The sequence below is a fragment of the Oncorhynchus clarkii genome, chromosome 4 (assembly GCF_045791955.1).
Source record: "Oncorhynchus clarkii lewisi isolate Uvic-CL-2024 chromosome 4, UVic_Ocla_1.0, whole genome shotgun sequence".
Taxonomy (NCBI): domain Eukaryota; kingdom Metazoa; phylum Chordata; class Actinopteri; order Salmoniformes; family Salmonidae; genus Oncorhynchus; species Oncorhynchus clarkii.
Genome location: NC_092150.1, coordinates 76181706 through 76249205, shown reverse-complemented (window position 1 = coordinate 76249205; position 67500 = coordinate 76181706). Strand labels below are relative to the sequence as shown.

Below are 67500 nucleotides of genomic sequence, written 5' to 3'. Positions count from 1 at the left end.
ACTGGTACACTGTCTTAGTCAACGACCCACTGGTACACTGTCTTAGTCAACGACCCACTGGCACACTGTCTTAGTCAACGACCCACTGGTACACTGTCTTAGTCAACGACCCACTGGTACACTGTCTTAGTCAATGACCCACTGGTACACTGTCTTAGTCAACAACCCACTGGTACACTGTCTTAGTCAATGACCCACTGGTACACTGTCTTAGTCAACGACCCACTTGTACACTGTCTTAGTCAACGACCCACTTGTACACCGTCTTAGTCAACGACCCACTGGTACACTGTCTTAGTCAACGACCCACTGGTACACCGTCTTAGTCAACGACCCACTGGCACACTGTCTTAGTCAACGACCCACTGGTACACTGTCTTAGTCAACGACACACTGGTACACTGTCTTAGTCAACGACCCACTGGTACACTGTCTTAGTCAACGACCCACTGGTACACTGTCTTAGTCAACGACCCACTGGTACACCGTCTTAGTCAACGACCCACTGGCACACTGTCTTAGTCAATGACCCACTGGTACACTGTCTTAGTCAACGAACCACTGGTACACTGTCTTTGTCATCGACCCACTGGTACACTGTCTTAGTCAACGACCCACTGGCACACTGTCTTAGTCAACGACCCACTGGCACACTGTCTTAGTCAATGACCCACTGGTACACTGTCTTAGTCAACAACCCACTGGTACACTGTCTTAGTCAACGACCCACTGGTACACTGTCTTAGTCAACAATCCACTGGTACACCGTCTTAGTCAACGACCCACTGGTACACCGTCTTAATCAACGAACCACTGGTACACCGTCTTAGTCAACAACCCACTGGCACACTGTCGTGGTTCACGACCCACTGGTACACTGTCTTAGTCAATGACCCACGGGTACACTGTCTTAGTCAACGACCGACTGGTACACTGTCTTAGTCAACGACCCACTGGCACACTGTCGTGGTCAACAACCCACTGGTATACAGTCTTAGTGTACAACCCACTGGTACACTGTCTTAGTCAACGACCCACTGGTTCACTGTCTTAGTCAACGACCCACTGGTACACTGTCTTAGTCAACGACCCACTGGCACACTGTCTTAGTCAACGACCCACTGGTACACTGTCTTTGTCAACGACCCACTGGTTCACTGTCTTAGTCAACGACCCACTGGCACACTGTCTTAGTCAACGACCCACTGGTACACCGTCTTAGTCAACGACCCACTGGCACACTGTCTTAGTCAACGACCCACTGGTACACTGTCTTAGTCAACGACCCACTGGTACACTGTCTTAGTCAATGGCCCACTGGTACACTGTCTTAGTCAACGACCCACTGGTACACTGTCTTAGTCAACGACCCACTGGTACACTGTCTTAGTCAATGACCCACTGGTACACTGTCTTAGTCAACGACCCACTTGTACACTGTCTTAGTCAACGACCCACTTGTACACCGTCTTAGTCAACAACCCACTGGTACACTGTCTTAGTCAACGACCCACTGGTACACCGTCTTAGTCAACGACCCACTGGCACACTGTCTTAGTCAATGACCCACTGGTACACTGTCTTAGTCAACGACCCACTGGCACACTGTCTTAGTCAACGACCCACTGGTACACGGTCTTAGTCCACGACCCACTGGTACACTGTCTTAGTCAACGACCCACTGGTACACTGTCTTAGTCAACAATCCACTGGTACACCGTCTTAGTCAACGACCCACTGGTACACCGTCTTAATCAACGACCCACTGGTACACCGTCTTAGTCAACAACCCACTGGCACACTGTCGTGGTTCACGACCCACTGGTACACTGTCTTAGTCAATGACCCACGGGTACACTGTCTTAGTCAACGACCCACTGGTACACTGTCTTAGTCAACGACCCACTGGTACACTGTCTTAGTCAACGACCCACTGGTACACTGTCTTAGTCAACGACCCACTGGTACACTGTCTTAGTCAACGACCCACTGGTACACTGTCTTAGTCAACGACCCACTGGCACACTCCCTAGCACTAACCGTATTGTTAAACTTGCTGAGATTGTTCTGACTAAGAACTTTTTAATGCTTGAAAATGACATATTCGTTCAACAGAAGGGAACTGCTATGGGTAGTAAAATGAAACTGAATTATGCCAATCTGTATGTGGGGTTGTTTGAGGAGAATTTGATTTTCAGCCCATTCTTGCGATATATCAGACTCTGGAAACGCTTCATTGATGACATATTTCTTCTATTGCAGGGCACAGCAAAGAAACTTAATCGATTCCACTCCTTCATCAATACAAGCAGGGAACATTTGAAATTCACCCTGACCTATGATGCGCATGAAACAAGTTTTCTTGACATTTTGATTGAGAGGGAGGGTGGCGGTTTTAGCATGGATCTATACAAGAAGCCGAAGGGCAGGAATTCCCTGTTAAGCGGAGATACCTTCCACCCTACACCCCTAACAAAGAGCCTACCCATTAGCCAATACAGTCGCATTCGCAGGATTTGTAGTACAAAGAGTGTACACGACAAACAAGCCAACTATCTGGGTGAGCGTTTCAGACAGCGGGGTTATCCAGAGGAATGCTGCATGACACAAGGGAATGTTTTAAAAATACGATGACAGCCTTACGCTCAAATCTCCACTCCCTCCTGACCAACGCATTCAATGCTTCCTTCAATACTCCCCACCTGGTAAACACTAAAAAACAATGCTTACAATTACATTGTTTACAAACACAGGAGTAAAACAAATGTATATTTTGGGTTCTGATTGGGTAGACAGTTAAACTAAGCTCATGAGTCATTTCTAAGTTATATTCTTCAAGAATAAAGGGCTATATATCATGCATTTACAAGTTTAAAAAAAAATGGATGTAGCAATCACAGATTGCCCCTTTAAGGTATTTGTGAGAGGGTTTTAGATGGAGATACACTATATATACAAAAGTATGTGGACCGGGGCAGTTCTGCCCTGCAAGAGCTGCCCCGGTCAACTGTAAGTGCTGTTATTGTAAAGTGGGAACGTCTAGGAGCAACAACGAATCAACAGCAAAGTGGTCGGCCACACAAGCTCACAGAACAGGACTGCCGGGTCTTGAAGAGGGTAGCTCGTAATTATCACCTGTCCTCGGTTGCCACACTTACTACCGAGTTCCAAATTTCCTCTGGAAGCAAACGTCAGCACAATAACTTTTAGTTGGGAGCTTCATGAAATGGGTTTCCATGGCAGAGCAGTCGCACACGAGCCTAAGATGACCATGTGTAATGCCAATCGTCGGCTGGAGTGGTGTAAAGCTCTACGCCATTGGAATCCGGAGCACTGGATGCACCTCCTCTGGAGTGATGAATCACGCTTCACCATCTGGCAGTCAGACTGGCGAATCTCGGTTTGGCGGATGCCAGGAGAACGCTAGCTGCCGGAATGTATAGTGCCAACTGTAAAGATTGGTGGAGGAGGATTAATGGTCTGGTGCAGTTTTTCATAGTTTGGGCAAGGCCCCTTAGTTCCATTAAAGGGAAATCTTAATGCCACAATGGCATTCTAGATGATTCTGTGATTCCAAATTTGTGGCAACAGTTTGGGGAAGTCTCTTTCCTGTTTCAGCATGGCAATGCCCCTGTGCACAAAGCGAGGTCCATACAGAAATGGTTTGTCAAGATCGGTGTGAGTGGCCTCCACAAAGCCTGACCTCAACCCCCTTGAACACCTTTGGGATGAATTCGAACGCCGACTGCGAACCAGGCCTCATCGCCCAACATCAGTGCCCGACTTCACTAATGTTCTTGAGGCTGAATGGAAGCAAGTCCCCGCAGCAATGTTCCAACATCTAGTGGAAAACCTTCACAGAAGAGTGGAGGCTGTTATAGCATCAACAGGGGGACCAACTTCATATTAATGGCCATGATTTTGGAATGAGATGTTCGACGAGCAGGTGTCCACATACTTTTGGTCATGTGGTGTACTAATTCATACTTGAAAAGAGTTGAAAAGGAGATAAAAAATCTAGTGCTGATAACATAATAGAGTGACATAACTAGGACAAATATCAAAGGAAGTGTATTTCTTCATACGTTCCAGGAGCTAATGCATTCTAGTTCAATACTGTACTGTATAGTGCTCAATGTTTTCTTTGTCAAAGCTTACAGTAATCCTCTTCGTTAATGCTTGACATCCAATGCAACAAGCCTCGGGGGTATATTCTACACAATTATCTTTCTCTGGCCACTGATCTATTTATATATCTATGCCTCTACCACTTCAAGACAGGTACTGCCATTTACCGTAATTACATCGACATTATCATTTCCCCAGGGCAGCATTATAATTATGCTGGCTCCTATGGGTGAACTCATCAGCAGAGAAGCAGAATAGAAGGTCTTTCCATTGTAGTTTCAAACGAAGAGATTATGATAGTGCCTTGAGGACAACAGTAGTTATCATAAGAGTGAGGTCATTCACTAACTCTTCCTTCACCCAGTCCATATAGATATGCCCCCTCTACATTGAGCTTCTGTGGTTTGAAAGCCTTTTAAACATTAATGGGGAATGTGTAGCTGTGTTACATCTAAACGTGCTCTCCTTCCCTGGGCTTTCGCTAACGCTAACATCAGTATAGATCTCAAAGTGTTAACGCAATATAGCAACCTTATAAACACAACACTGTCTGGCCAGCAGGAATCAATATCCACAGCCAATTTAACTGTCCCCTGACTGGTTAATCAACAACTGAACCAGGGCCACAATTAGCTTACTAAAAGGCAATAAAAGCCTCATAGGCTTGTGTTGTATTCGATCTTGATCTTACGGACTGTGAAGGGACAAACACACGCACATGCACACTCTACACACACTCTACACACAGCCACACATTGTAATATTGTAATGTGGTACGTTTGATACTGTACATGTGTAGTAATGGAGAAATGTACATACTGCACAATGTCTGGTTTGATGTACTGTTTTATTTATGATGTACGTTTTTCTTTTACATTGAAGTATTGTTTTATTCCTGTTTGGACCCCAGGAAGAGTAGCTGCTGCCTTGTCCGCAGCTAATGGGGATCCTAATGAAAACGAAATACTAAAATACTACGCCTGTATGGTTTTGGAAAGGAGGAAATTGATCTGATTCTTTGTCTGAATTCCGTGGGCTTTCACTATACCACGTAGACTAACTTTATTATACAAATACTTTAGTGGGTTGTCAGAAAAGGAATGACTCGCTTTCAGAAATCTAGTAGAATATCAAAATCCTACCTTTTCGTCTTCAGCTAATTTTTTGTTTTACAGACACACAGAAAAGACAAATGCTATAAACTTAATATACTTGTTAATCGGATGCACAAGCGCAGGGGTTGGAACAAAGATTGTTGAGAGATTGCTTCATTACTTCAACCCAGACAGTCTAGCAATTATAAACGTGCAGTTTAGTAGAATACAAATCTACCAGGATCGTAAACTTTAAAATTCGATCTGGTTTCATTTCCAATATAATTCTAAAACCCAATGTGCAACGTCTAAAACATACACAAAGATAATGTTTAAAAACGGCGACCCTCGGCGCCGACCTCGGACTGGGGACCCTAGCCCCGGGTCCCGAATGGACGGGAGATTCCGGCAACTCCGGAGTGAAGGGCGATTCTGGCAGCGCCGGCGTGACTGGCGGCTCTGGCAGCTCCTGACTGGCGGACGGCTCTGGCAGCTCCTGACTGGCGGGCGGCTCTGGCAGCTCCTGACTGACCGGCGGCTCTGGCAGCTGGCGGGACTGGCGGGCGGCTCTGGCAGCTCCTGACTGGCAGGCGACTCTGGCAGCTCAGTACAGACGGGCGACTCTGGCAGCTCAGGACAGACGGTCGACTCTGGCAGCTCAGGACAGACGGGCGACTCTGGCAGCTCAGGACAGACGGGCGACTCTGGCAGCTCAGGACAGACGGGAGACTCTGGCAGCTCAGGACAGACGGGAGACTCTGGCAGCGCTGGGCAGGAGGAAGGCTCTGGCAGCGCTGGACGGGCGGGAGCACCTATAGGAAGGAGACGGAGAGACAGCCTGGTGCGGGGGCTGCCACCGGAGGGCTGGTGTGTGGAGGTGGCACCGGATAGACCGGACCGTGAAGGCGCACTGGAGGTCTCGAGCACCGAGTCTGCCCAACCCTACCTGGCTGAATGCTCCCCGTAGCCAGGCAAGTGCGGCGAGGTGGAATAGCCCGCACTGGGCTGTGCTGGCGAACAGGGGGGAAACCATGCATAGGGCTGGTGCCATGTACCCCGGCCCGAGGAGACGCACTGGAGACCAGATACGCTGAGCCGGCTTCATGGCACGTGTCTCGATGCCCACTCTAGCCCGGCCGATACAAGGCGCTGCAATGTATCGCACCGGGCTATGCACACGCACCGGGGACACCGTGCGCCTCACGGCATACCACGGTGCCTGCCTGGTCCCTCACTCTCAAGAAGGATAGAGGCCCCACAGACCCAGGGAGTTTTCGCCCTATCAGTTTAAACCTTTTCCCTAAATGCGGAGAAGGCATTTGATAGCGTGGAGTGAGGCTTTTTGACATATACCCTTGAAAAGTTTGGCTTTGGCCCTGGATTTATCAAGTGGGATAAGGTATTATAGATGATCTCACAAATATCTGGTTATAAGATTCATTGGAAGAAGTCAGAGGCTATGCCTGTATCCAAATGATGTCATCCTGAAATGCCTGGGTATTAGACTGAACAAAGAACTACAGAATATCAGGCAAATTAATATGATGCCACAACTACAAAAAAATAAAGAATAATCTTGATAAATGGAGGTTGCTCTTACGTTATGGGTCAAAATAAGTACTGCTAAAATGGTTGTGTCCATGATGCTCCCTGTGACCATTTCTCCCTTACTATTTAAGCAGTGCAATCAAATGATAAGGATTATCTTTTGGATGGGAAAAAAAAGGAATTAATGTCAACAAGTTATATGCTCCAAGGGATAGAGGAGGACTAGCATTACCCAATGTGGAATCAAACAACATATCATTTGAAGTAGCAAAATTGGCCAGACTGGGACAATTATGATTCCCATTTGGGATGGACTTAGATTGAGAGGCCTATCACGGCCCCGTTTAAGCCTATTGAGGCCTTATTACAAAACATTGTGCAGAGGCAGCCAACATCCTACAATATTCTCGAGAGGTATGGATGAAGATTACTAAAATGCTTGGAATTTCCCAGTATAAACAAAAATATTCTTCCAAATGGCACAATTCATCAGTTTGCATAGGAAAACATTCATTTATCTGGGAGGTATGGCTTAGACAAGGTCTGCAGGGCATTAGGCGATCTATATGAGAGAAGAGTGATAATGTCCTATCAGGACCTGAAGGGAACATTTTATTTGCCAGATAAGGGAGATTTCTGGAAATACTTACACCTAAGGAGCTGCATGGGGTTTCTTATGAGTATTAACCTCCAGAGAGATGAAAAAGTGTTAGAACAATATTTCATGCTACCAGGAATATCACATTTCACTTCAGTGTTTTATTAAAGAGTCTTGTATGCACAAATCAAATCAAATCAAATCAAATTTTATTTGTCACATACACATGGTTAGCAGATGTTAATGCGAGTGTAGCGAAATGCTTGTGCTTCTAGAATATTATTACAATATGGAAACTGTAATAATTTAAGGTTAATTTGGCAGAAGGATCTTAATTGTGACATTGAGGACGATGTATGGAAAAATATTGATTCCAATTTAGGGTGGTGTACCCGGGATACGAAGGGTAGATTTACACATTATAAGATTGTTCATATACTATTGGACCCCAGTTAGATTAAATAACATGGGTTATTAGGTACCCTTCTGCATGCTATATGGGGATGTCCCATGGTGCTCGCTTTCTGGAAGAAGGTTCTTATAAAGCTTGAATTTTTTTTGGAACAGCCTATCCCAGAGTCCCCACAGCTGTGCTTATTAGTGGATATATCTATATCTAGCAGCTAGACTGATGGAGACTGTATCTTATGAATCAATGATAGCCAAATTACAGGTGAGGAAAGGGACATTTTGTATGGTATAGGAACACTTTTTGAATTACACTACCATTCAAAAGTTTGGGGTCACTTAGAAATGTCCTTGTTTTCCATGAAAACATACATGAAATGAGTTGCAAAATGAATAGGAAATATAGTCAAGACATTGACAAGGTTATAAATAATAATTGTCCTTCAAACCTTGCTTTCGTCAAATAATCCTCAATTTGCAGCAATTACAGCATTGCAGACCTTTGGCATTCTAGTTGTCAATTTGTTGAGGTAATCTGAAGAGATTTCACCCCATGCTTCCTGAAGCACCTCCCACAAGTTGGATTGGCTTGATGGGCACTTCTTACGGTCAAGATGCTCCAAACAACAGCTCAATAGATTTGGCATCTGGTGACTGTGCTGGCCACACCATTATAGAGGCATCTGTTTCTCAAACTAGACACTCTAATGTACTTGTTCTCTTGCTCGGTTGTGCACTGGGGCCTCCCACTCTTCTTTCTATTCTGGTTAGGGCCAGTTTGCACTGTTCTGTGAAGGGAGTAGTACACAGCGTTGTACCAGATCTTCCGTTTCTTGGCATTTCTCACATGGAATAGCCTTCATTTCTCAGAACAAGAATAGACTGACGAGTTTCAAAAGAAAGTTCTTTGTTTCTGGCCATTTTGAGCCTGTGATTGAACCCACAATTTCTGATGCTCCAGATACTCAATTATTCTAAAGAAGGCCAGTTGTATTGCTTCTTTAATCAGGACAACAGTTTTCAGCTGTGCTAACATAATTGCAAAAGCGTTTTCTAATGATCAATTAGCTTTATAAAATTATAAACTTGGATTAGCTAACACAACGTGTCATTGGAACACAGGAGTGATGGTTGCTGGTAATGGGCCTCTGTATGCATACAGTATGTAGATATTCCATAAAAATCAGTCATTTGAAGCTACAATAGTCATTTACAACATTAACAATGTCAACACTGGATTTCTGATCAATTTGATGTTATTTTAATGGACGAAAAAATGAGCTTTTCTTTCAAAAACAAGGACATTTCTAAGTGACCCCAAACTTTTGAACGGCAGTGTATATAAGGGAGTTGCGGGTGAAAAGCTGGGGCATAAGTTAGTACCAATGTGTGTCTAATGGATGTTTTTGTTTATTATGTATTATTACTCTTTTATATTATTATTATGAATTTTTAATATTCCAACCACTGATATATGGTTGAAAGGTGGTGTTTTGTTTGTCGTCTTGTTGGGTGTTGTTTTTGTTGTTTTAATGGTGTTATGTCATATCGATAGAAAATGCATAAAAAACTTGATTGACACAGTATATGTATTCGATCTGGTAATATAAAATAACCCCAGATTCTCATGGTGATATTAATAGCTGCAGCAGTAATTGCTAATTAAGAAAAGCTACCATACCACTATCCATACACTTGAGAGCTATGGGTTTTCATCATTACAGGCAATTGCTGCAGTGGTCTTTGTTTGTTTGGTCCTGAGCAGGTCTCTCAGTGTGACCATGCTGGAATATCTCAGTTTACTTAACCTAACCTGACATAATATTTTACATTTTCATAAAATACAAGCGTGGGCTGCTAGCACACAATACTGTTGCTCCTGGATTGCCATTTAGTTGTGTTCATCCTGGGTAGTTAGCTGTGTTAATTCTGCATCGTAACTTAGCCGTGTAGATCCTAGATCGTCATTTACCTCCCATTGATACTGGATTGTCATTTGATACTACTGAAAGGAAAGGGGGATACCTGGTCAGTTGTACAACTGAATGCATTCAACTGAAATGTGTCTTTAAATGTGTCTTCCGCATTTAACCCAACCCCTCTGCCATAATCAACATCCACGGCGCCCAGGGAACAGTGGGTTAACTGCCTTGTTCAGGGGCAGAACGACAGATTTTTACTTTGTCAGCTCAGAGATTCAATCAAGCAACCTTTCAGTTATTGGCCCAATGCTCTAAGCCACTTGGCTACCTGCCGTCCCTGACAGCTCTTAGATCATGCTACGATTAGATATAAAACACATTCAACAAAAACAACACCTTGGGATGGACGACTGATTGATATTGGCACTGTCGCTCACCCTTCTCTGTTTACGAGGAACATTCACAATGACAGATGCCTTTTCAATCTGGCCAAACCACAGGCAGTGGCCTTTCAGCACATTGGGTTAAATTGACATGGATTCTTAAGGGTTTTTATTTTCTCAGGGGTCTGTGCAGATGTGAGTAGACAGGAAAGACAGCAGACCTGTCTCTATGACCTGGAGAGGGTGATGGAAAGAAAGAGAGCGAGAGAGAGAGAGAGAGAGAGAGAGAGAAAGAGAGAGAGAGAAAGAGAGAGAGAAAGAGAGAGAGAGAGAGAGAGAGAGAGAGAGAGAGAGAGAGAGGGTGAGAGAGAGAGAGAGAGAGCATGTGCGAGAGAGAGAGAGAGAGAGAGAGAGAGAGAGAGAGAGAGAGAGAGAGAGATACAAATATAGGGAAGAGAGAAAGAGTGTGAGAGAGAGGGAGAAAGAGTGAGAGAGAGTGTTGGAGAGAGGTTAATTAGATTGTTTTGTTTATCACCTTCTTCCCCCAGGCGGTAGAGATGAATGGGGATGGAGGCAGAGGCAGATCAGCACACAGCTTCATCCATTTGGACCTTAGATCAGCCCTTATGGGCATATTTATATATGCTAATAATAGGCTATTTGAGTCAACTGTAATAATTCTTCACCCATGTCTTACTAATAGCCTTGGTGACTGTCTCACAACTCAGAGATTGACACTAACCACTGGAGTCAGGTCAATGGCAATTTCCAAGAACAATCCAGTTTATCCTACCCTCACAAAACGTTGAAACAGATTGGAGGTGACGTGGGGTTTGTTTTCTAGCTGGTCCTGTGCTGCAGGACTATAGGCAGGATACACGCTGGATGAAGATGGATCTCTAACGGAGAAGGAAGCTAATTTCTGCTGAGGGCAAGTGCCTCAATAGCCTCTCCCCTGTCAGAGAGATGATCTCACAAAACCTCCAACTGCCTTTCAGGAAACACCAATGTGTGATATCATCATGCTGTGTGGTAACAGCTATAAAATACCACCAAATCATCATGCTGTGTGGTAACAGCTATACAATACCACCATATCAACATGCTGTGTGGTAACAGCTATACAATACCACCATATCAACATGCTGTGTGGTAACAGCTATACAATACCACCATATCAACATGCTGTGTGGTAACAGCTATAAAATACCACCATATCAACAAGATGTTTGATAACAGCTATACAATACCACCATATCAACATGCTGTGTGGTAACAGCTATAAAATACCACCATATCAACAAGATGTTTGATAACAACTATACAATACCACCATATCATCATGCTGTGTGGTAACAGCTATACAATACCACCATATCATCATGCTGTGTGATAACAGCTATACAATACCACCATATCAACATGCTGTGTGGTAACAGCTATAACATACCACCATATCAACAAGATGTTTGATAACAACTATACAATACCACCATATCAACATGCTGTGTGGTAACAGCTATAAAATACCACCATATCAACAAGATGTTTGATAACAACTATACAATACCACCATTTCATCATGCTGTGTGGTAACAGCTATAAAATACCACCATATCATCATGCTGTGTGATAACAGCTATAAAATACCACCAAATCATCATGCTGTGTGGTAACAGCTATACAATACCACCATATCAACATGCTGTGTGGTAACAGCTATACAATACCACCATATCAACATGCTGTGTGGTAACAGCTATACAATACCACCATATCAACATGCTGTGTGGTAACAGCTATAAAATACCACCATATCAACAAGATGTTTGATAACAGCTATACAATACCACCATATCAACATGCTGTGTGGTAACAGCTATAAAATACCACCATATCAACAAGATGTTTGATAACAACTATACAATACCACCATATCATCATGCTGTGTGGTAACAGCTATACAATACCACCATATCATCATGCTGTGTGATAACAGCTATACAATACCACCATATCAACATGCTGTGTGGTAACAGCTATAACATACCACCATATCAACAAGATGTTTGATAACAACTATACAATACCACCATATCAACATGCTGTGTGGTAACAGCTATAAAATACCACCATATCAACAAGATGTTTGATAACAACTATACAATACCACCATATCATCATGCTGTGTGGTAACAGCTATAAAATACCACCAAATCATCATGCTGTGTGGTAACAGCTATACAATACCACCATATCAACATGCTGTGTGGTAACAGCTATACAATACCACCATATCAACATGCTGTGTGGTAACAGCTATACAATACCACCATATCAACATGCTGTGTGGTAACAGCTATAAAATACCACCATATCAACAAGATGTTTGATAACAGCTATACAATACCACCATATCAACATGCTGTGTGGTAACAGCTATAAAATACCACCATATCAACAAGATGTTTGATAACAACTATACAATACCACCATATCATCATGCTGTGTGGTAACAGCTATACAATACCACCATATCATCATGCTGTGTGATAACAGCTATACAATACCACCATATCAACATGCTGTGTGGTAACAGCTATAACATACCACCATATCAACAAGATGTTTGATAACAACTATACAATACCACCATATCAACATGCTGTGTGGTAACAGCTATAAAATACCACCATATCAACAAGATGTTTGATAACAACTATACAATACCACCATATCATCATGCTGTGTGGTAACAGCTATAAAATACCACCATATCAACATGCTGTGTTGTAGAAGGATTTTTATTTATTTTTGCAATTTTATACATTGTAGAAATATAGTGAAGACATCAAAACTATGAAATAACACATATGGAATCATGTAGCAACCAAAAAAGTGTAAAAACAAATCAAAATATATTCTTCCAAGTAGCCACCCTTTGCCTTGATGTTGTCACGTTCTGACCTTAGTTATTTTATTATGTCTTTGTTTCAGTATGGTCAGGGCGTGAGTTGGGTGGGTTGTCTATGTTCGTTTTTTTATAATTTGGGATTTCTGTGTTCGGCCTAGTATGGTTCTAAATCAGAGGCAGCTGTCAATCATTGTCAATCATTGATTGAGAATCATACTTAGTTAGCCTGGTTTCACTTTTGAGTTGTGGGTGTTTATTTTCCGTGTTAGTGTCTGTGCCACACGGGACTGTTTCGGTTTGATTTACTTCACGTTTATTGTTTTGTTCAGTGTTCGTTATTCATTAAAAAACATGAACACTTACCACGCTGCGTTTTGGTCCTCCAATCCTTCATACTACTCATCTTCGTGAGAAGAGGAGGACGAAAACCCTTACAGATGTCAGCTTTGCACTCTCTTGGAATTCTCTCAACCAGCTTTATGAGGTAATCACCTGTAATGCATTTCAATTAACGTGTGCCTTGTTATAAGTTAATTTGTAGAATTTATTTCCTTCTTAATGCATTTGAGCCAATCAGTTGTGCTGTGACAAGGTAGGGTTGGTATACAGAATATAGCTGTGTTTGGTAAAAGACCATGTCCATATTTTGGCAAGAACAGCTCAAATAAACAAAGAGAAATGACAGTCCATCATTACTATAAGACATGAAGGTCAATCAATCCAGAACATTTCCAGAACTTTGAAAGTTTCTTCAAGTGCTGTGATGAAACCGGCTCTCATGAGGACCGCCACAGAAAAGGAAGACCCAGAGTTACCTCTACTGCAGAGGATAAGTTCATTAGAGATAACTGCACCTCAGATTGCAGCCCAAATAAATGCTTAGCAGAGTTCAAATAACAGAGTTTAAATAACAGACACATCTCAACATCAACTGTTCAGAGGAGACTGCGTGAATCAGGCCTTCATGGTTGAATTGCAGCAAATAAACCACTACTAAAGGACACCAATAAGAAGAAGAGAAATGCTTGGGCCAAGAAACACGAGCAATGGACATTAGACCGGTGGAAATCTGTCCTTAGGTCTGATTAGGTCTGAGTCAAATTTGAGATTTTTGGTTCCAACCGCTGTGTCTTTGTGAGACGCAGAGTAGGTGAATTGATGATCTCTGCATTTGTGGTTTCTACCGTTACGCATGAAGGAGGAAGTGTGATGGTGTGGAGGTGCTTTGCTGGTGACACTGTCAGTGATTTATTTAGGATTCAAGGCACACTTAACCAGCATGGCTACCACAGCATTCTGCAGCGATACGCCATCCCATCTGGTTTGCGCTTAGTGGGACTATGATTTGTTTTTCAGCACTACAATGACTCAATACACCTCTAGGCTGTGTAAGGGCTATTTGACCAAGAAGTGCTGCATCAGATGGAGTGCTGCATTAGATGACCTGGCCATCACAATCATCCTATCTCAATCCAACTGAGATGGTTTGGCATGAGTTGGACGGATGCGTTGGATTGAGACGCAGCCCATGCAAAAAAAACAGGCCTCTCTCGAGCTTAAACAGACAGATTTTGATGAGGAATTGTTTATTATGCAAATGAGATGTCCGCGTGGGAATAACCTAAGGGCAGTCTTAGGTTATAGTGAGCAGGTGTGGTGGTGTTTCTTGGTGATGTCCCACTCAGTAATGACAAGGTTGTAATGGGAATTTCCTGGTGAACAAAAAGGAGCGCAGTTGTTGATAACATCAATGAAAATACTTTTAGTTTAATTGCAACAGGGAGACACCTCCAGCACTGAAGCAGAGAAAATATCTGACCTGGCCTTCTCTGAGAAGGCCTTATATCCTAATTACACAGCACCAAATGTTCTGTAAACACCAGCTGAGAGGCTTGTATGAAGTCAAAACATCTTTGTCAACTGCTGTCGAATCACACAGTGTTTAGTAAACATACAATAATGAATCAGTGTCCTCGGGTCCTTGTACCTCCAGTCTGGCGTCAATCACTCTCAACAGATATGAGTTGAATCCATAACATACATCATCAAGTCTAGTGACCATCAACACACACCCAGACCACTGGAGAACAAGTATATTACAGACAGTGAAAATATAGAAATATGCTAAGCATTGTGTTAATAACTCTAAACTGAATAGGAACTTTATTCACCAAATTTTTCCCGTTACAAAGGTAAGTACTGCTCACATACAACAGTCAATATAGGTTTACCTTGTAGTTAAAATTATTTTTCTTATCTGAGGTAGAAATGCCCTAAGAAGTTATACAGCAATCCTGCATAAAATATCCTGCAGGAGTCCTGCAGAATATACAGTATATCATGCAGGAATAAGTAGTCCTGTCGGATATCCCACAGGATTTTCGGGGCCACTTTCCTGTAGGACAACTCCTGCAGGATCCAGTAGGAATCCTGCAGGTTGTCCTTCAAGAAAACATTCATGCAGGAATCCTGCAGATAGTCCTCAAATAAATCCTGCAGGACTACATGCAGGAATTGTCCTACAGCAAAATCCTGTAGATAAGATTCCTGCAGGTTATGCCACAAGATTTTCAGTGCCATTTTCCTGTAGGAGAACCTGCAGGATCCCTTCCTCATGCTTCAGAGATTTTCCCGTAGGACAACCTGCAGGTTCTGTGCTCCCTGTAGTCTAACCTGTAGGGGAAAAGGAGGTGGGGAAACTGTCCAAGCAAGCTAAAAGTAAAACCGAGAGAAAGTGATGTTACAATTATACATTTCTATTTGAATCAAACTATTAGTTTATTCAATTATAACCAATTTAATTCATTATAATGTAATTCAGTGAAAACAATGTGATACAAACCATGTTGTAAACCATGTTGTAAACCACTCTTCACTATTTAGATGCAATCACTTCCTTATTTACAGTTGAAGTCGGAAGTTTACATACACGTTAGCGAAATACATTTAAACTCAGTTTTTCACAATTCCTGACATTTAATCCAAGTAAAAATCTCCTGTTTTAGGTCAGTTAGGATCACCACTTCATTTTAAGAATGAGAAATGTCAGAATAATAGTAGAGAGAATTATTTATTTCAGCTTTTATTTCTTTCATCACATTCCCAGTGGGTCAGAAGTTTACATACACTTACTTAGTATTTGGTAGCATTGCCTTTAAATTGTTTAACTTGGGTCAAACTTGTCAGGTAGCCTTCCACCAGCTTCCAACTATAGGTTGGGTGCATTTTGGCCCATTCCTTTTGACAGAGCTGGTGTAACTGAGTCAGGTTTGTAGGCCTCCTTGCTCGCACACGCTTTTTCAGTTCTGCCCACAATTTTGCTATAGGATTGAGGTCAGGGCGTTGTGATGGCCACTCCAATACCTTGACTTTGTTGTCCTTAAGCCATTTTGCCACAACTTTGGAAGTATGCTTGGGGTCATTGTCCATTTGGAAGACCCATTTGTGACCAAGCTTTAACTCCCTGACTGATGTCTTGAGATGTTGCTTCAATATATCCACAGAATTCTCCGTTCTCATGATGCCATCTATTTTGTGAAGTGCACCAGTCCCTCCTGCAGCAAAGCACCCCCACAACATGATGCTGCCACTCCCGTGCTTCACGGTTGGGATGGTGTTCTTCGGTTTGCAAGCCTCCCCCTTTTTCCTCCAAACATAACGATGGTCATTATGGCCAAACAGTTCTATTTTTGTTTCATCAGACCAGAAGACTTTTCTCCAAAAAGTATGATCTTTGTCCCCATGTGCAGTTGCAAACCATAGTCTGGCTTTTTTATGGCGGTTTTGGAGCAGTGGCTTCTTCTTGCTGAGTGACCTTTCAGGTTATGTCGATATATGACTTGTTTTTACTGTGGACGTAGATACTTTTGTACCTGTTTCCTCCAGGATCTTCACAAGGTCCTTTGCTGTTGTTCTGGGATTGATTTGCACTTTTCGCACCAAAGTACTTTCATCTCCAGGAGACAGAACACATTTCCTTCCTGAGTGGTATGACGGCTGCGTGGTCCCATGGTGTTTATACTTGCGTACTATTGTTTGTACAGATGAACGTGGGACCTTCAGGTGTTTGGAAATTGCTCCCAAGTATGAACCAGACTAGTGGAGGTCTACAATGTTTTTTCTGAGGTCTTGGTTGATTTCTTTTGATTTTCCCATGATGTCAAGCAAAGAGGAACTGAGTTTGAAGGTAGGCCTTGAAATACACCCACAGGTACACCTCCAATTGACTCGAATGACGTCAATTAGCCTATCAAAGCTTCTAAAGCCATGACATCATTTTCTGGATTTTTCCAAGCTGTTTAACGGCACAGTCAACTTAGTGTATGTAAACTTAGTGTATGTTCTGACCCACTGGAATTGTGATACAGGGAATTATAAGTGAACAATCTGTCTGTAAACAATTGTTGTAAAAATTACTTGTGTCATGCACAAAGTAGATGTCCTAACCGACTTGCCAGAACTATAGTTTGTTAACAAGAAATTTGTGGAGTGGTTGAAAAACGAGTTTTAATGACTCCAACCTAAGTGTATGTAAACTTCCGACTTCAACTGTACATGACAAGTGTAGATTGATGAGGGGAAAAATAATTTAATCCATTTTAGAATAAGCTGTAATATAACAAAATGTGTAAAAAGTCAAGTGGTCTGAACTTTCCGAACCCACTGTACATAACTGGAGCCTAGAAAAACAGTTGCTGCGTGATCTCTCAGTCAGACAAGAGAAGTTAATCACTTTCGAGGGTTGTTATCTCTTTATCTACCAATCCTCCCTGTTATGTCTTGTTGAGGTTTTGGGTATTGGAGGTTGGAAATGTTGTGTTAGATCAAACGCTTGGTCCAGTGGAACCGTCAGGGGCTGGGAGGAGATGGAGGCAGGAATCAGTCACGCTGTCTGTCTGTCTCCGTTCTGCTTTCAAAGGAACAGAAGAGGGCTTATTGCTGAATTAATCATCACACGGCACTATTACCACGCTGATCAAAAAATCTACTGAGAAGCTCTAAAGCAGTGGTGTACACTTATCGCAGCTGCAGGGGTTCTTGTTGGCCTTTTATCTACCGTCACAGTTGGATGGGGTGTGTGTGTGTGCGTGCGGCGTGCGCGCGTGTGTGTGTAGAATAGTAATGACTGTCATTCTTTCATTCTTCTCCCTCCTCTACTACCTCTCTTCCTCTTTCCATCTTCATCCATCCTACCCTCTTTCTTCACCTCCTCCCCTTATTTATTTAATTCTAAATGTTCTCTAAGTAGGACTGAATTAAGACTATATACACGTATGCACGAGCGGAATAGACTAAGATACCGTAGAAGTACAGAAAACAGTGTATACATATGAGATGAGTAATGCCAGATATGTAAACATTATTAAAGTGACAAATGTTCCATTCCTTAAAGTGGCCAGTGATTTCTAGTCTATGCCTATAGGGAGCAGCCTCTAATGTGCAAGTGATGGCTGTTTAACATCTGTAAAAGCTTCTGAGGGTTTTAGGTGACAAGCCAAATGTCTTTAACCTCCTGAGGTTGAAAATAATCTGTTGCGCCTTCTTCACCACACTGTCTGTGTGGGTGGTCCATTTCAGTTTGTCAGTGATGTATACGCCAAGGAACTTGAAGCTTTCCACCTTCTCCACTGTGGTCCCGTCGATGTAGATAGAGGGGTGCACCCTATGGGGTTTCCTGAAGTTCCTGACGTTCACAATCATCTCCTTCGTTTCTAACTGGAACCCACAAAGGGTTCTAACTCTAACCAAAAATGGTTCAATAAAGGGTTCTCCTATAAGGACAGCCAAATATCTCTAAAAGTTTAGAACCACAGGAGACCTCTTCACAGCAATGCACTGATGTGTTCAACAATCCTTTGAATTGGTTAAGAAAACCTGTATACATTCACATTGCTATTGAAGCCATTCTCTTGACCAAGCAGTAATTCATTTCGCTGCCCTCTTTTATGATGTCATCATGAACCAGATCTGCCTATCATCACTTTTCTGCCTGCAGGCCTGGATCTCCTTCATAAGCCGCTGTAGAGTAAAACTCAGAACTCTGCTTTAACAAACACCCTAAAGGGTAAGGTTTCTCAATCTACAGTTTGAAGGTTATTTTTAAAATAACTTCTTCATTCTGATTTTATGCATGATAACTTAGATTCTCCTCCCAGGAATTGGTCACTGTGTTTCCGATTTCTCTTTGACTTGACAACCTGCAGAAAGTGGTGATAACTTAATTTTACAGTTCCATTTTATCTGGTGTTTACCTGGGATTGTAGAGACCCGCTCACAGAATATGCCTAAAGAAATGACTAGTTAGCTAACCTTATTATCAACATGTTTGTGTCAGTTTAAAGGAAACTCATTCAAGTTGATTCCTAACTGTTAAATTTACAGCTGCTCTCGTCAGGTTTTTAATAGACCACATTCAATATTCAATTTGGCCTTAAATCAGGAACAAGCAATTTTGGAGATGTTCTAGGATTTGTTCCTTCCTTACATAAACCAGCTCATCCCAGAAATAAATCAGAACAGCACATGAAATTACAAATTATTTCAGGCTGATTCAAAATCCACAGAGAAGCAAATTATTAGCTAATGTTCTCTGTTAAAAATAAAGTTTCTAGTGACTTTTAAATATGACACCGATGATGAAGACCTACTATTACAAATGGAAATGCATATTAACCTGGCCATAATATGCTATTTGATTGGGAATACATATTAGCCTGGCCATAATATGCTATTTGAATGGGAATGCATATTAGCCAACCATAATATGCTGTTATGATTGCATATCAATCATAATCCATACAGTGTGGCATACATTATGATAGTGTCATGTACTGTCATGTTGTGTCTTGTCTCTGTCCTTTCCCTTCACCCTGTCTCCCTCTGCTGGTCGTTGTTAGGTTACCTTTTCTCCCCCGCTTTCCCCCAGCTGTTCCTTGTCTCCTCTAACTACCCATTCACCCCGTTTCCCACCTGTTCCCTTTTTCCCTCTGATTAGGTCCCTATATCTCTCTCTGTTTCTGTTCCTGTCCTTGTCGGATTCTTGTTTGTTGTGTTTCATGCCTGAGCCAGACTATCGTCATGTTTGCTGTAACCTTGTCCTGTCCTGTCGGAATCTGCCGGTCTATCTGAGCCTACCTATGTTTGGTTATTAAAGAAGCTCTGTTTAAGTTAGTTCGCTTTTGGGTCCTCATTCACTCACCATAACAGATAGTTAATGGTAATGATTACCTTTGAGGGGAGCCCTAAAATAGAGTGGTCATTAAATCAAATCAAATCAAATTTTATTTGTCACATACACATGGTTAGCAGATGTTAATGCGAGTGTAGCGAAATGCTTGTGCTTCTAGTTCCGACAATGCAGTAATAACCAACAAGTAATCTAACTAACAATTCCAAAACGACTGTCTTGTACACAGTGTGAGGGGATAAAGAATATGTACATAAGGATATATGAATGAGTGATGGTACAGAGCAGCATAGGCAAGATACAGTAGATGGTATCGAGTACAGTATATACATATGAGATGAGTATGTAAACAAAGTGGCATAGTTAAAGTGGCTAGTGATACATGTATTACATAAGAATACAGTCGATGGTATAGAGTACAGTATATACGTATGCATATGAGATGAATAATGTAGGGTAAGTAACATTATATAAGGTAGCATTGTTTAAAGTGGCTAGTGATATATTTACATCATTTCCCATCAATTCCCATTATTAAAGTGGCTGGAGTTGAGTCAGTGTCAGTGTGTTGGCAGCAGCCACTCAATGTTAGTGGTGGCTGTTTAACAGTCTGATGGCCTTGAGATAGAAGCTGTTTTTCAGTCTCTAGGTCCCAGCTTTGATGCACCTGTACTGACCTCGCCTTCTGGATGATAGCGGGGTGAACAGGCAGTGGCTCAGATGGTTGATGTCCTTGATGATCTTTATGGCCTTCCATTAAGAACCTCAGCACTGCTAATTTAGTCTGGGCTACAAACTACCCTATTATACAACAGCATTACTCTATAGCCAACACATCTGGTCATACATTGCTAAGTGCATATACGTACATTCCCCAGGAATACTTGATACTCAAACTTCCCCAGAAGTTTGCATGATACTCAAACTGGATTTGAAGTGTTCTTAGGCTTATTGCTGTGTACTTATAAATACAAGCACTCTTCATCACATCAGCATCAGTAGTGTTTTAATGTTTGAGTCTGTGGCAGTGAGTTATCTCTGAGAGAGGAGGAGAGAAACGCAATAAAGTTGAGGAGACGAGAGAAACACTCATTCTGGGAGGGTTAAATATTTAGAATGCTGCAGTTTCTCCCATCATTGTTTTCTCTTTCTTTCTCTCTCTCACCCCCTGCAGTAGCAGCCACTGCCAGACATCGATCAGTGTTGTGTAGCAAGACCTTGCTGTGAAGACACAATCTCTCCCCTTTCTATTTCTTCTCTCTCCAGGAAGTCTTCAGCGTATTCTTTACTCATAACACAAACAAGCAACAATTGTAGTTGCAGCAGAAATGCTTTTCAACATAATGCCACAGGCACAGCAGGTTCACGAAAAATAAATCTGCCTCTCTTTCCCCAGGACCGTACCATGGCTCACTGGTGTCCCACTAGACTCCCACTAGAACACAGTCCACATAAGAATGTAATAATATCCTGGTCCAAATAAATATCACAGTGGTTTTCTATGGCTCAACATTCATCATACACTTCCACTGTGCTGCAGCTTTCAGAATTGATTTCCCCCTCAGACTCAACGTCATAAAGTGAGAGACAGATATAAGATTCTAAATCTATGAATATAAAGTACCTGGTACATGACCGCGCTTTAAGTTTATCGGTGTTTGAAGGGTGTTTGAAAAAGTGTTTCAGTGTGTTGGGTGGGGAATTATTAATAGGCTAAGAAACTGTCTTTTAAATCCGCTTCTCTCCTCTTTTCTCCTCTCGGCAGAAAGGAGGGATACCTCCTGCTTTATGCAATATGCAATACCCTTTGGGAACATTGGAGGGGGCTAAAGTCACATAAAATCTTTATGCAATCACTACTTCTCTGGCCTGGTCTGGTGAATGAACATGTTGTCATGACAACACAAACTGCTACAGCAAAATAATGTGTGGTTGCCACCATGGGAAACTTAACTTGGATAATGTGCTTCTTGACAATAATTCAAAACAGGTTAATGGTTATGGTTACACTCTCTATTACTCCCTAACCCCACACACACATGGTCAGTCATGGTTGTGTAAGTGGGAACCCTAGTAGCCTAGGACACATGATGCCTGTCTTCCACTTTGGTATTTAGATTCAGTCTGTCTCTCGGTCGATTCTCTTGCGAAAGAGGGTCAGGGCTAATGTCACTGTAAGGTCATTGTCTGTAGCCATATTCTGTAAACCAGGATCCTGGTTCAACCTCATGAACAGAAGCCAGGATCCTGGCTCAACCTCAAACAGGGACCTTATGAGGTCGGAAATACAGGCAATTGATGGATGGTTAGAAGGTGTGCTGATCTACACAGTATACATATCCGTAGCCTGTACATATATTGCCTTTGAACTATAAATAGCTGTTCTGTATTCCAGCAATACAAGGACAGAAACACGAATGCTCTGCACACTAGGCTGAGCCAAGACGGGTTTCCCTAATATCATTAGGCTGTACTTCAGAAAAACATGCTGGTCTTTTCCTTAAGCAAGCGTTATAGAAACTTATTATTTGTCATGACATAGGGATTAATACTTTACAGTCATTTACTCACTTAGAATGTAAATGGACAAACACAATAACAGGTAGCCCAGTACAGGAGGTGTTAGTTTAAACGTATAGTCCAATATTTACACGTGTTTTTGGGAAGGGGGGATTGGGGGGCAAGTGTTAAAGCAATACTAGCAATACTGCACAATTTAGGGAACATGAGAAGCTTGTTTTTCTCAGTGATCCTGTAATAGTCCAATCTGAGGAACGGACACTTGAGCATGGCCTAAAAGCACCTGATCTCACTCTCCTTCAGGCAGAGACAGGCACACATTCACTGGTGGGACTGTAAATAGTCTACTGACTGTTAACTGCCTTATAGCTGTAGTGGGACATTGATGTTTCAGAGCTGCTGATAGTCCTAAAGTAAAATATTGAGTGTCCTGTTAAGCAATGTCTTCATTTAATATTTATTTATAATTTCCTTCTCTTGCATTTGAGAGTGAAAGCTGAAATCAAATGGAAACTGAAGCAAAGCAAGCATATCAACAGGAGTTGAATTTTGGCTGTGAGTCACGGGGGTTAACGGGTTTATCCTTGGTGGAGATTTAGCCTCGCTGACGCGACCCACGTGATTCACAGCGCAAGGGGAGCTGTGAGGACTTGGAGAGGTGTATGCCGCATTCAAAACAAATGGGAAGTCTGAACTCGGAAATCTCCGACTGGGAAAAGTATTTTGAACGGTCATCCAACTTGAAAAAAATCAAGAAAGATACTCGTTCCCGTCTTGGAATTCCATATATATATAATATATGTATTGATTAACTCCCGAATTTCGTGATATCCATTTACGATCTTGTCTCAACGAGCATCTTTCTTGAGCTCCGACTTTCCGACCTAAGATCACTGACGTCATGATTTGACATCGTTTTTTTCCCTAGTTCCCAGCTGTCTTGACATGACTATCGGCTAAACTTGTAGTGCTTTCACAACAACTGAGAACTCGGGAAAAACGAGGTCAAATCATGACGTCAGTGATCGGATTTATTTTCAGACCTTAAGATCACTGACGTCATGATTTGACCTCGTTTTTCCGAGTTCCTAGTTCGGAAGTCGGATATTTCAGGCTATGTGCACACTGCCCACAACATGAGTTTGACTTCCTAACCTCCTGCCAAATGTATGACCATATTAGAGACACATATTTCCCTCAGATTACACAGACCCACAAAGAATTCGAAAAAAAATCTAATTTTGATAAACTCTCATATCTATTGGGTGTAATACCACAGTGTGCAATCACAGCATTAATATTTGTGACCTGTTGCCACAAGAAAATGGCAACCAGTGAAGAACAAACACCATTGTAAATACAACCTATATTTATATTGAACTATTTGCACATCATTACAACACTGTACAGTATATAGACATAATATGACATTTGTCTCCCGAGTGGCGCAGCAGTATATGCACTGTAGGATTACCTGTGAATCTTGGGTTCATGAAATGGGGTATCAGCCTACTCTTATTGCAAAACTTTGACTGGGAAATCTGTCCGATTTGACTCTGATATGCTTGTAGAACATGCATGGTACTGATGTTTGTTTAGCATTATCAATTCCAATTATGGCATGGTGATTACACTATTTGAATCCGGTTGCATCAGTTTTAATGCGGGACTTTTATTTTGAAGGTTAAACGTTGAGTTCACTATTGTTTCTGATCCTTAATGTTGTTCATTTCACACCGGTGAAAACAAGACTAGTCGGCATCACAGACGTTGTTAATAACTATGCCAAATATACCACATCGAACAAGATCTGGCCGCTGATGGAGAAATGTAAATGGATTCCATCTGTGCTTTATGCGACGATATTGTTTAGTTACAATGGTTACGTTTTGTAGCGAGAGAAAGTAAAAACGCTTTTGTGGCTACGTTAGCTAGCCAACGTTAGTTTACTGGTTGTGTCTGCCCGCATTGGCGTAAAGGGCGCAGCTAGCTTGCAAGCTAGCGTACTTACTGTAGACCTCTGGTTATCCGGTTAGCATGGCTAACGCGTCAGTTTTGTTGACAAATCCTGAATTCCGGAATTAGGCGGTCTGAATTTAACTACATCATACGCAGTGTGCAAAAGACAATAACGTTAGCTACCTCAAACATGATAACGATCTAATGCTAGTTTTATATATGTTATCCTGGTAACGATAGTTAGCTTGTTGAAAGTGCCCAAGTGATTGTGTTGATATGGTCATTTTTTTTCTTATACAGCACAACGCAGCTGGACCGAACGGTGTTCATTCCAGTCTGATACTTCAGCATGGAATAGCCAGCACGGCTTCTCTTGAATCAATCCTATAACGTTAATGTTAGCTGTCTACCCCTGGCAAATAACAAAAAAGCAAGGTATGTAGATATTCATTTTGTCTTAAAGAGAGCTAGTTCCTAGCAAAGAGCTGATTTTCAACATAACAATTGTAATTGTTCTCCAATTGTAAAATGTGTTCCCTGAATACCTAACTAGTAAGAATTTAACTCCATTGTTTGACAATGTTATGTCATCTAAAGAAGAGATGACAATTCACTTATCTTTTTAGTCATATATATATATATATATGGCTTGCTAGTACCCAGCACAGCTTTGTTGGAAGTTTGTTGATCCACTAAATCTATGCCTAAATCCATGCCTGTTTTACCATTAAGTTCCTGGTTTTCCAGCTTGATTTCACCTCCAATTGACCTTGTTTGTGCCTGTGTCAACTATGGAGACAACTCAAGTGACTTTGGCAGTTAGGGGAGACACATCCCCAGGTAAGACCAACCTCTACTGCAGGGCAACAGACTAATCTGAAACAAGAAGACTATTCAATTCAAGACAACTTTAGACAGAAAAATTGACAACTATCCAGACAGTCAATCAGGAATATCATCTTTTAGCTAATCTCAGTTAACCTATATCTAAAATCGTGGGTAATATGGTAAGATTCACGATTACAAGCCTGTCCATGAGAGTTTGGCTAAAAAGTCCTTGATCTTTTGAATCTAATAAGGGGTGGGGGGGAGGGTGTTTGTGAAAATGTGTGCAAGGTGAGTGTGTGTGTGTGTGTGTATGTGGCACATTAATGGAACGTAATAAAATGGTGTATGACTAGGTGAGGTGATAGCCGTGGTTGGTAGCTGTGAAGCTTTAGGAGCCTGGTGCTATCAGAGAGCTGTGACCCTACAACCTGCTGAACACGATGGGTACATATCACCTTTCTCTTGGAATATGATTTCTGTGTTGATGTTTGTAGCTACAGGGTGTTTAAGTAATTACACATATTATGTTCCTTCCCCAGCACATTGTGGAAGAGGATCATCAGTGTGCCCAGAGGTGCTGTGTCAACCTATCGCTATTTCAAAGGCCACTTCCTGGAGTCAAAGGTGAGTTCATTTTATGTGCAGTCAGCATGATGAGTAATATTAAACAAAATACATTGTAGTTGGTCTTTAAAAATGATTGTACCATAATCCAGTTACGTAAGTAGTTGCTTTAGTGGTGATCTCATGTTGGCCGTTGAGTGACAGTTGACAAAGGATTGACAGTATTGTCTTAACAGCAGGTTAGAGCCAGACTAGGAGTCGTTGTGTTGTGCTCTTAATCCTTCCTTTTGATGATGGTGATGAATAGCCTGCATACAGCGTGATCAACATTTTTATATCCTCACTTCAGTTCTGGAGGCTGCTGATATTTTCACAGCTAATCTCTTTTAGGAAATTGAATGGCATTTAAATGTAATGTACTTCATACTAAACTGTTTAGAGGATGTTTTAATTCACACACAGTTCGTCTTCTATGGAGCCACTGTAATCCAAGTGTGACCGAGTTAGTCATATGAGTAAGTCTGTTTTGAGTGAACACTAGAAAGCATTAGATTAGCTACGCTATAGCAGATCTAAGATCATTAATGGGTTATTTAGCTCACTTTCCCCACATCTGTGTTGATCCCCTCTAGCTGTCCTCTGTGCAGTTGCTACATAACTCTTAGAGAGGAGAGCATGCCTGGAGCTCTGCCAGCTGGCCATAGCTGAGCTCTGATCTGTGCACGTGATGTGAGCCTCTCCCATGTTATTTAATGCTACGCTAGACTTGGAAGTTGGAACATACACACACACACACAAGCACAGTATGTTCTTTACCATTCCAATTATTAATGTCAGTTCTCAGTAATGTTCTCTATATGGCCAGCTTGGAGGCTCAAATTACACCCTTTTTAAGCTCTTCCTCTTTCAGAGAGGGACAGCTAGAGAGAGCACGTCTGGCTGTTGTGTCCTACAGACAGTAGCATATGAAGTAACACTATCACACCCGTGATGCGATGTGGAAACGAGGAAAAACAACTCATTTGAACTGTGCTGTCCCTTCCTGGTCTGAACTACTGTCAGTGGACTAGCAGCATTACTAACTTGTCAGAGAGCATACTTTGTTGACTCATGGGGTGTTGCTCAGCACACACATTCAGATAGGCCAGCTGTAATGACAACACATTTTACTATGTCTCTGTGGCCAGAAACCTAAAACCAGGACCACATTCAATTCTTTTTGTGATTTAACCTGTTTTTAATACCAATTATAAAACAAGTTGTTTGGATCCTGGATGCTGATTGGTTGATAGCAGGGAGTTATTCACCACAGTCCCTGGGTAATGCCTGTTACAGTTTCATTAGAATGATCCACATCACAGCCAGGCAATTTATAAACTTAATCTTCCCTGTAAAAAAGTGACTAGACATTATTTCCCCAAGCCACTAGGCTAGCATTTGGTTTGTCTAAACCTTTCTGTCTGCTTCTGATCTGTGCAACAACTTTGCAGGTTTTTACACTGCGCCGTAGAGAGAATGAATGTGACGAGACTGACAGCTTCTCTGAGCCAGCCAAATTCATTTTGGAACATTATAACGGATATATCAAAATAAATGTCAAAGGGAAAACAAATGAAAATGCACATAGTTTGTCATTTCAGCTGCTTGGTGTGATTGTGTGTTAGCTTTAGTTGGCTAGGAGAAGTAACTAGCCTGCATGGCAACCTTTTTTGCTTAAAAGGTTTGGAATGGACGACCAGCTCGTTTGGCTATATTTGGACTATATTGTCTGGTGGAAGGATGAAATAAAACAAATGTACTCATTAAAATAAGAAAAATCGTGAATGTCTACCTCCTATGGGCTGTTTCCCAGCCCTACTTTCCATGTTGGGCCTTCGAACAACCCTTAGGAGTTATTCACACAATCATCTCCAGGTTTTCATGCCTTATTGCTTAAATATTGTAGCAGACCAATTTTGTTGTACCGGAGAAAAAATGATAATTCTAAAATGTTTTAAAGTAAGTATTCAAAATCTTTCAGAGGAGATAGCAAAATATGTTAGTGTAGTAGAAGAGATGACCCCAAAGTTCTGCCTCCTGTCAACTAATAGAACCCCTTTGCAAATATCAACCAATGGTTGCTGACTGGCTTGCTGATTGGTAACCAAAGTGACCGTTGACGAAATCTGTCTTAATGCTGTACTAAACATTGGCATTGCAGAGTGCAGGTGGTCCCTGTCAGGTGATAGTCACTAAGTGGGAGACCCACCAGCAGCCACGCCTGATGAGCCCCACAGGTATATAAACCAGAACGATGCCCGGCTTGGTTTGGGAAATGTTTCTATGCTTAGCTGAGGCAAGGGGATTCAGCAGCCATAAGACTGCTGAACAATTTAATCAAATGGCCACCCCGTACTATTTACACTGCCCCCCCCCGCTACTCACTGTTTATTATCTATGCATAGTCACTTTAACCCAACCTACATGCATAAATGAATTAATTAGACTATCCTGTACCCCAGCGCATTGACTGGGTACCGGTACCCCCTGTATATAACATTGACTGGGTAGCCCCTGTATATAACATTGACTGGGTAGCCCCTGTATATAACATTGACTGGGTAGCCCCTGTATATAACATTGACTGGGTAGCCCCTGTATATAACCTTGACTGGGTAGCCCCTGTATATAACCTTGACTGGGTAGCCCCTGTATATAACCTTGACTGGGTAGCCCCTGTATATAACCTTGACTGGGTAGCCCCTGTATATAACCTTGACTGGGTAGCCCCTGTATATAACCTTGACTGGGTAGCCCCTGTATATAACATTGACTGGGTAGCCCCTGTATATAACCTTGACTGGGTAGCCCCTGTATATAACCTTGACTGGGTAGCCCCTGTATATAACCTTGACTGGGTAGCCCCTGTATATAACCTTGTTATTGGTATTTTGTTACTTTTGATTTTATTTTTTTATTTTATTTTTATTTAGTAAATATTTTCTTAACTATAATTTAAGCATTTCACTGTATTTGTATTTGGCACATGTGACTAAACATTTGATTTGAGGCCACTCAAACACCATTGTTTCAGAACTAAGACAAAGCTCATTCAAAATCAGCTTGATGGGAACAAATCTAATATACTGTAGTTTCACCCTCAATCCTACAGCCTGCCACTTTTTGGTCAAGGTTTAAAACATCAAATCTATATCATTATTATCACAATTCTATGTTGCTTTTAGAAGTATGGAAGTTGATATGTTTTTTTTCTATAGACCTCATGCCTGTTTATTTTCTTGCAGAATCACACCTTGATATTGACAATGGCCAATTTGGATTCCACAGTAAGTCCAACTAAATGTATCACATCTTGATTTAATCAATTTTGGGAAATTATCTTTGACACCCATTCAAATGAGTGGATTTGGCTAGTTCAGCCACACCCTTTACTGACAGGTAAATAAAATTGAGCACACAGCAATCTCCATAGACAAACATTGGCAGTAGAATGGCCGGTACTGAAGAACTGTGACTTTCAACGTTGCACCGTCATAGGATGCCACCTTTCTAACAAGTCAGTTTGTCAAATTCCGGATACTGGCCCAACGCTCTTACCTGATAGGTTGACCTAACCTTAATCCTTACCTTAACCACACTGCTAACCTTATGCCTAACCATTACCTTAAATTAAGACCAAAAATCTCATTTCTGTTTTCAAGAATTGTTACTATATAGCCAATTTTGACTTTGCCCATGTAGTGGAAATTGCTCAGTTCTGCCTCCAAGGCAAGATTCATGACAATAAACATCAAACTGCTACTAAGTACCTGAGGAATGACTCATACCTCTGGTTGAACTGAACTCTTCACAGGTTACATGTAAAGTCCCCATTAGAGACTGCTAAGATTTGGGGTTACAGTTATCTGGTAAAACATGTGAATTTGACTGTTTTCCCACCCTTCACAATATGTTTAAACAATGGCTTTTATTTCCATAGCAATTTTCTCAAAGTGCTTTGCATTGTTTGCGGATAGCTAATCTCATCCACCACCAAGTACTGTTACTCACCTGGGTGATCCAGCAGGAGCCATTTTGTGCCAGAACACTCACCACATGTTTCTCTGTGACTCCTTTCTGCAGATGGCTTAGAGTGTGTGGACTCTGGGTGGCTGACGTGCCAGACAGAGATCCGTTTACGTCTGCACTACTCAAAGACGTCTCCTGTATCCATCACCAAGAAGAAATATAAGAAGTCTCGCTTCAGGTGAGGCCGAGGGACACGCGGCTCTTATTCAACACTGTTTGCTGACTGAGTGCTTATCTAAGAGACTGTGGCTTGGATCAGAAGGGGCAGAATTTCCTCAAATGCAGATAGAAATTATCCCCCCCAAAATTATGGAATCAAACCAAATATGGCACTAAAATAAATCCTCTTTATTCATGAAATATGCAGACAACTCCTGTAAAGGTAGTGATGAGAACACTAGTCCACCTGTTCAAATTCATGACTTACTAGTCAGGCTTGTAAGGTCTCAAACCTTTCCCAATTTGACCACTGTTGACCTGTGACCTTTCCCCCCTTACCCCAGGATCAAGCTGACGCTGGAAGGTGTAGAAGAGGAGGAGGAGGAGGATGATGAAGAGCAGGAGCAGAGTTCGGTGGCGTGGCACAAGATGACCACCACGCTGGAGACCAGTATGATCAGTGGAGATGGGTACAAGTCCCGCCACTCCCAGCCTGAGTGTGGTTATGCCCTGGAGGCCTCACAGTGGACAGAGTACGTCATCCACTCCATGGACCCTGACAACCTGGAACTCACCTTTGACTTCTTTGAGGTACAGTTCACAGCAGGATGACTATTGTCAACTCTACAGAAACAACTTTTTTTCGTGTTGTAACTATACTCCCAAACCAGTGTTTTAGCAGAAAGTCGGTATCAGACTGTATGTATGTATGTATGTATGTATGTATGTATATTTTAGTGCCATATATCTATCTATCTATCTATTTATCTATTTATTCTATTCATGGGTTTTATTGGCATGGGAAACATGTGTTAACATTGCCAAAGCAAGTGAGGTAGATAATATATAAAGTGAAATAAACAATACAAATTAACAGTAAATATTACACATACAGAAGTTTCAAAACAATAAAGACATTACAAATGTCATATTATATATATACAGTGTCTTAACAATGAACAAATGGTTAAAGGACACAAGATAAAATAAATAAGCATAAATATGGGTTGTATTTACAATGGTTTTTGTACTTCACTGGTTGCCCTTTTCTCGTGGCAACAGGTCACAAATCTTGCTGCTGTGATGGCACACTGGAATTTCACCCAGTCGATACGGGAGTTTATCAAAATTGGATTTGTTTTCGAATTCTTTGTGGATCTGTGTAATCTGAGGGAAATATGTCTCTCTAATATGGTCATACATTGGGCAGGAGGTTAGGAAGTGCAGCTCAGTTTCCACCTCATTTTGTGGGCAGTGAGCACATAGCCTGTCTTCTCTTGAGAGCCATGTCTGCCTACGGCGGCCTTTCTCAATAGCAAGGCTGTGCTCACTGAGTCTGTACATAGTCAAAGCTTTCTTTAATTTTGGGTCAGTCACAGTGGTCAGGTATTCTGCCGCTGTGTACTCTCTGTTTAGGGCCAAATAGCATTCTAGTTTGCTCTGTTTTTTTGTTAATTACTTGACACATTGGAAATAATTATCTTTTAGTTTTCTCATGATTTGGTTGGGTCTAATTGTGCTGCTGTCCTGGAGCTCTGTAGGGTGTGTTTGTGTTTGCGAACAGAGCCCCAGGACCAGCTTGCTTAGGGGACTCTTCTCTAGGTTCATCTCTCTGTAGGTGATGGCTTTGTTATGGAAGGTTTGGGAATCACTTCCTTTTAGGTGGTTATAGAATTTAACGGCTCTTTTCTGGATTTTGATAATTAGTGGGTATCGGCCTAATTCTGCTCTGCATGCATTATTTGGTGTTCTACGTTGTACACAGAGGATATTTTTGCAGAATTCTGCGTGCAGAGTCTCAATTTGGTGTCCCATTTTGTGAAGTCTTGGTTGGTGAGCGGACCCCAGACCTCACAACCATAAAGGGCAATGGGCTCTATGACTGATTCAAGTATTTTTAGCCAAATCCTAATTGCTATGTTGAAATTTATGTTCCTTTTGATGGCATAGAATGCCCTTCTTGCCTTGTCTCTATCTATCTCCTCAACAGGAGGACATGGGGGAGCATGTGGTGCCAGGGGATGCCCACCCGGGGACCGTGGGTACGGCCTGCCTTCTCTCCTCATTCTTTGTGGAGAGTGGCAAGGACACGGGTGTGGTCACTCTGCCCATCATGAAACGCAACTCCAGACAGACCCTGGGCAAAGTCCGAGGTGAGCGACCCACCCCTCCTGGAACAAGTGGTCTTGTAATATTTTATTTTTTTAAAAGCTACTAAGTTACTTGACACCCATGTAACTCTTTGTAAATCAGGTAATATCAATGGGATATTTGCAAAAAACTTGATTCGGATGCAGCAGGACTGACTGAATATACTCCCGAGTGGCGCAGAGGTCTAAGACACTGTATCTCAGTGCAAGAGGCATCACTACAGTTACTGGTTCGAATCCAGGCTGTATCACATCCAGCGCACAGTTGGCCCAGCGTCGTCCGGGTTTGGCCGGGTTAGGCCATCATTATAAATAAGAATTTGTTCTTAACTGGCTTACCTAGTTAAACAGCTTAAATTTGAAAACTTCTATATTTCCCTAAGAGTGACTATGTTGAATAGATGGTCTAAAACTCGGATTCAGCCTCTATTGACTGACAGGTCTTTCAGAAATGGAATTAGTCAGTTAATTCACCAAAACTGAAATTCTATTTCAATACTAAAAATTAAAAAATATTTCTCAAATTGAAAGGGAGGAGCTTCTTATTTCAAACTTTTTAAATTGTTTAATTCAAATCTCTTCCTACATTGGATGACTTAAATTTCAATTGACTCCTTCTAATGAAATTGGGGAGAAAGGGGAGGGGCGTAAACATTTTTTTCAATTGACCCCAACCCTGTAGAATACTGTAGGTCAGCACATCCAGTTCCTCCTGCCGCCCCTTTCCCTATGTAAACAGTCAACTTTCCGCTTAGCATGTAACTGTCAAACAGGGTGTGAAATAGGTCAAAACAGGAACTAGAATGTACAGTGCCTTGCGAAAGTATGTGGCCCCCTTGAACTTTGCGACCTTTTGCCACATTTCAGGCTTCAAACATAAAGATATAAAACTGTATTTTTTTGTGAAGAATCAACAACAAGTGGGACACAATCATGAAGTGGAACGACATTTATTGGATATTTCAAACTTTTTTAACAAATCAAAAACTGAAAAATTGGGCGTGCAAAATTATTCAGCCCCCTTAAGTTAATACTTTGTGGCGCCACCTTTTGCTGGGATTACAGCTGTAAGTCGCTTGGGGTATGTCTCTATCAGTTTTTCACATCGAGAGACTGAAATGTTTTCCCATTCCTCCTTGCAAAACAGCTCGAGCTCAGTGAGGTTGGATGGAGAGCATTTGTGAACAGCAGTTTTCAGTTCTTTCCACAGATTCTCGATTGGATTCAGGTCTGGACTTTGACTTGGCCATTCTAACACCTGGATATGTTTATTTTTGAACCATTCCATTGTAGATTTTGCTTTATGTTTTGGATCATTGTCTTGTTGGAAGACAAATCTCCGTCCCAGTCTCAGGTCTTTTGCAGACTCCATCAGGTTTTCTTCCAGAATGGTCCTGTATTTGGCTCCATCCATCTTCCCATCAATTTTAACCATCTTCCCTGTCCCTGCTGAAGAAAAGCAGACCCAAACCATGATGCTGCCACCACTATGTTTGACAGTGGGGATGGTGTGTTCAGTGTGATGAGCTGTGTTGCTTTTACGCCAAACATAACGTTTTGCATTGTTGCCAAAAAGTTCAATTTTGGTTTCATCTGACCAGAGCACCTTCTTCCACATGTTTGGTGTGTCTCCCAGGTGGCTTGTGGCAAACTTTAAACGACACTTTTTATGGATATCTTTAAGAAATGGCTTTCTTCTTGCCACTCTTCCATAAAGGCCAGATTTGTGCTATATACGACTGATTGTTGTCCTATGGACAGAGTCTCCCACCTCAGCTGTAGATCTCTGCAGTTCATCCAGAGTGATCATGGGCCTCTTGGCTGCATCTCTGATCAGTCTTCTCCTTGTATGAGCTGAAAGTTTAGAGGGACGGCCAGGTCTTGGTAGATTTGCAGTGGTCTGATACTCCTTCCATTTCAATATTATCGCTTGCACAGTGCTCCTTGGGATGTTTAAAGCTTGGGAAATCTTTTTGTATCCAAATACGGCTTTAAACTTCTTCACAACAGTATATCGGACCTGCCTGGTGTGTTCCTTGTTCTTCATGATGCTCTCTGCGCTTTTAACGGACCTCTGAGACTATCACAGTGCAGGTGCATTTATACGGAGACTTGATTACACACAGGTGGATTGTATTTATCATCATTAGTCATTTAGGTCAACATTGGATCATTCAGAGATCCTCACTGAACTTCTGGGGAGAGTTTGCTGCACTGAAAGTAAAGGGGCTGAATAATTTTGCACGCCCAATTTTTCAGTTTTTGATTTGTTAAAAAAGTTTGAAATATCCAATAAATGTCGTTCCACTTCATGATTTTGTCCCACTTGTTGTTGATTCTTCACAAAAAATACAGTTTTATATCTTTATGTTTGAAGTCTGAAATGTGGCAAAAGGTCGCAAAGTTCAAGGGGGCCGAATACTTTCGCAAGGCACTGTAGATGCAGGATTAGATGACTTGGGGCCAGAGGGTTAGCTAAGATGTTTCCCTGGTAAAAAATAAAAGTCAGATTAAAGTTAATTTAATGAGTACAATTCACATTTAAAAAAAGATATATATATAATAATGTAAAGTCATGTATTTTTCTGTTTCAGTGGACTACCTGGTGATCCGTCCTATCGAGGGACTGCAGTGTGACATGAGCTCGTCCTTCACCAAGTACTGGAGGAAGAGGAGTGCCCCCCTGGACGTGGGCCACAGAGGGGCCGGCAGCACACACGCAGCCAAGTGAGAGAAACACACAACGCGATTATTAGGGGTTGATGTACCTAATGATTGTCTATGTGTGTGTTGAAGCAGGACTCTACTCAATAACAACACAATGTCCCTTTTGTACTCTGTTTATTGAATGTTTGAATGCATTTGTCTTGTTCTGTCCGGCTTCAAAGTTTCAGTGCAACTTTAGGACATGCTCAGTCAGACTGAGACATCAACAGGAAGTGGAGGTCAACGAACAACAACAAAGACATTGTTCTTTCTGGTTTCTTGTCATGTCACTGTACTGGGAAAACCTTGCCTCTGAATCTCAGCCTAGAAGTTGTCAGAGTGCAAGTCATTAACTAGTAGTCTGACCGTACACAATTGGTTTGGTATCTGTGTTATACTGTAAATTGTGATTTGGGTGCCTTTGTCATTGGTTATCTTTAGTTTTGTGCTAAAAATGTCTGATTTTGATTTTCAGACATACCAAAGTTAGGGAGAACACAATTGCCTCGTTTAAAAGTGCTGCCAATCATGTGAGTATTCCTACAAAACGTAAAACACTTGTAAAACAAGATCAGATACATTTTCATCATTGTTGACTGCATGTGTGTTGTATGTTTCTGAAGGGGGCTGCCTATGTAGAGTTTGACGTCCATCTCTCCAAGGACTGCATCCCCATCGTGTACCACGATCTCACCTGCTGCATCTCCACTAAGAAGGTAAACAACAACATAAATGTGGTCGGGTGCACACTGTACAGCATCCTTACTTTTTATTTTATGTTCCTCTCCTCCTGTCAGAAAGGAGACAAACTCTCTCTGGACCTGTTTGAAGTTCCTGTCAAAGACCTCACATACAACCAGCTTCAGCAGCTCAAGGTAGAAGAGCTTTTAACTACAGCTAGCCTCTGGCTTCTCCTTTACTAGTTAACACACTCAAACTCCAGTCCTTGAAATGGGTTAATATGAAGTATTTTTTTGTCATGTAGACAACACTATTTAGGATTAGGCCTATATGATGTGAAAGATGACTTGGTTTTGTGTTTGATGAACAGTTGGGCCATGCTTCTGCCTTGAAGGTGAACGACCACAAAGGTATAGTGTATTTTCTTATATTTCGCTGGCTATAATACCCACCACAAAATCCTACACACAATGCCCCATGATGACAAAGTGAAAACAGGTTTTTACTATTTTTTACAAATATATAAAACAATACAAAACATTTGCCTTGTTCACATAAGTATTCAGACCCTTTGCTATGAGACTCGAAATTGATCTCAGTTTTCCCATTGATCATCCTTGATGTTTCTACAACTTGATTGGAGTCCACCTGTGGTAAATTCAATTGATTGGACATGATTTGGAAGTCAAATGCCTGTCTGTATAATGTCCCACGGTTAACAGTGCATGTCAGAACAAAAACCAAGTCATGAGGTCGAATTAATTGTCCCTGGAGCGCCAAGACAGGATTGTGTCGAGGCACAGATCTGGAGATGGGTACCAAAAAATGTCTGCAGCATTAAAGGTCACCAAGAACACAGTGGCCTCCATCATTCTTTAATAGAAGAAGTTTAGAACCACCAAGACTTCCTAGAGCTGTCTGCCTGGCCAAACTGAACAATAGGGGGAGAAGGGCATTGGTCAGGAAGGTGACCAAGAACCCGATGGTTACTCTGACAGAGCTCCAGAGTTCCTTTATGGAGATGGTTGTCCTTCTGGAAGGTTCTCCCATCTCTGCAGCACTCCACTAATCAGGCCTTTATGGTAGAGTGGCCAGACGGAAGCCACTCCTCAGTAAAAGTCACCTGACAGCCCTCTTGGAGTTTGCCAAAAGGCATCTAAAGGACTCTGACCATGAGAAACAAGATTCTCTGGTTTGATGAAATCAAATCAAATGTATTTATATAGCCCTTTGTACATCAGCTGATATCTCAAAGTGCTGTACAGAAACCCAGCCTAAAACCCCAAACAGCAAGCAATGCAGGTGTAGAAGCACAGTGGCTAGGAAAAACTCCCTAGAAAAGCCAAAAGCTAGGAAGAAACCTAGAGGAACCAGGCTATTTGGGGTGGCCAGTCCTCTTCTGGCTGTGCCGGGTGGAGATTATAACAGAACATGTTCAAATGTTCATAAATGACCAGCATGGTCAAATAATAATAATCACAGGCAGAACAGTTGAAACTGGAGCAGCAGCACGGACAGGTGGACTGGGGACAGCAAGGAGTCATCATGTCAGGTAGTCCTGAGGCATGGTCCTAGGTCTCAGGTCCTCTGAGAGAGAATTAGAGAGAGCATACTTAAATTCACACAGGACACCGGATAAGACAGGAGAAGTACTCCAGATATAACAAACTGACCCTAGCCCCCCGACACATAAACTACTGCAGCATAAATACTTGAGGCTGAGACAGGAGGGGTCAGGAGACACTGTGGCCCCATCCGATGGCAACCCCGGACAGGGCCAAACAGGAAGGATATAACCCCACCCACTTTGCCAAAGCACAGCCCCCACACCAATAGAGGGATATCTTCAACCACCAATTTACCATCCTGAGACAAGGCCGAGTATAGCCCACAAAGATCTCCGCCACGGCACAACCCAAGGGGGGGTGCCAACCCAGACAGGAAGATCACATCAGTGACTCAAACCACTCAAGTGACGCACCCCTCCTAGGGACGGTGTGAAAGAGCCCTAAGTAAGCCAATGACTCAGCCCCTGTAATAGGGTTAGAGGCACAGAATCCCAGTGGAGAGAGGGGAACCGGCCAGGCAGAGACAGCAAGGGTGGTTTGTTGCTCCAGAGCCTTTCCGTTCACCTTCACACTCCTGGGCCAGACTACACTCAATCATATGACCCACTGAAGAGATTAGTCTTCAGTAAAGACTTAAAGGTTGAGACCGAGTTTGCGTCTCTGACATGGGTAGGCAGACCGTTCCATAAAAATTGAGCTCTATAGGAGAAAGCCCTGCCTCCAGCTGTTTGCTTAGAAATTCTAGGGACAATTAGGAGGCCTGCGTCTTGTGACCGTAGCGTACGTGTAGGTATGTATGACAGGACCAAATCAGAGAGATAGGTAGGAGCAAGCCCATGTAATGCTTTGTAGGTTCGCAGTAAAACCTTTAAATCAGCCCTTGCCTTGACAGGAAGCCAGTGTAGGGAGGCTAGCACTGGAGAAATATGATACATTTTTTTGTTTCTAGTCAAGATTCTAGCAGCCGTATTTAGCACTAACTGAAGTTTATTTAGTGCTTTATCCGGGTAGCCGGAAAGTAGAGCATTGCAGTAGTCTAACCTAGAAGTGACAAAAGCTTGGATTAATTTTTCTGCATCAATTTTGGACAGAAAGTTTCTGATTTTTGCAATGTTACGTAGATGAAAAAAAGCTGTCCTTGAAACAGTCTTGATATGTTCTTCAAAAGAGAGATCAGGGTCCAGAGTAACGCCGAGGTCCTTCACAGTTTAATTTGAGACGACTGTACAACCATTAAGATTGATTGTCAGATTCAACAGAAGATCTCTTTGTTTCTTGGGACCTAGAACAAGCATCTCTGTTTTGTCCAAGTATAAAAGTAGAAAGTTTGCAGCCATCCACTTCCTTATGTCTGAAACACATGCTTCTAGCGAGGGCAATTTTGGGGCTTCACCATGTTTCATTGAAATGTACAGCTGTGTGTCATCCGCATAGCAGTGAAAGTTAACATTATGTTTTCGAATGACATCCCCAAGAGTGGTCCTAAAACGGAACCTTGAGGAACACCGAAATCTACAGTTGATTTGTCAGAGGACAAACCATTCACAGAGACAAACTGATATCTTTCCGACAGATAAGATCTAAACCAGGCCAGAACTTGTCCGTGTAGACCAATTTGGGTTTCCAATCTATCCAAAAGAATGTAGTGATCGATGGTATCAAAAGCAGCACTAAGGTCTAGGAGCACGAGGACAGATGCAGAGCCTCGGTCTGATGCCATTAAAAGGTCATTTACCACCTTCACAAGTGCAGCCTCAGTGCTATGATGGGGTCTAAAACCAGACTGAAGCATTTCGTATACATTGTTTGTCTTCAGGAAGGCAGTGAGTTGCTGCGCAACAGCCTTTTTTTATTTTTTTATTGAGAGGAATGGAAGATTCGATATAGGCCGATAGTTTTTTTTATATTTTCTGGGTCAAGGTTTGGCTTTTTCAAGAGAGGCTTTATTACCGCCACTTTTAGTAAGTTTGGTACACATCCGGTAGATAGAGAGCCGTTTATTATGCTCAACATAGGAGGGCCAAGCACAGGAAGCAGCTCTTTCAGTAGTTTAGTTGGAATAGGGTCCAGAATGCAGCTTGAAGGTTTAAAGGCCATGATTATTTTCATCATTGTGTCAAGAGATATAGTACTAAAACACTTGAGCGTCTCTCTTGATCCTAGGTCCTGGCAGAGTTGTGCAGACTCAGGACAACTGAGCTTTGAAGGAATACGCAGATTTAAAGAGGAGTCCGTAATTTGCTTTCTAATAATCATGATCTTTTCCTCAAAGAAGTTCATGAATTTATTACTGCTGAAGTGAAAGCCATCCTCTCTTGGGGAATGCTGCTTTTTAGTTAGCTTTGCGACAGTATCAAAAAGGAATTTTGGATTGTTCTTATTTTCCTCAATTAAGTTGGAAAAATAGGATGATCGAGCCAAGATTGAACTCTTGCCTGAATGCCAAGCGTCACGTCTGGAGGAAACCTGGCACCAACCCTACGGTAAAGCATGGTGGTGGCAGCATCATACTGTGGGGATGTTTTTCAGCGGCAGGGACTGGGAGACTAGTCAGGATCGAGGCAAAGATGAACGGAGCAAAGTACAGAGATATCTTTGATGAAAACCTGCTCCAGAGCGCTCAGGACCTCAGACTGGGGTGCCAAGCTTTTAGTATCATACCCAAGAAGACTTGAGGCTGTAATCGCTGCCAGAGGTGCTCAACAAAGTACTGAGTAAAGGGTCTGAATACTTAAGTAAATACTTATGCACCCTATGTGATATTTCAGTTTATTTTTTAATACATTTGCTAATATGTTTTAAAGAAACTGTTTTGGGGCATTGTGTGTAGATTGATGAGGAAAAATAAACAATTGAATCAATTTTATAATATGGCTGTAACATAACAAAATGTGGAAAAGGTCAAGGGGTCTGAATACCTTCCAAATGCACTGCATGTCCACTGCTTGCATCATTGTTTTAAAGCAGTTGAACATGAACCATCAGAGCAGCTGAACTGTGTATCGGCCTGTGTGTGAAGTGCATGGTTTACTCCCACTTTCTTTCTTAGATGATGATGAAGAGGAAGAGGTTGACGAGCATCAGCCCTTCCCTTCCTTTTCCCAGGTAGATAACCTCCTAGTTGGCGTCACCGCTGTCCAGGTTACCATATGATCGGGTTATTTGGTGATCTTTGTGAACTAGCCTATCCCAACCTTGAGGTTCTGTGTCCTATTATATCTGATTCCCTATGTCATGTTCCAGATATTCCAAGCAGTGCCTGAAAATGTGGGCTTCAACATCGAGCTGAAGTGGGTTTGTCAGATGAAGGTAGGTACAGCCAGTAGGTTATACTGGAGATGGTGGCCATGCTAGAAAGTACCTAAGTGGCTGAACCGATGAGCACGTACATGACCCATCTGTTTTTTGGGGTTAAGGGTTGCAGTTCAAGTCAATTAGGAACACTTTGTACTTTTAACTATCCTATCATGGTCCTATAGTAACAACCCTTATCACATTGGATGGTTGTGATTTTGTTTACAACAGGATGGTTCGTGGGAAGGAAACCTGTCCTCGTACTTCAACATGAACCTGTTCCTGGACATCATACTGACCTGTGTGCTGCAGAGAGCTGGCAAGAGACGCATCGTCTTCTCCTGCTTCGACCCTGACGTCTGCACTATGTAAGCACCGCTTACCCACCAGTTATCCAACAGTCAGTCTGAAGACAGTGTTAACCTGCCGAGCTGAAGCCTTGTTTACATAGGCAGTCATAAACATACATATTACTACTATGACAAATGTGTTATGTAGCTGTTATGAAGGCTTTATGAATGCATACGTAAGGGGGGGGTAAAGTTAACCATAAATGCTTTATTCTCCCCAAGGGTTCGTCAGAAGCAGAACAAGTACCCCATCCTGTTCCTGACCCAGGGCATCTCTGAGATCTACCCGGAGCTCATGGACATCCGCTGTCGCACCACACAGATCGCCATGAGCTTCGCACAGAGCGAAAACCTCCTGGTGAGTGGTGGAACTGGGATGGATGGATGGATGGATGTATGTGTCTGTGCTAATGTAGGGGATCAGTCAACTCTGATTGTGTCTGTAGGGTATTAGTGCCCACACTGAGGAGCTCCTTCAGAATCTGGAGCACATCCGAGAGGCCCAGTCTAAAGGCCTGGTAGTGTTCTGCTGGGGAGACCTCAACAACGACCACGACAACAGGACCAAGCTACGGGAACAGGGCATTGACGGACTCATCTATGACAGGTAAACATTCGTCTGATGATGATCTATGACTGGTAAATCCGTTTGGCTCATATAGGGGCAGGTTACCAGACACAGATTAAAGCTTGTGCTAGCCTAAAAAGCACTTGTGCTAGACTAGAAAGCTTGCTGTTTTACTCCAAGACTTAATGGAGAGGACACCCCCTATGTTGCCCAATGTGCTGTTTTTAGTTCCCGAGAGGCCTAGCCAAAGGTTAGCTATAATAAAATATTTAGTTAGGACTTAAGAGTTTGTCCCTCAGGCAGGTACACCCTGATCTCATGTAATTATGTAAACCAGTGTCTAAGTATCTATCCTGATCACACTATCAACAGCTATTGACTGTTGCTCAATGCTCTTGATTGGACTTCTCAACATTGCTCTATAGTTTATTAGTTACATGCACAGGGTCGCAGATGTAATTGCAGGGTACAGTGAAATTCTTAAGCTTCGAGCTCCAACAGTGCAGGTCAAGAGAAGTGAATGGGACAATAATAATATATACATTTTTACAACTAACAACAATGAAAATTGTCCATTATGGGTCAGTAATTGTAGTGTAAACATAATCAGCGTATCAGTTAAGGACATCATAATATAAGGTTACATATTATTACAACCTAAAAGCACACACAGTAGGCAAATATTGAATCACTTGTCGTTCAGCCACCGTAGCTAGACGAATGAAACTAATAGTCGTTATGTAATTAGAAAATTCAAGTAGATATAGCTGGGTCGGAGAGAGGCTTCCTTCAAAGAACAGACACGTCATGTGACCTGACATCAGCGAGAACTGGTTTTATAATACTGCCTCAGCAGTATAGACCTATTTTCCATAAATTGCACCTTTGAACTGTGGCCTACATGTTTGGCCGTGATGGGGTTTACTGATTAAACCATTCAGTGGGATTCCTGGGAGTCAAAAATAGATTGCCAGAATTTCTTCCAGCTGTATCTTATCACTGGAATACACCAGATACATTTTCTCCAGTCCCCTGCTTATTGTCATGACAACTGGGAGTTGGTAGAAGTTGCCCCTAACAGCAGATGCAGGGTCAGATATTCTTTCAACCCTTATTGGGAGTAATATAATCTGACCCTAGATCTGTGGTTAAAATGTCAATTTCTACCTGGAGCTGATAACTGTGCCTCTTTCTTTCAGAATATGTGAAAGCTGGTGGCCAAATCATGTCATTGACTCTCACCCTACTGGTTCTTCTGATGCCAGTAATGTTTCTCTGGTTCCTGGTTGTGCTTATTTACTCACCCCTGATTTTGGATCTTTTGTTTCCTCGTGACTACTGCCTGAATGAAAGCCCCCTGGTCTGGTCAATAACTGTAACAGACCAGCAGGGTTCCATGACAATGATGCAAGACAATTGACTTCTCATTTGGCTAAACTGTGTGGAGAACTAGGCTATGTTCCCCTTTTCCTGCGATAGTCTCCCTAGAGTTTGCACTTCTTATGAAAAAGTATGTTGGTAGCAACATTTTACCCGACTTTATATTAAAATGTTAAAATTGATTGTTTAAAGCAGCGATTGATTGGTCAACTGCCCTGTCTATCATTTTTGAGATGAGACGTCCCCAGTGGATAAAGGTTGCTCCTTATCATGCTTTTATCAGTTTGTTTATGTTCAGCTTTATTACTCCCACTTCCAGCTCTTCTTCAGCACTGACCAGACAGAGGCCTATGTAGATGCATGGCATATAAAGCACCCAGTTAGAGCGGCTGGCTGTTTTGTTGGAATGTCAGGTAGTCAGGCAGCATGGCTGATTCACGAGCAAGTGGCTGTAAGAACCTGTTTACATGGCTGAATTCTGTTGTTGGTCCATGGGTGTGTGCACTGTTCTTTTGAATGCCCGCTGGAAACATTATGTTCACTGCGCATTCTGCTTTTCACCTGCAAGTATTTCACCTTTCAGATTTACATGCTCTTTATTTAGGGCCAAGGAAGTGTCATGAGTTCAGGGTCACTAATACGCCTTCCAGCTAGTTGTAGAATGGATGTTCCCCAACTGGTGACATCGTCCTGTGTGCACAATGTTCTCATGACTGAGAACAGCTTGAGTTCAGCTCGCTGTTCTTTTTGGCTTTGCAGAGTATTGTGTATTTTAGTCTGTTACAACTTCTCAGGGATTTCATAGCTTGACGGGTGAACAATGATTTGTTTATGAATTATTTATAATGATTAAGAATCGGCATAGATGCATGAAAAATATGAGTGTTAGCGTAGTGGTCTTTTCCATTAGTGCATGTAATGTAGAGCGGTTGGGGAAACGCCTATTGTTGTGTTGTCATGAATGATACTGCTAGAAGCTAATCCCTTCTCTTTTGATTTATGCTACAACATTGTACAGTAGCTGATCATGTAATGTGAGTTTGTTTTTATTGCTAAGGCTTATGTTGACATGCTATCGATCATGTTGATTAGCCCTTTGTTATGTAGACACTGAGAAACCAGATACCAGACATCCTTACTTTGAACAGCACTTCCGTGTTCCCTTGTGTACCTGAGTTAGTTCTTCTGTCTTTGGCTCATGAACAGACGTTTGTTTTTCTCCTTTCCCCATCTTTCTCTCCAGGATCTGTGACGACCAGGTCGAGCAGCCTAACATCTTCAAAGTAGAGGAGCAACACACGCTGCAGGAAACGCTCAAGAGCTTTGTGTGTTCCTGCTACACCATCCCCTGCCAGGCGGCTCCTGTCTGCCCCTCCTCCATCTCCAAGGAGCACAACGGCAGTGCAGAGTCTGACTCGGGCCTCAGCTCCTCCTGAACAACTCACTGCCCCCTAAGTTTGTCACTAGATAGGACAGAAGCATAAATGCATATAGACAGAATTGATGAGTAAGTGTACACCACTTGTTTTTAATTAAGTGTCAGAGTGTTACATAGGAGCTACACTAGGGAAGAGGGAAAATTATTATTATTTTTCAACCCGTTGTACTGGAAGTGTAACTTTTTGCCTGCATGAGCAGAGCGCAATCCACTTTATCCTAATGTTCACAGGTGTGAGCTGCTTGTCAATTTTTTAACTTTGAGCAGTGCAAAGCTACCGCGCTTACGCCTGGTTTCATTGAAGTGAATTGGAGCGAATCACACTTGCGTGTCCGGTGTAGTTGCGTGTCCGGTGTAGCTCCTATGCTAGGGGTGTGATGGTAATCACAATGGTGGTTTACAAAACACTTCTGTCCTGTCTGACCAGAAAGTGACAACACTTACTGAACTGACCTCCACTCGGTCCACGGAAGCCATACACAAGCTGTGTCCAGATCAGTTATCTCTTAGCTGTTTGTTTTAACTGGAAAAGGGATGGTGTTTTGCCAGAAAAGGCTTCTGGCATTTGTTATTTGGATTTTAGTTCTACACAATTGAATGACTGTGGGATCTGCACCTCAATCACAATAATAATGGAATTCCCTGTACATTCACAGGTCTTCACTTACAAAGTAATGACTACTCAAGGAATTTATTTTCAAGTGCATCTTTTATTTAGAAAATTGCTAAATACAAATCAAACTAAAGTGCTGAAATTAACTGTATATTAGCTTTTCCAGATATAAAGTTTCTTATTGGAGTATCATAGATCTAATTTAAGCATATGCTGTAGTTTGAAGTCTTTAGGCGGATAATGATTTCCATCTGCGTTATGATTTTCCTCATGATATAGCCAACATTTTACAATAGCAGTGTTATTTTTGTCACTCATATAATTTTGACGGAGTATTGCAGTAGAACAAGATCATTTGGGACAGTGACCAAAACTTTCTCAGGTGGTTTTAAATTTAAATGTCCATTTGAACTTAAACTCATGCAATCTGATTTGTATTAGGAGTGCCCTGAGCTGTGCCATTAATGAAGTGTCATTACCTGATGCCCAGATTATGAAGTGTTGCTGGGGGTGCCTAAATCTGAACAGATTAATAATATCACTTTAATGACCTGTTGAATGACCAGTAGAAAAACTGTTTGTTTTTGCTCTCAACACCACCTTGAATCTGTGTGAGCTCAAAAGTCACCATTAGGGAAAGGTATACACTCCTACGTATTTATTTGTACAGTGAAACCTAAATGTTTTGTTTTGTACTCAAGCATTTTGGATTTCAGATAAAATGTTTGAGGCGACAGTTACACATCTGTAACTCTCACTCGTCATTATTCACCATTCATTTGTGATTATCCACAAAGTGTGGTAGCATCCACATTTAATATAGAAGTGTTCAGAAACCTGTTCTATTCTTATTAACAATATTTAAAAAAAAGTAAAGGCAGTGAATTCATTTCTAAAACATATGTATTTGTCGCCTCATTTTAAAACATTTGATCCCAAATCCTGGAGTACAGAGACAAATTCAAAGTTTTGGCTTCATGTCCAAATAGGTAAGGGAGAATAGGTAGCCCTTTGTTATGGCTAGGTCTAGTCCACACAACTTCATCCCTATCTCCTTTGATGAGAAGGGTTTTCTTAGTAGCTGTGCTTGCTCAACACATAATATATGCCATTTAGCAGATTTGTTTGCTCTTCCCCCAAAGCGACTTAGTCATGCATGCATACATTTATGTATGAGTGGTCCCGGGAATCAAACCCACTATCCCGACGTTGCAAGCACCATGCTCTACCAACTGAACTACAGAGGACCACATCAGAAAGCCTTAATGAGGAAGTTGTATGATTTCACTCGTCTGACTGCCACTTGTTTCAGTCTCTTCATACCTCTGATCATTTAATGCAATAGAAGACCAATATTTGTCTTGCCTCCACTGAACAAAAGTGTTATTTTCTCTTGCACAGTTTTCTTGCTACATTGCAACTCACATTTTTCCTACCGTCTGTATTTTGTTCTACAATCTTTTATTTAAAATGCACATGGAAGACATGTAACTGTCTATTTTTCCTAAATGGTGTAAACATTTCACTTGAACACAGAGAACCAAGCACAGCTTGCATTGTTGTAGAAATGTATAGTCTGTCTGCTCGTTTGTCTGTTTTAAGTTCTGAAAGTATCTTAATGTTTGACACTTCTACTGTATGTATGGCCCACTGTTAGTCATAATGCATGCCTCTCAGACAGAGTGCTATGGTGGACTGGGTGACACAAGTTGATTGTATCAACTGTCTCTCGTTCATGTCACACCCCTGCTACTCTGTCTGGACAATACAATGCTAGCTAAATGAAATGAAAAATTAATAAAATGATTTAGAAATGTATTTTGTAAGACTTTCTTTTACACATTGCAAAAATTGACATACCGGTCGGGACTAGTATTTTAAGAGTGTACCGCACAGTATGAGTCATTTGTTTATTAGAGAAATAATGTTGATCTGGTTCTGAATTTACAACCACCGGAGGGAGGCCTTTGGTTTGCCTTGAACATTGTCACCAACCAACATTATCTTGGGTGTACTTAACTCCTTCTGCCTTGGCAAGGTGCCATGTTTTTGTTTGTCTTCTGCAGTGCTGTTTCCAGCACCTGTACTAGTTTAGTGGACAGTGTAACGTTAGGAGTTATGTCACCACACAGGCACAGCTGGAACTATTATCTGTCAACTTTATGCTGACATGCAGAGGCTGCTTTTACACAGTTGACTTCTGATATTTTTCTCACTAATTAGTCTTTTGACCAATCAGATCAGCTCTGAAAAATATCTGATGTGAAAAGATCTGTGATTGTTCAAAATACACATTTTGTGGAAAAAATATCATAATTGGGTTGCCTGTTTTAAACAAATGATGTATAAACCCTGGAATGTTGAGACGACCTATGTATTAGGTGGATTCAAAGCCTATCAAACATACTGGCTCTCCCCAGTAGGAGCAGTCCTCCATGGGAATTATTGGAATTGTACAGTATTTCAATTGAATGTTAAGGACAAAATGAAATCTATTTAACTATTTTTGTAGTGGGGACAGTAACATGAGTAATCTAAAAAATACTTAAGGAAAATGTTTTTATTTGTATGTCGAACACACATAATATAATAAAGTATGCATTAAGTTGTCTGTAATAGAATACACATGTCAAAAACAAATGTAGACATTAATAAATGCATTTATATAGCTTCCAAAACATTTTTTTGCAATGGAGGAGTATCAAGATGGCTTCACGGCTTCTTCAATACAGTTTACCCTGTCAGTTATCCAGAGTTTATACGCATTGGTTTAAACGCAGCCAGAGTAACACGCACACACAGAAGCATACATTTTATCAAATCCTGGCTGTCTAATGTGGCTTTGTCCCTTCATCTGCACTACTGCTAACATTGCCATTTTCCACTCATTAATCCCGTTCTTCAGAATTCAGATGGAGAAGATGTAGCTTTAGTTCAATGCACGGCGGCACGCCCATTTCCTCGAGACAGGTGGTTTGGTGCAGTGTGTTTTAGCCATGATTTTATTGCCACCTAGTGCTCAATGATGGAAACAGACTCGAACCTTCTCTTAATGTCTAGGTGTGATGATAGGAGATACTTTTGTATGTATAGCGTATGTGGACACCCCTTCAAATTAGTGGATTCGGCTATTTCAGCCACACCCTTTGCTGATGTGTATAAAATAAAGCACACAACAATCTCCATAGACAAACATTAGCAGTAGAATGGCTTTACTGAAGAGCTCAGTGACTTTCAATGTGGCACTGTCATTGGATGCCACCTTTCCAACAAGTCAGTTCATCAACTTCATGCCCTGCTAGAGCTGTCCGGTCAACTGTAAGTGCTGTGGAAGTGGAAACTTCTAGGAGTAACAACGTCTCAGTCGCGAAGTGGTAGGACACAAGCTCACAGAATGGGACTGCCTAGTAGTGAAGTGCATAAAAGTAATCTGTCCTCTGTTGCAACACTCACTATGAGTTCCAAACTGCCTCTGGAAGCAACATCAGCACAATAACTGTTCTTCAGGAGCTTCATGAAATTGGTTTCCATGGCCGAGCAGCCTAAGATCACTATGCGCAATGCCAAGCGTTGCCTGGAGTGGCTTAAAGCTCGCCACCATTGGACTCTGTAGCAGTGTAAATATGTTCTCTGGAGTGATGGATCACACTTCACCATCTGGCAGTCCTGGCAGTCTGGGTTATGCGGATGCCAGGAGAAAGTTACCTGCCCCAATGCATAGTGCCAACTGTAAAGTTTGGTGTAGGAGGAATAATGGTTGCAGGCTGTTTTTTAATTGTTCGTGCTAGGCCCCTTTGTTCCAGTGAAGGGAAATCTTAATGCTACAGCATACAATTAAATTCTAGATGATTCTGTGCTTCCAACTTTGTGGTAAACGTTTGGGGAAGGACCTTTCCTGTTTCAGCATGACAATGCCCCTGTGCACAAAGTGAGGTCCACAGAAATTGTTTGTTGAGATCGGTGTGGAAGAACTTGACTGGCCTGCACAGAGCCCTGACCTCAACTCCATCAAACACGTTTGGGATGAATTGGAATGCCACCTGTGCACCAGGTCTCATCGCCCAACATCACTGCCTGACCTCACTAATGCTCTTGTGGCTGAATGGAAGCAATGTTCCAACATCTAGTGGAAAGCTTTCCCAGGAGATTGGAGGCTGTTATACCAACAAAGGGAGGACCAACTCCATGTTAATACTCATGATTTTTGGAATAATATGTTCGACGAGAAGGTGTCCACATACTTTTGGTCAAGTAATGTATTATGCTTCCAATAACTTGTTTTACTCTATGATCAGAAATGTCTGGGCTTTAATGAATTGATTTTTCAGATGGGAGTTGTAGTTTAACTACACATAAGAGTAACGCTTTTTGCCTAGATGGAAACTCAGTCCCATGATTCCCTTGGCTACTACTGCAAGGACACGCCTACGCTAAATAAAACCATCGACGGTAATCCTTCATTACAAGAACTTGATGCGGGTACTCTCTGACTGTTAGCTAGCTAGTATTTGCACTGTTATAATCAGAACATGGACAACTCGGGGAAAGAGAAGGAAGCGATTCAGCTTATGGCTGACGCTGACAAGAAAGTGAAAACTTCTGGCTCGTTCTTGGGAGGCATGTTTGGGTAAGAACGATGTCAATAGGGCTACGGTTAGCTAGCGCATCATCAGTAAGCATGCTAATATCTTGCTAAATCAAACTCTGGGTATTATTTGTAGCTACCGTTAGAGGTTAATCATTGGCACCAGGCCATGTAGCTATATAATGCTATTAAATGTACATACCTCAGTCTAAGTATGCCGTAGTAAATGCATCATACAAATAACGAGCTAGTAGCTAGCTACAGCATCATGAAGTCTGAGTTTAACCAGTTGGCTAGCTAGCAATACCATTGAGCCTTATAATTAGCAAACTACCTATCTAAAACGAACTATCTAGTCAGCTAATCTAAGCCTTGAAATATGCAGTCAACGGCACTCTGTCGAATTTGGGCAGTGGCTCAGATGTTAACTAGCTACCTATGCATCTTTTGGATGATTTGTGCACATCATATAAATGTAGCTACTGACACTGTCTACCACAAACCAGATAAATGAATCCCTTTTCAAGTGTATGTAAACAACCTAGCAGCCGGTCACGACTCTTGGGCCTGTGCAATGAAAGCTAGCTAAAAACGGCTATGGCCCATACATTTTAATTGTTCTAATTGCATTTAACGCCTACTCACAAGAAATAAAATATAGGGTCATTCGATACAGCACATCAATTCGGTCTTGTTTTTTCTCCAACCCTTTCTGAGTGTATATATATATCTAAGTGTGATCCTATATGCCACCTTTGTGTGACATATATTTATTTATAAATGCAATTGTCAGTAATTTATTCCAATAGAGGAGTAGGATAGGAGTAGATGTCTGCCAATTCTAAGGCAACTGCAATGCAGGCCAGTCAGTTTAGTCTCTGGTGCATATAGCCAACCAGACTTGGGAGGATCCCCAATTTAGTAGCCTGTCTGTACCGTATAATATTAGTGAACAGAAGAATACTGTTGTGTACTTACACTAAGACTTACTGCATTCAGTTCCTGGAAGACATCTAATTGTCTTCTTAATTAAATGAAATGGCTCTCAAATGTACCCCCTAAGGGGGAAAGCAATGTAATGGTAGAGGTCTAAATCTGACACATTTTACTCACCCTCATTAGAGAACCTCCCTATATGTCTGGCCTCAGGGCACAGTCTTTCTACTGTACTGTATTGGTGGAAAACCATTAACATGCTGTAATGACAATCGTATCAGTTTAAGGTATATCCATTTAGCATCAGTAATGCCTCGTTGCTGTGTAGATTGTCAGGAGAGTGTTTAATTTGGTATGATCAATGACTGAATGTAATTTAACACTCTTTTTTTGACTGCAACTAGGCCATGTAGCTAGAGATCTAATCAACAGGAACAGCTGTCAAACTTGCAGCATACCAGACATCAAATAAGGATGTCTGGTATGCTGCATCAAATAAGGATGTCTGGTATGCTGCATCAAATAAGGCCGGACACAGGGTAGGGCGTAGCCGGACACAGGGTAGGGCGTAGCCGGACACAGGGTAGGGCGTAGCCGGACACAGGGTAGGGCGTAGCCGGACACAATGTGTTCTATCTATGTGAGTGATTGAGCAGGATTCAAGTCAGATTGGGGACATTGATTTGAGTAGGCAGGGACATTGATTTGAGTAGGCCGATTTGAGTAGGCTGGTTAGCGTATCAGTGACCTGTGGTGTGGACAGTGATTTCTGTTTTGATCAGGCTAAAGAGAGTGTGAGATGGGACTATGTTGCTTTAAGTCTAAGAAGTGACCCACAACATATCTACTCCACTCTATGCTCAGGGTGCCTGTATGACAACGACAATGGCTGTGTTCAAGAGCATCAAAACCGTGATGTATAATGGATAAATTGAGACTGGCTGACTGATCCACAAATAATATTGAGTAGTTATTTATGATGCAAGGTGATTTGTAGATTAAAAGTCAGCAATGTCGAACGCACCCAATGATGTCATCCTGGTCAGAACATCATTCGTCTACAGCTGGAGGAAACTCATAGGGAGTCAGGTCTGGTAGTAGATCAGAGAGAAATCTATCAGCACTGTCCAACATGGTCAGCTGACTGATGTCTTCACTCTATGCAGCATAAGAGCCTGGTCAATAGAAAGTGCTTGGTTGATGAAAGCACTGCATTTTCAGATATTTTCCACCACATTGTGTCGGTCTGTTAATCCTATGTATTTTTCTCTCTACAGCGGACCTCATAAAGTGGAGGAGGCGTGTGAAATGTACTGCAGAGCAGCCAACATGTTCAAGATGGCCAAGAACTGGAACGGTACACTTCTGTCTGCGCTATTTCACACTAAACACAGTTGACCTTGATGGAATGATTTGCCCATTAGTTATTGCATATTGTGTCAGAGCCGAGGTGTGTGTGCATCTTTGACGAAGGTTTTAATTCAAATTGAAATGTTATTTAAACGCTGTCAGTTTAGGAAGACTCGGTTGTCCCTTTTCCAGTTGACTCTATAGATAGGCTAGATGTCTGTAATTTCCAGTAGCCTACACACATGAAAGATCGTGGCAATGTGCTGCCTTCTGTGTGGCGGGAGGGAATCATTACAACTGTAGTAGAGCAGTGCTATTCTTAGAGGGCTTCGAGGAACACTATTCTTGGAGGGCCCAATGAATTTGCTTCATGTTACTTGTGTGTGTCATTCCATCTCCCCAGCTGCTGGTAATGCATTCTGCCAGGCCGCCCGGATCCACATGCAGCTCCAGAACAAACACGACTCGGCCACCAGCTTCATCGATGCAGGAAACGCCTTCAAAAAGTCTGACCCCAACGGTGAGACACACAACCAACCAATCAATCAATGTGGTCAGCAAGCATGATAACATGCATACAGTACATGCAGAAGAAAGTCAAAATGATCCGTAATTAACATGCACCACACAATCAGTCACTTGACTGCAGTAATTCTCCCTAAACGGCCTGCTTTAACTTTAATTTTCTACATTTGTCCCTTATGAAAGCAGCAAGAACATGTAGTGAATCTGTTGTTGGGTTTTAATTTCCCAGGGCTAATAGAAGTCAGTGGTATGAGTCAGTCAGATACATCCACAGGCAGCAGTGGGAGTTGAGGCTCTAGAGCTGTAACTGGAGCAGACTGGGCTCTACAGAGAAGCAAGTCTACAGCGACAATTCCAGTCATTTCTTAGTGACTCGTGAGATGTCCCTGTCTCTGGTAGTGTGTCAGAAATCAGGCCACCCAGTATAGGTTGTCTGTTTGTATTTGACTTGGGCCAATCATAATCTGCCCCAGGGTTAGATCAGAGGAGATAGAGCCCTGCTATGTTGCAAACCAATTGTACTTGAGTACCATACAATAAATATCTATTGAATTGAATGGAGTAGAATTGAGAAGCTCTCCAGTGCTCCCTCTCCACCTTTGGTATGATTAATACTGTAGAGCTGTGGGGCTGGAGTCCCCACCCTGGGGTGGTTATTATTGAGGGTAGTTTGCCATGTTGTCTGACTGGAAGTGGATTTATTAATAAAACCCCGGCTGCCGCTCACCCACCAGCAGTGGTGGCGATGGAATTCTAGCCTACTGTAGCCTAGCGTATATCCTCCTAGCTAGATTCAATACACAGCCAGATGCAAGGAGAAATTATTGAATGTTATATAACCTTGAACTAACCCTGGAGTACAATACAATGAATATTATATAAGATTTCTAACATTTTCAGTTGATAACCTATACCAGAGTATGTGAGCAGAGTTGAACTGTCGGAAGTCCTTTCCAACCGTTCCGCTGAAAAAACGCTCCTCGCTCACAGGAAGAAACAAAACCTGCCACTCCAAATTCTCTCCATTCATTAACATTACAATGTAACCAACACCCATCAATTTGTGACTACTTAGACCTACCATTTGGTTTTGAAGTATTGAAACCAAACTATATGATTTGAATGAAAAGTGTTATTATAAACATGAAAAGGTGAATGTAAGAAGCCCTCATCATTTCAAAAAGGCCACATGTCATATTAAACAGCACATAAACACTCTAAATAGGTCAGGAGCCAGACAGCCTAAAATTATTAAGGCTATATTATTCAAATTATTTCAAGTCTGTAGCCTACAAAGAAATACATTGTGAAGCATTTGCGAGTGTGACACACTAGGCTGGTAGGGACTCGGGGACATTAAGCACTCGGCATTTAAACAGCATTTTGTTGTATTAAATCATAGTCTATAAATTGCGCATATCGGCTGTGACTTGGAATTAAATACAAATTAAACAACAAATGTCTTATTAGGCTCAGTCTACCTTGCCTTTGAATTCATCTTTAGAAACACCAGATTGGCCAGTCTGGCTTCAGGCTCATGCGATGGTGTCTGGACAGCAGCAGAGAATATCCTCTCCACACTTGCAGGGCCACTGGGTGTGCTAAACAACCTTTTGCCAGGCTGGACAGGGATGCAGAGTTTTTATTTGTTTCTATAGGTAGGTCTTTAGGCAAAGTAACCCAATCAAAATGGAAAGCTCATTGAAAGGGGTAATATGCCAGGCCTATTGGGCCAAAATCAATGATGGTCTATTGTATAGATAATAGAACAAAAATGAATGAAACTTTTAAGAGATCTGATTATTTTTGTTTTTATAAATATTTTGCTACAATTACACTTAGTTATCTACCCACCTTGTTCCTTTCTGTTAGCATGAGTATGTAGTAAATACAACATCATGTTTTCAGGATAAGTGTTTTCAGATTCCACTATGATTCTTTAGTGTGGACACATCACCATACTCCCTCTCTTGCTGTTGGTCCTCATCTTTGTAAGTCACCTTGATTTAGCACCTGTGTGTTTTATCAGTTTCTATGGAAAATATTTTGAACTCCATGACAGTAACTAAAGCCAGGGGCTATAGCAGCACACAAGTAGACTACAAATGCATGCTGGGCCGGGCATGCCTTGAGCTCGTGAAGTGAGCACTACTAGAGCGAATTCAGAACGGGAGAGAAGGCCGACGCTCCAGCCTTTGGCAATCTTGTGCCGTGCTCCAGTCAAATTGGGCACGCTCTGCACCTCTCTCTGCTCACATACTCTGACCTAAACTAAGAAAGGGAAATGGGAGCTCAGAGGTGACAAAATAATCGTAATGCAAATTAATTTATTGTGCTTTCACTTTTTTCCAGAACTCTCCTTTTGGATGTGAACATTTTGACTGTTGTAATATGTATCTAACCTGCTCTATCTGATACTTTCTCTACCAGTCTAACTCTGCCCTCTTCCTTTAATGCTGCCAATAGAGGCTATCAAGTGCTTAAATGCAGCCGTTGATATATACACAGACATGGTAAGACAGACGCTCAGAGACGGGGACATGCTTGGCCAGAACCAGACAATGCATTGTCATCACAGATTATTTTCTTGTCAGGATTGATCAGTTTAGCCGTAGTTGTAAAAATGTTCTGATAATGCTGGTTCTCCTCTTTACTCCCAATGCTATTCTCTCACTAGCACCCTGCCTATAGTGTAGCCTAGTCCCCTTGAGGACGCTCCTCTCTCTGTTTCAAGAGGGCAATGTATTGTATCATTAGTACAGCGTGGACACTCGAGGTCTGAAGGCCATTTCAACTGAAACATTTGTATTGTGATGCAGGTTAAGTTTAAGGACCTGGCTATCTGTCTGTATACTTACAGCTGTATTTATGACTGGAGTGGCTCTTCTCCATAACGTCATTTAGTGATGATTTCACGCCTCTGTCCACTTAGTAATGATCAGGACCCAGAGTGTTTCCTTGTCTGGCCACATTAGTAAGGTAAAGCTCCCGGCTCCAGCATTAATTCCTGTCCTGTGTTTTGCTCATCCAGGGAAGGTTCACCATCGCAGCCAAACACCACATCACCATCGCAGAGATCTACGAGTCAGAACTGGTGGATATAGAGAAGGTATGTTTTAATGTTGTGTATATGGACTAATAAGTATCTGTGTATAGCAAGAGTAAAATACACTATTTGGAATAGTTGACCAGTTTCATTTCCTTATTGGTGATAAAAAAAAGTGTACATTACAAATAAAATTCCTTTGCAATTTCTGGATTTTTACGCCAACTGTTTTGGTTTCCCATCCCCCTGGTCCTGCTCTAGGCCATTGCCCACTATGAGCAGGCAGCAGACTACTACAAAGGAGAGGAGTCCAACAGTTCTGCCAACAAGTGTCTGCTGAAGGTGGGGGCCTACGCCGCTCAGTTAGAACAATACGCCAAGGCCATCGAGATCTACGAACAGGTGTGTCCCACCTCTGCATGCATTCTTGTGTGTGTGTGAACAGAAACTGATTTGTATATTAGTGGTTTCCCAATGTAAATTGATGAACACAGTGAATCAACAGTGTGTGTGTGTTACCAGGTTGGATCCAGCACCATGGATAACCCCCTGCTGAAATACAGCGCCAAAGAGTACTTCTTCAAAGCTTCTCTGTGTCACTTCATCGTGGATGAACTCAACGCCAAGGTCAGTTAGCAATTAGCAGCATCATGTCCACTACACCAGAGGGTTCAGTCCTTTTCTCATTAAATGAAGCAGTAATCTGACTGCTCATTCATTTCTGCAGCTTGCTGTGGAGAAGTACGAGGAGATGTTCCCAGCTTTTTCCGACTCAAGAGAGTGCAAACTGTTGAAGGTAGGTTGGTGACTCCACCGAAAGCCTTCTATTTGTTAATTGGATCCCTTTTGTCAGGGATCATCAACTTGATTCAGCCATGCGCAGATCGTTTTTCTTAAACAGATGGTCAGGGGGTCAGATAATTGACTAAAACATTTCAAACCGTGCTTACAGTAGTATATGGTCACATACAGTACCAGTCAAAAGGTTGGACACCTACTCATTCCAGGCTTTTTCTACATTGTAGAACAATAGACTTCACAACTATGAAACAACACATATGGAATCATGTAGTAACCAAAAGTGTTGAACAAATCAAAATATATTTGAGATTCTTCAATGTAACCACCCTTTGCCTTCATGACAGCTTTGCACACTTGACATTCTCTCAACCAGCTTCATGCATTTCAATTAGCAGGTGTGCCTTAAGTTAATTTGTGGAATTTATTTTCTTTTGAGCCAATCAGTTGTGTTGTGACAAGGTAGGGGTGGTATACAGAATATAGCCCTATTTGGTAAAAGACCAAGTCCATATTATGGCAAAAACAGCTCAAATAAGCAGAGAGAAATGACAGTCCATTACTTTGAGACATGAAGGTCAGTCAATATGGAAAATTAAGAACATTGAAAGTTTCTTCAAGTGCTGTTGCAAAAATGATCAAGTGCTATGATGAAACTGGCTCTCATGAGGACCGTCACAGGAAAGGAAGAACCAGAGTTACCTCTGCTGCAGAGGATAAGTTCATTAGTTACCAACCTCAGAAATTGCAGCCCCAAAAAATGCTTCAGAGTTCAAGTAACAGACATCTCAACATCAACTGTTCAGAGGAGAGTGAATCAGGCCAACCATGAATCGGGTTTCATGGTTGAATTGCTGAAAAGAAACCACTACTAAAGGACACCAATAATAAGAAGACTTGCTTGGGCCAAGAAATACGAGCAATTGACATTAGACTGGTGGAAATCTGTCCTTTTGGTCTGATGAGTCCAAATTTGAGATTTTTGGTTCCAACCGCCGTGTCTTTGTGAGACTCAGAGTAGGTGAACAAATTATCTCCACATGTGTGGTTCCCACCATGAAGCATGGAGGAGGTGTGGGGGTGATTTGCTGGTGACGCTGTCAGTGATTTATTTAGAATTCAAGGCACACTTAACCAGCATGGCTACCACATCTTTCTGCAGCGATACTCCATCCCCTCTGGTTTGCACTTAGTGGGACTATCATTTGTTTTTCAACAGGACAATGACCCAACACCACTCCAGGCTGTGTATGGGCTATTTGACCAAGAAGGAGAGTGCTGCATCAGATGACCTGGCCTCCACAATCACCCAACCTCACGGCAATTGAGATGGTTTGCTACGAGTTGGACGGCAGAGTGAAGGAAAAGCAGCCAACAAGTGCTCAGCATGTGGGAACTCCTTCAAGACTGTTGGAAAAACATTCCAGATGAAGCTGGTTGAGAGAATGCCAATTGTGTGCAAAACTGTCAAGGCAAAGGGTGGCTACTTTGAAGAATCTCAAATATTAAATATATTTTGATTAAACTTTATTTTTGGCTACTGCATGATTCCGTGTGTTATTTCAGTTATTCTACAATGTAGAAAATAGTAACATTTCAAGAAAAACCCTTGAATGAGTAGGTGTCCAAACTTTTGACTGGTACTGTATGCCTCAATATGCCTGGGAATACTTTGGAACAGATTTCTGATTTGCTGGTGTTTTGACAGTCTTATGTCCAACAAGACATAATAACTTTGGGGCCAAATAAACTTACCTGTGTGCTTCCAGTTGAGTAGCACTGCATTATGGTGTTGGTCAGGGTAATGGATTGAAGTCCCAGTATAATAGATCACAACGCACTTGCATAGTATGACATGTCATCCACTACCAATGTGTGCCTCTGATGCATGGCAGCCATTTTGTGGAAGCCACCTGACAACCTTAAATCATTGTTTTACAGAAACTCCTGGACGCTCATGAGGAACAGAACTGTGAAGCTTTCACTGAAGCAGTAAGTCTTCATTTTGGATTGATTCACCAGGCTAGCTTCTTTTTGTTGCTTATAATTGAATTAGTGAAAGTCAGGTATTCAGTACATGTCTCTCATGATTAGTCATTCAATATGTCATTCTTTAATGGGGGGGGATGGAATTCTATAATTTGAACAGGTTCTTAGACTTCATCTTATTCCCTCCCTCAGATTAAAGAGTTTGATTCCATCTCTCGTCTGGACCAATGGCAGACTACCATGCTGCTGCGCATCAAGAAGACCATCCAGGGGGATGAGGGGGACCTGAAGTGAGACTACACTGGGGGAACACATCACCACAGGGGCACACATCACCACAGGGGCACACATCATGGCATGCCACCCCCTCTCCATTACCCCCCCCCTCATCTCACATTGTTTTTGTGCAATGTCGAGGTTCTTATAGTTACAGTATGAGTTAACTTGTAATTAACTTAAGCTGCAATGTGCAATAGGCCTATAGAGAATCTGTAGAAGAGTATGTGTACCCTGTTTATTCCAAATGTTATGTTGAATTCTATTATATGAAGTTATCAGTTGCTCTCGTATTAATATTGCCAAACCCTAGTTAGGATGTGGATCTACAGTCATACCTCTTCATGGAGGATATTGCCTGTACATTTCCTGTCTAGTGGTGAGTAACCTCAGTAGGGCAGAGAGGTGTTCCACTAATGCATAAACGCTGCATGATTTGTACAGTTGTAATTAATTATTATATAGTTTAGCACGTGACTAATCTAGAAATGAGTATTTAAATATATTTAAAGATGACTTATGATGTTGTAAGCTTTTTTCCATTCTTTCCTTGGTTTCCAACTTGAAAATGTCTTAAAAGGGATATAGAAAGGAAATATCCATTACTTCCAATATCATAACCTAAAGAATTCGAGCCTGAGTGATGACAATGAATTGTTTCATATCAAAAACAGCCAGGAAAAATGTCAGCCTGCATATCAAGCTTTTTTCAGGTGGAATAGTGCCCTTTTTTTATTTGGTCTGAGAATGGACAGTAATAAAGATATCTATAATTCTCTGTTAAGGCTCAGTACTGATATTGCTTTTTGTCAAACAGAAAAAGGAAAATCCATCTGAAGACCTACACTCCACACAGTTTGAATATGATATGTACAGTACCAGTCAAAAGTTTGGACACAATATTTATACAATATTTTCTACATTGTAGAATAGTGAAGCCATCAAAACTATGAAATAACACAGAATCATGTAACAACCAAAAAAGTGTTAAACAAGTCAAAATATTTTTTATTTGAAATTATTCAAAGTAGCCAGCCTTTGCCTTGACAGCTTTGCACACTCTTGGCATTCTCTCAACCAGCTTCATGAGGAATGCTTTTCCAATAGACTTGAAGGAGTTCCCACATATGCTGAGCTGATTTTCCTTCACTCTGCAGTCCAACTCACCCCAAACCATATCAATTGGGTTGAGGTCGGGTGATTGTGGAGGCCAGGTCATCTGATTCAGCACTCCATCAGTCTCCTCCTTCGTCAAATAGCCCTTACACAGCCTGGAGGTGTGGAAGAGGAAAGGGTGGCTACTTTGAAGAATCTAAAATCTAAATATATTTTAATTTGTTTAACACTTTTGGTTACCACATTCCATATGTGTTATTTCATAGTTTTGATGTCTTTACTATTATTCTACAATGTAGAAAATAGTAAAGAATAAAGAAAAACCCTTGAATGAGTAGGTGTGTCCAAACTTTTGACTGGTACTGTATATTTGATGAGGTGATCAATGTACCATGACAATGTTAGGAGCAAATGTAAACTAAACAAATGCATGCTGGAAACCATGAATGAAGATTACTTAAACTGGGATTCAGTGAGATCGAGGGTTTTCGGCGTTGAAGCTTTTAAAGGCAATGTCCAATTGAGTCAACATATGCAGCGTTTACCATGAATGGGATCTCTGCAAACGTGGGAACATTGCCTTTAAAAGCCGCAATGCCTATAACCCACGATCAGATTGAATCCTGGCCTTAGTTTCAGAAAGTTTCCAAAACCCTTCGTCAACAGGGTCGAGGACAGACAAACTATGAATTCAGACCCAATAATTAGACGATAACCACTGTGTACAAAACATTAAGGACACCTTCATAATATTGAGTTGCACCCCCCCCCCCCCCCCCCCCCCCCCCTTTTTGCACTTAGAACAGCCTCAATTTGTCGTGCATGGACTCTACAAGGTGTCGAAAGCATTTGACAGGAATGCTGGCCGATGTTGATGCCAATACTTACCAGAGTTTTGTCAAGTTAGCTGGATGTCCATTGGGTGTTGGACCATTCTTGATACAAACAGGAAACTGTTGAGCGTTAACCCAGCAGTGTTGCAGTTCTTGACACAAACTCATGCGCCTCACACCTACTAACATACCCCGTTCAAAGGCACTTAAAAATATTTTCTTGCCAATTCACCTTCTGAACGACACACACACACAATCCATGTCTCAATTTTCTCAGGGCTTTAAAACCATTATTTTACCTGTCTCCTCCCCTTCGTCTACACTGATTGAAGTGGATTTAACAAGTGACATCAATAAGGGATCAACGCTTTCATCTGGTCAGTCTATGTCAAGGAAAGAGCAGGTGTCCTTAATAGTTTGTACACTCAGTGTACATTCAATTACACATGACGACCTACACCACAGTATATTCAGTGGACACCTCCATGTCTTCCACAGTACCAATGTGCTCTGTTACACTGTGTTGTCCCTCAGTGGAGACTGTCTGTGTTCTGACGTCTTCACTGTAGCACACTCTGCCTCCTCAGGATCCGCAATGGCCGTTATCTCTGAACGAGGCCCAGCTTCCGAACCTGGAGCCAGGATGGTTTGTGGCACTGCAGTTTCCAGCATCAGATGGGGTCAAAATAGTAGAGGTCTCTGAAACAGAAACTGGGGAAAACATGGCCCCTGAGACAGTGACAGGGACAGACACAGTCTGGACAGGGAGGGTACCGGAGCACGACGGGGAAACAGGGATGGAGTGAGACACAGTGACAGGGACAGAGAGAGACACAGTGACAGGGACAGAGAGAGACAGTCTGGACAGGGACAGAGATAGACACAGTGACAGGGACAGAGAGAGACACAGTGACAGGGACAGACACAGTCTGGACAGGGAGGGTACCGGAGCACGACGGGGAAACAGGGATGGAGTGAGACACAGTGACAGGGACAGAGAGAGACACAGTGACAGGGACAGAGAGAGACAGTCTGGACAGGGACAGAGAGAGACACAGTGACAGGGACAGAGAGAGACACAGTGACAGGGACAGACACAGTCTGGACAGGGAGGGTACCGGAGCACGACGGGGAAACAGGGATGGAGTGAGACACAGTGACAGGGATAGAGGACACGGAGAAGGGGACAGAGACAGTGGATCCATCCAGAGAGATGACACCGGCCCCGTCTGTGGTGACAATGCGTAGGTGGGTCCCTGCCGGCATCTCTGTCTGGATGACCGTGAACCCACCCAGGGTGGTGTGGCTGACCAGGGTGATGGTCCCTGGGTCACCCCAGTTGGCTGAAAGGGTGAAAGGCTCACCATGTACCAACATGGCCCCCTCCTGGAGCCTACCTCCAACTCCACTCTCCACCTCCACCTCTCCAACCACTACATTTTCAACTTTTACCTTCCTACCAGGGCATCTGGGTTTCTTAGTCTTTACCTCCATGTTGTACTTCAGGACCACCAGGTAGTTCTTCCATGGAGTGTTTTGGTCATGAGTCTGTGGATTGAAGAGCACATCTTTAGGCTTTTGCAGCACAGATTAATGTCTCCAAAATAACTTATTACACGTATAATAATTATAGGTATTATGTTAGTATAAAAACGAGAAGGTGTAGTAACATATCATGGTGTCTGTGTACAGTGGACTAGTGTAGGAACATACCATGGTGTCTGTGTACAGTGGACTAGTGTAGGAACATACCATGGTGTCTGTGTACAGTGGACTAGTGTAGGAACATACCATGGTGTCTGTGTACAGTGGACTAGTGTAGGAACATACCATGGTGTCTGTGTACAGTGGACTAGTGTAGGAACATACCATGGTGTCTGTGTACAGTGGACTAGTGTAGGAACATACCATGGTGTCTGTGTACAGTGGACTAGTGTAGGAACATACCATGGAGTCGGTGTAAAGTGGACTAGTGTAGGAACATACCATGGTGTCTGTATACAGTGGACTAGTGTAGGAACATACCATGGTGTCTGTGTACAGTGGACTAGTGTAGGAACATACCATGGTGTCTGTGTACAGTGGACTAGTGTAGGAACATACCATGGTGTCTGTGTACAGTGGACTAGTGTAGGAACATACCATGGTGTCTGTGTACAGTGGACTTGTGTAGGAACATACCATGGTGTCTGTGTACAGTGGACTTGTCCGTGAAGGTACGGTTGCAGAGGCCACACATGAAAGGCTTCTCCCCTGTATGAATCCTCTAGCGCCTCTGGAGGGCATACAGCGGGGTGAACTGCTTATCACAATCTGTACAGTGGTATGGTCGCTCACCTGAGACAGAACATACAGAGGTCAGACAGGGGTTAAAGGTCAGCAGTAATAATTTACTATGAATGGAAGATCTCTGGGCGAAGGCCCGGCCACTGTGTTCACACTTGTAAAGCCTGGAGCCCGTGTGGATTCTGGAGTGGTTTAGCCATTTACAGCTCTAGTTAAAAGTAATGCACTAGGGAAACAGGACGTCAATCCAGAGAATCCTACATAAAAGTGCTACAAAAGCAATCCCAAATCCCCCGACTGAGACCAGTCCTAACCTGTCGTCCTTCATGCGCTTGAAAGTCTTGGTGCAGACGTCGCAGAGATACACTCTCTCGTCACTGTGGACGTGTCTCTGATGGATCCTCGGGTTTCAAAGGTTGGCAAAAGTCTGCTGGCAGGTGTCATAACGGTATGTCACCTCCCCCTGCACACCGTGGCTCGTCCTGGTGGTCATGGTAACAATGGAGGAGTGTAGTTATTAGAGATGTGATCAGCACAACAATGAAAATAGTTGAGATTTTAGGTTTTCTATCCCTTTTAAAAGTGCTTTACATTTGACAGTACATTGGGCTCCCCTCATTTGCAAACCCAACAATCCATCCAACAAACGTGTAACTAATGTGTAATGTCCAACTCCACCTACTTGATGTGCTTCAGGTAGCTCTTCTCATAGTGGAAGGTCCGTTGACACTTGTCACACTTGTTTTGGTTGTCAGCATGTCTAGATGATCTGGTGAGGGCACCTTCCTCACCCACCGCTTCCTTCCTGGGGAAGAAAAGTGAGTCATCAGGACAATCCTCGGGTATATCTCCTTCCACATCATCGACGTCTGTTGACCTCAGCCCCGCCCCCTCTTTTTCAGGCAGCAGCTCTGGAAGGGCCTCTCCTGCCTCCCTTCTGTGTAATAACAATAAATCACCACAATCAATTGGATTTATACAGCACTTTTTCAAAATGCTTCACACACCTCAAAGCATGTCACCATAGCAACTACCTGTGTATTCGCAGTGTTCTCCTCTTGACCGGCTGTCTTGGTCTGAGTGTTGTCAGGCAGATCCTCCCGTCTGCGTCTTGGTCTGGTCCTTCATCTTCCTCACGTACTTCTTCTTAGGAATGTCAACTAAGACTCTGCGGCCTGCCAGCCTGTTACTTCTCCTCCCAGAGATCTCAGCATCTTCATTCACCTCTGATCTCTCCTCCTCGGCTGTGACCGGGACCGTTGCCCTTTTCAACGTCCTCTCCCTCCTCTCTGGTCTTGTTGGATAGGTCGGCCTCTTGGTGGAGGCTCTTTTGGGAATTTTGTTTACTCCGACCCCCAGCACCCCCTCCTCTACATTATCCAAATCAGCCTCCATGTCTTGTGACATGGATGATTTAGCCCCGTGCGAGGCAGTAGGGATGACCAGGGATTTTCTCTGGACCGTTTTCCAGTCCTTATAAACATTCAAAATATAACTGGTACTTTTTGGTGTCAGTGAAACATATTGGACTAAAAAGTTCATTATTTTCTTTAGGAATGTAGTGAAGTAAAAGTTGTCAAAAATGTAAATAGTAAAGTAAGGTTCAGATTCCCCCCAAAAGACATAAATAGTACTTTAAAGTATTTTTACTGAAGTACTTCACACCACTGCATACTGTTGTTAAACAAATGCTACAAGAACATATCAATAATCGTGCAACGTAATAGCAATCAACTTCTGGCTGAAGTGAACTCTTTTTTAAAAATAGTGACCACCATGTACCTTCTCAATTAGTGTGACCATATGAATTATATCTAGATATTAACATAGCTAGTTAGTTATCAAACTATAATGGTTTAGGCCTATGCTTGGGGTTATCTAGTTAGATATATAGTTAGGTGGCTGGTTAGCTAGCTAGCTAGACGGTTGGAAAAAGCTACGTTAGGTAAGATCAGAAACGAGTTTGACAATCAGCTGCTTATTGTTTTCACTGGCTAGCCGTCAAAACATTGTACGCGGGGAAATGTCATATACTTGTAGCTAGCTAGTTCATTTAATAGCAAACAAGTGAGTTAGCAGCAAGCTAAACTAGCTAGCTAGAAAAAAGCCACGGCAACAATCTGACTAGTCACAGACAGAAAAACGATTGATGGTTGTTTTTCAATAAAGCACTTTATCTTGCAGCGTTTCAATGTTATGATCAGCAAGCAACAGTGAACTATGTGCAACGAACGTGTACGCATCTCAACCAGCTATTTTACCGTAAACTCGGTAAAATGACAGCCCTTCACAGATCCATCGTAACGAAAGTATTTTCTGTCAAATCTGCACCCGATATCGAAAGATGCGTTTTAACCACGGCCATTTGGATAGATTCGGTCCACTTCAGCTGATGTGGGATCAGTTCTTAATACCTGTAATACCTTCAACATTACATAAATCATTATTAGACTATAATACAGATCAGGGTGTCTCAATATCTTTTCAAATTGAAGACATTCGTCATTACGCAGAAGAAAAACAAAACATTTTGAGAAACATGTCTTTTGAATGGCCAGACTTGAATTCAGAGATTAGAGAATTACATTCCTTTTTTAAAATCAGTATCCACATGGTGGTGCCATTTAATTGTATTTCAATGTTGTGCCATCAGGCCTGAAGACCTGGCCTTGCCTCTGCAGAGACTATTGGCCTGTAAGGCAGCTCTTGGATAAGTGCAAACACTGTAGTTATAGTCTTCTTCAGTCTGGACCTTGATTATTTTAATTCTGGGTGTTAGTGCTGGGCTGGAACAAAAGCCTGCACACCCAGGACTTGAAGTTGGAGATCCCTGGTATTCTCATGTATTAATTTATTTTGCCTGAGAGGAGCAATAAAACAGAAGCCTTGATAGTTGATTCAACTTGAACCCCATCCACCTCACAAATCAGCCCCATGTTTTCCAAAATGTAGTCTGTTATTCCAAGGTTGTATGCTAAGCTACTTTAGGAGGAATCACTGGGGGCCTGTGAAGCTGCCAGTGGTTTTTTATTGACAGAGGAAATCCATATACCTTACATTTCCCATAATGACTTCTGCAAGCATTCGGCCTCTTCCGGTGGTGGTGAGTCATCCTGCTAGTGCGCTACTAAGGGCAGGATGCTGTGGTTTTCAGCTCTGGCCTGGAGGCTAGCCACCACCTCTGCCTGTCTGCTGTGCCGGGACGCGCACACACACACACACACACACACACACACACACACACACACACACGTACTCAGACGCACGCAAGTATGCACACACACCGGTTGCATCTCAAAGTATTCCCTATTCCCCATGTAGTGCACTACTTCTGACCAGAGCCCCCCCCCCCCCCCCCCCTTGCATTCGGCCATGTTTTCTCTGCCACAGGGCGAGACTCCTCCATGCAACCAAAATATCACCGCTGACGTCGAGTGGTACACAAACAACGGGACAAAACATCCACTGTGTGAGAGGAGAAAACAAACCCCCAAACGTTGAAAATACATTTTCTGTTGGGGGTTTTAGAGGACATTCTCATAAACACTCAGTGGCTAAAGGGAATTCAGGCAGGGTTTGTCAGCTGAGGTCATGCAAACACTTTGATTTGGAGCAGGTTAGACTGTGTCCCCGTAAGACCTCTCCATAATTGCCTGGTAGCCTACGTTGAGTCATAATTCAAGCAGATGATGAACTAAAAGGCTGTCGGTGAAGACCAGAACTTTACATGGAGCTGCGCTACTGGCCCCTCTCTCTCTCTCTCTCTCTCTCTCTCTCTCTCTCTCTCTTTCTCTCTCTCTCTCTGTCTCTCTCTCTCTCTCTCTGTCTCTATGTCTCTCTCTCTCTCTATCTCTGTCTCTCTCTCTCTCTATCTCTCTGTCTCTCTCTCTCTCTCTCTGTCTCTCTCTCTCTCTCTCACACTTTTTTTTTTCTCTCTCTCTCTCTCTCTCTCTCACACACACGTTTTCTCTCTCACTTTCTCTCTATCTCTCTCTCTCTCTTTCTCTCTCACACACACACACACCCTGGGGCTAATGCCAGACCGAGCCGACTCTGTCCAACTCTGCATTCATTCTGTGTTGACTCTCAATTCTGTCTCATTGAGAAGTGTACCCTGTTTTATGAAATAACTTATTAATGAAGGCTCTTGAGGCCTCCTGGGTGGTGCAGTGGTTAAGGGCGCTGTACTGCAGCGCCAGCTGTGCCATCCAGAGTCCCTGGTTTCGCGCCCAGGCTCTGGCGACGCACAATTGGCCTAGCGTCGTCCGGGTTAGGGAGGGCTTGGTCGGTGGGTGGGGAGGTCCTTGTCTCATCGCACACCAGCGACTCCTGTGGCGGGCCGGGCGCAGTGCGCGCTAACCAAGGTTGCCAGGTGCACGGTGTAGCCTCCGACACATTGGTGCGGCTGGCTTCCGGGTTGGATGCCCGCTGTGTTAAGAAGCAGTGCGGCTGGTTGGGTTGTGTATCGGAGGACGCATGACTTTCAACCTTCGTCAACCTTCGTCTCTCCCGAGTCCGTACGGGAGTTGTAGCGATGAGACAAGATAGTAGCTACTACAACAATTGGATACCAATTGGATACCACGAAATTGGGGAGAAAAAGGGATAAAAAATGAAGGCTCTTTCTTGAATAGTAATAGTAACATACGGAACATAGCGGACTAAAAAATTATATTTTCCATCTTTGTTTAGCTTATAGTTGTTTTTGTGAATTAATCTTTACCCATAATTAC

At 42.3% G+C, this 67500-nt stretch overlaps 2 protein-coding genes across 7 annotated transcripts; both read left to right on the top strand.

Moving 5' to 3' along the window:
* The first annotated feature begins 24403 nt into the window (after nucleotides 1–24403).
* Nucleotides 24404–46845, top strand: LOC139407291 (glycerophosphocholine phosphodiesterase GPCPD1-like). Of its 6 annotated transcripts, XM_071150943.1 has the most exons (23): nucleotides 24404–24531; nucleotides 24961–25095; nucleotides 25408–25500; nucleotides 25842–25932; nucleotides 26028–26112; nucleotides 26515–26567; nucleotides 28253–28328; nucleotides 29337–29378; nucleotides 30175–30298; nucleotides 30624–30870; nucleotides 32270–32432; nucleotides 35024–35156; nucleotides 35611–35665; nucleotides 35759–35851; nucleotides 35933–36010; nucleotides 36187–36226; nucleotides 40434–40489; nucleotides 40628–40693; nucleotides 40910–41046; nucleotides 41251–41386; nucleotides 41475–41635; nucleotides 42796–42860; nucleotides 44220–46845. In XM_071150943.1, exons 7-23 carry the CDS (start codon nucleotides 28316–28318, stop codon nucleotides 44261–44263), a joined length of 1653 nt encoding a protein of 550 aa, XP_071007044.1. In that variant the 5' UTR covers nucleotides 24404–24531; nucleotides 24961–25095; nucleotides 25408–25500; nucleotides 25842–25932; nucleotides 26028–26112; nucleotides 26515–26567; nucleotides 28253–28315; the 3' UTR covers nucleotides 44264–46845. The 6 variants fall into 6 exon arrangements, with proteins under 6 accessions (XP_071007044.1, XP_071007041.1, XP_071007042.1 ...); XM_071150940.1 differs by lacking the exon at nucleotides 26515–26567; XM_071150941.1 differs by lacking the exon at nucleotides 42796–42860.
* Nucleotides 46846–49466: 2621 nt separating this feature from the next.
* LOC139407836 (beta-soluble NSF attachment protein-like) lies at nucleotides 49467–58591 on the top strand. The gene is made up of 10 exons (XM_071151706.1): nucleotides 49467–49654; nucleotides 51826–51905; nucleotides 52302–52418; nucleotides 54890–54936; nucleotides 55455–55532; nucleotides 55731–55871; nucleotides 55992–56096; nucleotides 56197–56265; nucleotides 58209–58259; nucleotides 58449–58591. The coding sequence occupies exons 1-10, from the start codon at nucleotides 49557–49559 to the stop codon at nucleotides 58548–58550; spliced, it is 888 nt and encodes a 295-aa protein (XP_071007807.1). The 5' UTR covers nucleotides 49467–49556; the 3' UTR covers nucleotides 58551–58591.
* The last annotated feature ends 8909 nt before the right edge of the window (nucleotides 58592–67500 follow it).

Coding starts and splice junctions, on each gene's coding strand:
- LOC139407291 (XM_071150938.1), top strand. CDS start 25,452: ATGGAGACAACTCAAGTGACTTTGGCAGTTAGGGGAGACACATCCCCA. Junction 29,379..30,174: donor TGGCCAATTTGGATTCCACA/GTAAGTCCAACT, acceptor TCCTTTCTGCAG/ATGGCTTAGAGTGTGTGGAC. Junction 30,299..30,623: donor TATAAGAAGTCTCGCTTCAG/GTGAGGCCGAGG, acceptor CCCTTACCCCAG/GATCAAGCTGACGCTGGAAG.
- LOC139407836 (XM_071151706.1), top strand. CDS start 49,557: ATGGACAACTCGGGGAAAGAGAAGGAAGCGATTCAGCTTATGGCTGAC. Junction 49,655..51,825: donor TTCTTGGGAGGCATGTTTGG/GTAAGAACGATG, acceptor TTCTCTCTACAG/CGGACCTCATAAAGTGGAGG. Junction 55,533..55,730: donor AACTGGTGGATATAGAGAAG/GTATGTTTTAAT, acceptor GTCCTGCTCTAG/GCCATTGCCCACTATGAGCA.